The 72,089-nt window shown below is 36.3% G+C and overlaps 1 protein-coding gene across 9 annotated transcripts; it reads left to right on the top strand.

Annotated features, from left to right (window-relative positions):
- The first annotated feature begins 16,428 nt into the window (after positions 1–16,428).
- LOC134047425 (sodium channel protein type 2 subunit alpha) lies at positions 16,429–69,459 on the top strand. Of its 9 annotated transcripts, none has more exons than XM_062498545.1 (26): positions 16,429–16,695; positions 19,721–19,839; positions 22,335–22,424; positions 24,064–24,192; positions 24,872–24,963; positions 25,911–26,183; positions 29,982–30,045; positions 30,603–30,744; positions 31,512–31,718; positions 33,138–33,428; positions 36,549–36,758; positions 37,897–38,029; positions 39,678–39,916; positions 40,768–40,941; positions 42,645–43,001; positions 44,631–45,110; positions 54,151–54,271; positions 54,640–54,794; positions 56,842–57,015; positions 59,096–59,218; positions 63,884–64,165; positions 64,682–64,735; positions 65,911–66,048; positions 66,663–66,767; positions 66,937–67,207; positions 68,264–69,459. In XM_062498545.1, the coding sequence occupies exons 1-26, from the start codon at positions 16,429–16,431 to the stop codon at positions 69,457–69,459; spliced, it is 5,886 nt and encodes a 1,961-aa protein (XP_062354529.1). The 9 variants fall into 9 exon arrangements, with proteins under 9 accessions (XP_062354529.1, XP_062354525.1, XP_062354522.1 ...); XM_062498541.1 differs by having other exon boundaries at positions 36,549–36,845; XM_062498538.1 differs by having other exon boundaries at positions 36,549–36,896.
- Positions 69,460–72,089: the final 2,630 nt, after the last annotated feature.

Raw genomic sequence — 72,089 nt, 5'->3', positions numbered from 1 at the left:
CCATTAAAGAAATAAATCAAGTCTCAACAATTAATATGTGGCAAAGCTGAAATCATTATGAAGTGATTCACATGATGGAAACATTAAGCAAACAAAACTCTGTCAGGCTGTTCATACTATATGGAAAAAAGAATTTTAAAAAAATTAGCAATAACTTATTTTTATGTCTCTCAATCTGAAGTTCAGTGATTGTTCTATGTGAAGTTTTCTTAGGCTTTGTGTAATTGCGATCCTACTTGCTACTTGATTCTTTGCTTGGTTTCCACTGATTTTGGCTAGATGAATTTTTGTAGCTAATGCTAGTTGGTTCTCGCCATCTTTCTGGAGAGATCCTCACAGGTGGTTGACATTATGCATTAAAAGTGCAAACTTCCTTCACCAAGAAAGAGGCTGACCTTCAATAAGATAGGGATTGCTCCATGCAGAGTACAGCTACCTTAGCTGCACAGACTGGTAACATACATGAGCAGACACACATTTTAAGATTATGGATGTCCAGGTTTTGAACGTACAGTAAGTGGTCTTCTGATGTGGCCTTGTCAGATGGAGATTGGGTGCCTGGGTTTTATTCTATAAGGTGCTGATTTCTGGTCTTACATGGAGTTGTAACATACAGCTTTTGAGTAATTCAGATGTCAAACCACCTGCTCTCACCAAAATATTGGGTACAGTTCCACACTGCAGTGAAAAGCAGGATGGCAGCAGGTCCAGCCAACCTTTAGCTTAGCACTTTGGTTTCAAAGGAAGCATTTGTGCTGTATGGAACGGTACAAGCCTACCTGATTATTGTTGCCATCTAACTTCTGACTCCATAGCTTCTGGTCACTGATACTGAGCTAACTTAAAGCTACAATGTTTCCCCATCTACTGCTGTCATTCTTCCCGCAGCAGGGTGAGTTGTTTTAGTTGAATTTTTAGCAGCAGGTTTTCAGAGAGGGGCAGAAACAGTCTTCCTATCTGAATGGGAGGTAATTATACATAATTTTTTTTTTTCTATACCATCCTCACCATCTCACCACCCTCAGTGTAACTGCAAAATCCTCCACAGACTTTGACCCTAATGTAGTTTTGTTTGATGATAAATGTAAATGACTCACTCTGAAATTAGGAGTCTGACTCAAGTTCTCTGAAGCAATACACTGTGTTCTAGACTCACCCATTTGTCTCAGTAGGATAACAGATATATTAGGAGCTGGATTCCATACGTGTATACAAAATGGAGACATGCAAAAAAAATTTGACAGTCTGTGATCTCAAGAAAAACAGTGGCCAGAGTTTAAACATCATAAACCTTGGGGAGCAAGGTTAGAAACAAATGTCCTTTGCATAGACACTGGGTTCTGAATTTGCTGTTTAAAAATGAGTTCCATGAACAGGTGCCAGCACCCGAGTATCTAAACAAACCATGTGCTTATAGAGAAGTATATGGCAAATTTCTCAACAAGCACTATAATGAAACAAGGGATCTGCCCAGCATAGTTGAAATTGGACAGCCTGTCTCTAAGTATGCTAATTATATTTTGTGTATAAGTAAACATTTGTACCAAACACAAACCAGTGGAAATTCCTACTTCTTGGGCCACAGGGCAAGCTTTGTTAGATAAGTCTTCCCTCCTGGAAATCTCTGGCAAAGTTATTTTAACTGGCACTGTAGCATGCAAGGTTGTATCCAAAGAGTTTAACAGGTGTATTTGTAGAGCTTGCGAGCTCCATGTGTTTTGTCTTTGCTGAAAGTCAATAATGCAACCATGGAAACTAAAAGATAAGTACTGACACCAGGCAGGATGAAAAAGTCTTCCATCTGTAGTTGTGTTAACCTGAAAGCAGACATGGGGCAAACACTGCACGATTGTTTGCAGATTGAGAATTCAGTGATGGCTGCACAAACATCCTGTGCAAATGTATTCACACAGGTTAAAGTTTTCGGTGCAGAGGCTGGTTTCCATTTTGTAAAATGGGAAGCACCACAAAAATGTTGACAGTAAACAGCCTCCCAACTACCACAGTAATACTACTGAAAAATTCTTCTAGTGAAGCAATGAGAATATGCTTTGAAAATACTGGGGTGCAGGTTGAGCTCTACTTTCATTTGGCTTCTGGAAAATACTAATAGATGAAATAGAAAGCACAGCATTTTACTCTCAGAAGCAATGGGAAAATGGAAATCTTTACAGTTATTAAGGAAGTCAATTTGATTAGAAAGAAATAGACTGTAAATATCACTGGGCCACATTTTACAAGAATCACTCTTCAACAGAATAACATTTTACATCTTGCAAACAGTTTGCTTTTGTAGTTATGTTGGCTAAACATATGCAACAGTCACATTTTCAAGACTTACTGTTTCAAATTTTTTATGGTATTTTCAGTTAGAGTTAACACTTAAAGTGATTCACAGCATTTACATTTGTGACAGTAAAAAGATATTCTGCTTTTGCCAGATGAATTTTTTTCTGAATATCATGATCTTTGATCTGAAGCAAAACTTGGCCCTCGAAGCCGAGCTGAAGGCAGGCTACTCTCACACAGAGAAATCTGGTACTTTACTCCACTAGGAGAAAAAAAATTGAACGTAAGCCTCAGGGAATGATGATGATGATGACCTTTAATGTTATATGGGACACTTGGGTGTTATTACTCATGCTGATATCTTGCTCTGTGGAATGGCAGAGGCTGGGAAATCTAGAGAAGTGTTCTCCATTGCTGGGAAAGAGATTATATAGCTTTTCTCAGTATTGACCTCACTTCCAAATTAGTTCATGGATTCACACATTCTCAAAATAATCTGTCCTTAGTGAGAAAGATGAGGGATATGATGCAGAAATGGAGTGAGCTGGTGAGCTGGTATAAACATTCTGAGGATGGGCAAAAGGCTCTGGAATTGTGGTAAGAAGAAATATTATCTGAGAATCTAGAGAAGAGTGACTGATAGGCAAGAAGCTGTCAAATGTAGGGTGGGGGAAAGAAATTTTAGAAGGGTATACAAATTGAGTTTATTTATATGAACAAAGGTTGAATACATTATGAAGGAAATGCTGACATGCGTATCCCTGTTTCTGTATGGAAATAAGCAGTGTGGTGTGCATGATTCTTGTGGGAAAATGTCCTTGCAGTGTTACAGTTCCAAGTTGCAGGTGATGCTATGAGCAAGGAATCCTTCTAAAAACTCTTTGGGGAGCTCCTGTATTCCCTCTAATCAGAACCTGTTTTGCTGGCTCAAACATACTGGCAAAGGCAAAACTCTCATGAGGGGGTTTTCAACATCTGCTCTGTTGTTTATTCACACGTACCAACAAATGTAAATGGAGTATATTAAAAAAACCTTGGGAAAAAAAAGCACTTAGGAAATTATTCTGAATTGGAAAAAAGTTATCAAGCTCCACTGAACAAATTTCAGTTCCAAATAGCCCTGCTATAATTGGCTGCAGTTGCATTTTAGCCTAGAATTTTCCAGTTGTCCTCAGTAATCCTTCTTTTCCCCATAGTTATAAAATATTATAACGAACAAGCCTCTACTCTTCTTTTTTTTAAGTTACCTCGAAGCTGAATCTGCATTTTTAAAGAAACTGACTGAACTTCAAAGCTGTTAATTGTTTTCTCCCTCTTATGAAAACAATCAGGTACTATAAAAAATTAGTTTTAGGCAGATAGATGACGTATGTATTCAGCTTTCTATTTCTGACACATTTCCATACTTCTGTGCCACTTCTTTTTTTCCTAACATCACTATCCAGGAAAGTGATGTCCAAGTATAAAACAAGGCACCCATGTTATTGCAATAATACTTTGCCATCAGGTCACTTACTAAGGGTTTCTCGTTAATTCAAGTTTCTGCTGAGACTTTTTAAATCGGGGGACTGGTATAAACCACACTGGGCAGAATGTCAGAGTAAACACTCATAACCATCTCCTCTGATCCTACACTTGTGAATCTGCACTGCTCCCTCAGGCCTTTCAAGTTTCTTGATGCAATAGTGATACTACTTTCCTGCTCTTACTTAACTGCATGTGTCAGCCATCGGCACTTAGTCCCTCAGGATAAATTGTTCCATAAAGATGTTTTCATAGTTCAGAATATTCTCAGTTTATGTCCTGGTATCACAGGGTTTGGGGACACTATAAAAGGCAAACAGAAATTGGGCCTGGCAAACTGTTTCAGGATTTTTTAATGGCAGTTTTATTTAATTGTGGGCCAATTAACTGCTCTGTTTCCTTTCAGATCAAAAAAATTCTTCTAAATTTAATAGAGACTTGTTTAATGCTTTCTAATGTTATATATCTGACTGAGCTTTTCATTACCCAGGGAAACAAACGTGCTGGTCAGGTCACCAGGGAGTAGTGATGATATTTGCTCTCTGCTTTTGCGTGGGATGTGGAGGGGATGAAGGTGCAGCTCTAAAGCTTTCTAACAGTTCCTGTATGATGGTCTGGGAAATCCTATATAACCATTTGGCTGTGATCTGCACAAATCACCAACCATATTACTCATCATAGGATCTAATTTCATGCTGTTTGGTTTAATTTTTCCCTTTTGGTTGCCAATTTTTGAATATACATCCAGCCTTATGTGTCTCCCACTGGTGACGTCTTAATTTAAAATACATAGTTACTCAGCTGTAGAGATGCCTGTAGTGTGAAGCTTTGGAAAGTTGGCAGAACTGTAATATATAATAACTATTAAAATTACAGCAATTAATACATATTGTTGAGGAATATTAAATTCTCCCCCTTCTCTGTCAATGAGTATCAGAACTCAGAACCCATATATTTTCATACGTCACTCTGGTTCCCAAACCACAAGTGGGTCTGCTTCTTAAAACACAAAATGGGGAAAATGGTAATAGGTGCAAAATAAGAGGCTGATATTTAGTAAGAGATGTGGAAGTAAAAGGATCCACTAAATATTAAACATTTAAAACATTAAAAGTATGCTAATCAGTGGCAGAATCAAGCAATCAGTTGTGGAACACTGAATTAAGGCTGTCTTTACATTTTAGAAATCACACATAGGATTTGTGAAATCACCTGGGAAAAAAGTAGTTTCAGTGAATTGCCTGCCATCAGGCAGTACTGAGTACTCATCTCTTGCCCATTCTAGTCAGTCCAGAGAGACAGGCACTTCTAGGGAACAAGTTGCCTCATCTTAAGGTAGATATCTGAAATAGGTCAGAAGAACTGCCTTTTACAGGACCTATTTTTCTCCAGAAATATGAAAGGAGATCAGATTGGCTTAGATACAGATGCCAATAGATACAGGCATCTGATGCCAGAGCAAGCAAATCCTACTTGTGGCACGGCCAGTTCTCCAAGATAGCATACAGACCTTGCACAGAGGACAGAATTATCATCCTTCTTTTCCCCTTCCCACAAGCCACTTCCCCCAATCCCTGTGCAGCACCAACGAATCAAGGAAGTCTCCTCCAAAACAAATCTCACTGCTTTTAAGAGCTCATCCATATTGTATACTACATCAGACAGTGAATATTGCATTACAGTATCTACTGACAAATGCACCAAAACTAAAGCAGATCTCAATTCTATGCTGTCATTTCAGTCCTTCTTCCTATAGTAATAGATGCTTTTTATTGCAGTGTTCGTAAAAAAATTTAGGGAGACCGTATTGATACATGTTTACACGTACTTCAGAGAGCTCTTAACTTGTCACATTTATGAATTAATTTTCACATCTTTTTGTCCATCCTTCCAGTTATCTCAGGTTTTCATTCCCTCTCTTGCCCATTCATCCCAAGCTTTTTTGCTTTCTCCTATCTGCTTGCTCCATTATACTGCCTCCCCTGCTTCCCTTTTCCTTGACTGTTCCCCAGCCTGGTCTCCTTTGATTTCAAATTGATTAACCTAGATTAATTTCTTTATCATAATAACCTACAAGTCTTTTGAGTTTTTCATGTCTCTCTAACCAGCCTGCAGGCCTACTGCAGCTAATTTTGAGACCTTTGCTTTATCCAGGCAGAGAGTTCTTAAACGTGTAATTTCGCTGGAGGTTTCTTATGCTGCTGGTCTTCAGCCTGAGATATGTCTTCCTTTTCTCCTAAATCCCCCTTTTCTTTCTATATTTCCTTCTGGGTTTTTATGGGTTTTTTGTTGTTGTTGTTTTGTTTTTTGGTTTGTTTTTTTTTTTCTTTGTTTGTTTTTTTTTTAGTTTGATTCCTTTAATAACCAACATACTGAATGATTCAGAACAAAAACATGAAAGCATTCCCACTCCTGGGTCAGCAGTATCCACAAAGACAGACTTCATTTGAATGATGGACATCTCAGATGGACAATGAAACACTACCAGAAAAATGCATTATCTCTGTAATTCACACCTGTAAATCTCTGGGGTGTTCTTTAAAATACATGCAACCTAATTTTTCAGAATTTTTCAACTCCAGGCAAGTGTTACAGATACCATTCCTAAAGAGCAAGTCCCAAATTCAGAATGTGACTTATTCATGCTTTGAACACTGGCAGCTATAAAATTTGAAGGGTAAATACATATACGTAGCCTTTTCCTTAGAAATAGTTTCATTTGAGTAGAAGCTTCCCTCCAAAAATTGGTCTGAGGCAAAAATGTAAAATTTTAGCCCCATCACTTCAAGATAGGCATAACTGAGCAAGGGGGGAAGAAAAAAAAAAAAAAAAAAAGGAAAACTGGACAGGTCAATGTCAAGTATCTCAATAATAAACAGTACTGTCAGCCCCATCTGCAATTAGCATGAGAAATCACAACCTGTAACTAGTAGCTGGCTTGGACCCATCTGCACTCTGTCCCTAAGGATATAGCAAGAACTGCTCACCATAAACCATCATAAGACTAAAAGAATATTTAAAGCAAATATGGGACCTCATCTGTGACTTAATTTCCAGAATCACTGAAACCACTTTGCTTCTGGTTTATTTGAACTGGCACTTTACTGAAACAAAGCCAACTCTTCCATTCCAGTGGCAAAGGGAATCTGGTGGGGACCATGCATGAGAAAGGAAGTTGTGCTGAGTAGTGGTGCTTTTTTGTGTGTGTGATTCTATCTGCTTTAGAGACCTTGATATGTTTCCAGGTGCAGCTACCTTGTAGGGGCATGAGTAGTGCTTATGAGGAAACATTTTGTGGCATCCTGCCCTTGAAGGTTGATATCCAGGGAGTTAATGCTTCTTTCAAGCTGCATTAACTCCTGCAGGATCCCCTTGGCAGCTGGTGTGTGCAGCTGCGGGGAGCCCGTCAGCGTCAGTACAGTTCCCGGGGGGGAATTCTCATCTGTTATCCATGGAGATATTTGTTTCCCCCATGTGGGATGGTCCTCATGCTTTCTGTGCCTATTGTGTTTTGTGTTTGGAAGCTTCTCAAGAGGCAGTTGTGTTTGCCACTAGTCAGCTATCTTTGCAAATGCAAGCCTTTTTAGAAAATGCTCAGTTTAGATCCAGGTTCTCTCTGTTTATTTTGCAAAGTTACAAACTGGACGCGCACCTCCTCATATCCTCTCACAAACACCAAGTCAAAACTCAGGGATTTTGGCATGTAGCGGACGGGGTTAATTTTTAATCAAAAATACACCGACAGATTGGAATGAGTGGAGATGATGGAAAAACGGTCCCAGCAGCCCACTCCCCAGGCCGGTTTCTATGGTTTTACAGTCACCGTTTCCTATTTAAAAAGCCCCACAACACACCGCCCACCCGGAGCAGGGGAATTGGCTGGCTGCAGGCAGTAGGCAGCATGGCTGACTCTGTATCCGATACAGACGGTACACAGATTTAACTGAGGGAGGGATGGTGATCCCCCGATGTCTTCCCGCCCTGACGGTAAACCCCGCATTTGGCTCCATCGCTGCTCAGCTCGGCTCTTGGGACAGCGGGGAGGGACCTCGCCCGGCGAGGCTCCGCTGTCCCCCGCCCGCGGCTCTCAAGGGCGGGTTTTCCTCAGCCACCCCATCCCCTTCTGCCTCTCCTGCCGTTCTCCGCCCCGAGCACCTGCTCCTTCCCGCCCCTCCTGCTTCTCCCGCGTGGCCGGGCCCGGCCGAAGCGGCGGGGGCAGCTGTCCCTGCGGAGCAGGCCGTGTGTCAGGGCGGGTGTGCGGAGCCCGCGGGGCCCGCGGGCGGCGGCGCTCCCCCCGCGCAGCGCGGTGCCGCAGCCGCCGGACCGTTGCTTGGCAACCTCCCCCGGGCGCCGCGCCATTGCGGAGCCCGGCGCTCCCCGGCCGCCTTTTCACTCGGGCCCGTCGCTTCCAGCGGCACCGAGCTGCCCGCCCGTGTTCCCTCCCGGGGGGCAACGGGGGTGCCGAGGTTCGGGGCGGCGGCTCGGCTGCCGCACCTGCGGCGCCCGGCGGCGGGGCGGGCTGGGCGGTGGCGGCCGGCGGGCTCCGCCCCGCCTCGTTCCCCTGCTTCCATCCCCTGCTTCCATCCCCTGCCTCGTTCCCCTGCCTTGTCCCGCCTTGCCCGGCGGGCTGTGGGCGCTACCGGGTGACAAGGAGCGGGTGGAAATGTTTTGTGTGGAAGTGGAAGCTGCTCGCAGCATTTGATGGAGATGGAGGGCTCGGTCCGTGGCCCTTCATCCCCGACTCGAGGGAAGCTTCGCTCGGCTTCCCTGTCAGAGCCTGACCTGGGCCTTACGTAAGCGTTAACTGAAGAGGCACAGTCTTATTCGTAGGTTGTGTTTGCAGGAGAAGACAGTAAGAGACTATAAAAGTGGAATCGCAGACTACTACCCACAATGATTTGTCAGTAGGTTCAGAATCATGATTTATGTTGTTCATCCAAAACTTCTAGACAGATATTTGGGGAATGTTAGAATCTCCCGTCTACCTGGTGCCTTGTATCCAGAAGTATATAAATTATATATAAACTTTCTGTAGTCATGCTGTAGTTAAGATTAATTGGAGATTTCATTCTAAATATCTTTGTATAATGCCCATACTGGGAATGCTGAATTCTGAGTTCTCGTTTGTCCGGAAAGAAATCACAGCATGTTTTATTAACAGCATAAGTAGTCAGCACATTCTCCTATTCAGGCATCTGGAAATATCTAGCTCATCCCATACATATGGCACTTCTGTTGTCATTACATCTTTGGATTGTATATTCGCTCTCCCCACACAAACACACTAAAAATGGATATATCGCTAGCCTGATACTTACACAAGACTCTACTTGTGGGGACATTTTCTCATGATGTGTACCAGGGCAATGACTGATTTGAAAAGAGCCCACTGTAGCTAGATAGCTGAAAGGCCATAATCACTTAATCAGCTTCATTGGGGATTTGGTGGATACTCTTACATCATCTTCCCACATTGCTGTTTGATTTGGAGACACTATTTCTCTTTTTGTCAAGTGAAACTTGAACTGTTGTTTTGAACCTTTCTTGGATTTAAATCAGCCTTGGTTTTTATCTCTGGTCAGGGAGTACTGCAGGAAATCATTACAGTCTGGCAGAAAGTTTATCTCACTGTATTAAATAAAAAAGCTAAAAATGGTACTTTCATCAGGTGGAAAATCCAAATTGTCTAATACTAGAAGGAAGGATTTAAGGGCCTCTTATCTGGAAAGACAAGTAGCTTTTTCATTCATGACATTTGATGGAAAATCAGCACTTGTTCAAAGGCCATTTCTGATAAAAGAGGAAGATTGATTAACAAATGCAAGTCATTGCCAATTGTTGGTTGATAGTAAGTGAAGATAACTTATTTTTACTAATATGATTTTCATACTTCTTTGGAGTACATCTTGCCAGAGACGTATGGGTAGTTTCCTGAAATAAGTTTTAAAGTGAGTAAGAAAATTGATTTGAAGGACCCTCAAACTTTCCCAATATGGATCTTTGTATGTATATCTGTTTTCACATTATGTGATCTTTGCTACACATTTTTTCTTAAAATGCTGTCCTGATGGCCATGTTTAAAGGAAACAGGTGATCCTGTTCACCTTCTGATCTTGAAGAGTAATCCTGAAGCTCCTGTAACTGAATGGTAGCCTATTTTGATCCTTAGATTTGCTAGCATTTAGGCATTTTAATAAACCTTTTTGCCTTTTTATTCTGCTTGTGCTGGGTTCTATACTAGGTACAGGATCTGTGCCAATATTTGTTGACTGCAGTTGTTAGAGCCCTGTTTTGCTCCATTGTTCAAGCTCTGGACATCCATTTGTTCATATTCTGGTGCCTTAAGCCTTTTCAGCATAAGTGAAGCACTACAATTTGAAAGCCACTAAAGGTAGTCAGCTACAGTCCTTTTCACTCTCAAGTGAGAGGACATCTTGAGACATTAAGACTCCTAATTTCTTTTCTTAAGTGTGATGGATCAGCTCTTTGATCTTTCTGAAATCTGCCCAGTTATTTACAGTTTTCAGCCAGACTAGTGAGCTTATCTGTTTAAAATGCAGAGGTGCAGAAATGCTCAGGCCAACACAGTGGGAAATGAGCAGGGTAAGAGTGGGTGGAAAATGCAGCTGTCCTTTCTGACAGAACTATCTCATATTGGCTTAAGGTTTCAAGTAACTGCTTTTTTCAAAGGTGGCTTGCTAGTTATACATCATCTAAAATGTTGGAAAATGTGTAGGAAGCTGTATTTTTATATAGCTCTTCTAAGAGCCATTTGGAAAGATTTGTTTTGCAGGAACACTTACTGTTCAAAGTGCAAAATTCAGTACATCAATATTGTATGAAGGGACCTCTGTCTCAGGTGTGGCTACTGAACAGACAGTGTAGCATTGTATGAAACACACAAACCTCAAACACAGGGAAACTGATGTTTATGTGCTGTCTAATTTCAGCAGTGGAGCACTGAAAACATAAATCTTTGCAGAGGCACTGTACCAGCTCTAAACCTTCCACCTTCCAACAGGGCAATCCCATGTTATGCAATCTTTCATGCAGTTGTGTGGAGTGCTGGCAGATTCCTTGAGGCCTGAGGAGCAACATAACAGATAAAGCATCACAAAACAATGAGAAACCTACACTTATTAAAACCCTAAAGCAGTGAAGGCCTGTTTCAAGTTTCTTGATTCTCATCCTGATCTGTTTTGCTAAAAAATTCACACTCACTGCTGTACATTTTCTTCTGAGGTCTAGCTTTTTTTAAAGTCCTTGAAAGATTGTTGCATGTCTACTCTGTTAATTCCCTTTTTTCCGCTGGTAAAAAGTTTTCCTAACAAACTCTCTTGCTGCAGTTTAATGCCAAAACCTGTTTATATGTATGCTAGACAAAAAGAAAATGAATTCCTTTGCTTCCTTAGAAGAGCTTTTTGGATGTATAAAGACAGTCATGTCTTCAACTGATCTTTCCAATGTAAAATTAAGACTGAAAGAGCACAAATCCAACATCTCCTTGGAAGCTTTCAAATTTAGGTTCTCTTGGATCCTACATTTCCTTGGATGTTTTATTTCTGTGGTCTGAATTCTTTCCATATTGTCTAAATATAAGGTGTAAACTTATATATCTTGAATTGCATCAGTTTTTCACCCCATTTTGTTGTTTGTTAGGACATTTTAAATTCTAATACTATCCTCCTGTTTACTTGTAACCCTCCCAGTTTCATGTCATCTTAAAGCTAGCAAACATGTTTTTCAGTCACCTAGATAACCATGATTAATTTAATAGTATATTAAGTATTGTAAGTATCATGGGGGGGAAGAGTTGACAGGAATTCTTTAGATACAATGTATTTAATTGAACGGATGCTATTTACAAAAAGAAAAAGCTCCACTTAGGTCTCTTTTGCTCTTTCAATTAAAGTACTATTTAATTTTAAAGCATAAACTTAATGGTTGTTTCTGTTTTAAGATTAAGGGTCTTAAAGTAATATTAACATATTTTGCAAACTACAGCAAGTATCACAGTAACCTACACTTTGGTTGAAGTTGCTTGCCACTGTTCTACTTTTGGGACAAATTTTATTTAAGTTTTAATTTATTGTTTCAGCAAAGAAATGGAAATATGCCAATGTAATTTGCTCCTATCACAAAGTTGTAAGGCATAGTCAAAGACTGAGCAAGCTATTATACAGAGAGGACTAGATGAGCTTGATGACTGGTGTTACTGGAACGCGATGAAATTCAGAAATATAAATGAAAAGTCATGCAATTAGGGACAATCTAATATATACAGGGACACACAGCTGGAGAGTAAAATGATCACAGAACCACAGAGAATGATGGCAAGTTGCCAGTTGTTCATTTTAATGCTGTGCTTTGCCATTGAACAAAGACACAGTTTTTACACATTTCTCAGGAAAAACTGGTTATCTATTTCCTTCTGATTTTGCTAATCAGGATTGTCTGTAAATGAGGGCTCCTAGGATGTCAGGAGAAGATTTGGAGGTTTCTCTTGGCTCTGTCCTGTCAAAAATTATTCACCCTCATGTAGAGTTTCTTTACATATGATACTAAACACTTCTTCTTCTCCACCCTCTCTGTGGGCCTTGTGTTTTACCAGATGATTAAATGGTAAGGTTCACTTCAAGCTTCCACACATGCCACCGTAGAGGGAAGATGGAAACCATTAGTGATAAAATTGTTAATGAAATGTTCCCATGGCTGTGGGTGGGAAGGTAGACAGCAGTTGGAATGACTTATTACCAGAATTGCCATTCTTATTTCATGTTTATGCTTTAGGTAGGTTTTTACCATGTTCACAAAATAGTTCATAAACATAGGCTGTGTTTATGATTGTGTTTTCATTGATATTTGCTATTTGATTTAATAATTTTCCCTTTCTATCTCTAATAATTTTATCTGTCACATTTACTATAGCTGTCTGTAGTATCTAATATATTTTAAGGGTTGTTACATGCTTCTCTAGATGTATTACTGTTATCTCCTTTTTAGAAGTATATGTCTTTGTCTTTTAGACTGCAAAGCTGATATTGCATTTCCTGTCTAGTCTGTCTCTCTGAAATACTTGCTCATTTTCCTTACAGCCTAGGAAGACTGTAGACCCAAGCTTCTAAGGCAATGGGATACAATACCCCCTGGCTATTGCCTTTTTGTCTTCTCTTTTCACTCTTTTCCTTCCTAACACTGTGCGTGTAGATTGTATAGCACTGGTGGAAATCAAAATGAGATTGGTAGTTTCAGACCCTTACAATAAGAAACAAATAATCAGATGCTTCAACTTAATATACTATTAATGGAAGAATGAACCTTCTTTTCCACATTGTGTGAATTAGCTCAGCTTTTCAGGTACATGATTTACTGTAACTTTCATGCATAAGCAGTTGCCTATCCATACAATTAAATAATCAAAATGCTTTTCTAGTTAGAAGCTCCTCTACTCCTTCTGTGGATCTGTGCTGTCTCACAATCCTCTTATTTTGAGACTTCAGAGCAGCTCCAAGTAAACTGTAGTCCTAATTAGAGCCAGCCAGAAGTTTTCATCCAAAGCTTCTTAACCAAAAAAATTGGTTACATGAAACCTTGTATTTGTAGACTTTTTGTCGATTTCTTTGAATCATCTGTGAAAATAGAAAACCCTGTTGAATGAAACACTTTTCTAAAAAGGCTTTTAACATTATTTTAAAATTGTGTGTAATTTTTAAATGAATCAAAACAAAATCAATGCTTTTGATGTGGTTCAATTATAGTTCTCATTTGGCGCACTTTTTTCTTAGTTGTTGAAAATTTCAAAAACCTTATTTTGACCAAGTCAAACTCTTCGTTCTCTCACCACAGTTACGAAAGCAAAAAATTATCAGTGTTTTCCCCTCTCTTCACTGTCTTTCAAAGCCAGTGACGTTTCTTCAGCCACTCGATTAATTCCTTCTCCAACAGCTCTCACTTTAGACCAACCTTTTGCTTTTTTATTTCTTTCCACACTTTTTTTTTTGTTGTTTTTGTTCCTCTTCATGGCTGAGGGAAAGGAGACAGCAGAGAGAAAATGACTGCCAGAAGATCTACGTGCATAGATCAGCAATGTGTCTTCCCTGAAAAGTTTGGAAGAGATTTATGTATGTGTGAAAGGAGGGAAGGGCAGAAGGTTGATGGTGAGGTAGGAGGGAGATAAAAAAGTTTTATTGGTGCAGCAAGAGGAAAAAATATGAAAATTGGTAAGCATGGAAAATACAGAAGAAGCAGAAGAGTGGAAAGAAGTAGGATGGTGTTTGGGTGGAGTGGTGCCCAAAGAGGGTGTTTCACTGATTGCCAGAGTGTGGCTTACAGTGCTCCCAACCACCTGCTGCAGCAGGGAGCAAGAATAGATGACTTCTGTACAGGAACTCGCTGCTGCAGTGAACACTCAGAAGTGCCCTTCTTCCCTCCCATTGCTGGCCAATCCACATTTAGAATGAATGCACAGTGAACATATTGTCTACATTTATTTTAGAATATTTACACAACTGATAGTTTAAAACAATCCAGACTGCTGATAATACAGTTTCAGTAATTGCTTAGGTTGTACTCTGCCTGTGTAACCTCCATTTTTTGATTTCTCTTTCTTTGCTATCTCTCCTGTTTTCTTTCTGTATCACCTTCACAGTTTTAACAGCTATAGTCACATCACCAGTAACTGCTAAACTGCTATGTATTCAAAAGAATTTTTGAGAATCTTGAGACTTGACTGCTTATATAAAATCCTGTATATTAGTTGAAGAGTCTCAGTTTAAGCAAGTGCTTAAGCATGCAAAAAATTCTTTACCACTTCTGAGAAGAATTTATGAGTATATATCAGTACCATCTACTGGCAACAAGAGTTACAGCACTTAGTAGGCTCGCACAGGAAATGCCAGACTTTACTTCAATAACCAGGATCCTTCAGCAGGAAGTTAGGTGTGGTCCGTAAAAGGAGAATTAAAAAAAAATAAAAAGAAAAAGAGAAAAAAAAAGAGAGAGAGAAAAAAAAAAGAAAAGGCATGATGGAATTTTAACTGCAGTCTTCCCTGGTGCCATTCCAAACCCACATAATTGCAAGATTCTTCACTGGTAATGAATTTTTAATTGTTTCCTGCAGTATTATAACAGAATTATGCTTTTTCTTTTTCCTTCTGTAACTAGAAATAAAATCTAACAGGATTCTGCTGCAGGACCACTTTCATTTTCCTAAAGAACCATTCTGCTGCTGGTAGTCAGTGCAGCTTTGGTACAGACCGTCCATGACAGAATGCACCAGGTGCATTTGCCTGCAGTGGAAGAGCATGCTCACAGGGAGACCTGCAGGAGTTGGGATATGTGTGGATTGTGTAGGTGTAAGTGGCTGTGTGCATATGGTTGAAAAGGAGGAGAAAGCATCATGTTGCAGCTTATTTAACAGCCTTCAAAAATATTAATTTGTTGCGGCTGTGCTGGAGTATGTGTGCTAAGCGAGAGAGCAAAATAGGATCAGACTGATTGTATTCAAACTGTTGTATCATTTTAATTTCATAATTGTTTCTGGGTGTATTGTCTTACTCAGAATTTGTTACTTTGTTGCATTTGCTATATTTTTAATGTGCTTACTCAGAAGGACACTTGAGAAAAATTCTTGTAGGCTACAACAGATATCCTGTTTGCGATTTCAGATCAAAGTATTTGCATTGGGAATATTTTCCACTTGTTCTTCTTAACTGAACTGCCTGGAGACATTAAGAAGAGATGGTCCTGCTCTTGCTCATGAAATTTGTGAAATGCATATACAATTGACATGATATCAGACATAAAAGATCGAAGTGCAGTATGTAATGATTAAAAATCGGTTTTGTTTAATTCAGCAATTCTTCCAGTGCACAGTGTGTTGCCAGGCAGGGGATCTGAATGCAGGTGCTTGTGCCTGAACCTTGTTTCCTGAGCTGGCAGTTCAGCAAAGGCAGCATATTTGTACTCAAAGAGAAGGAGCATCTTGTGTTACTTTCAACTGATCCTTCTGGCCTTACGTGGCAATAGAGAATGCTAAGAGTAATTTCTGGTCCACATAGCTAGAGGGAGGACTGGTCCAAGATGCAGCTTTCAGGATAATGAGCTACATTTTCTGGAGTCTCACTCCTCAGCACTGAATCAAATACTTCAGAACTGTTGATTCCTCACTCTGAATTTAGTGGAAAATATCTCCAACTTTATTCATGGGAATGGATGACATTATCCTTGATAAAGACAAAAGATATGTATGTGACTTTTTTATAAGCCCGTAGAATTGACAATCTATTGATTGGAAGCACTAAGTGAATTTTAAAAAAAAATGTTTTGAGAGTTGATACCTCTGAGACAACTCTAAGAGGCAAGCTGCAAAGGAAAGTGGCTTGTCTTGAAATAAAAACAAATTTAAAAATTCATTTCACTGCAGCCTCCTCTTGGACGATAATTACTGAATTTAACCAGATGACCCACACAAAATTCTGTGATGGTATATTACTTTACATTGCTCATAGCTGTGTTGCTCTAAATTTCTTCTGTGTTTTTTCTTTATTATTTTTATATTTTAGCACTTTTTTATGAGAGAGGCTAAACAGTAATTAAGAGGTGCAGGATGAAAAGATGGCACAATCAGTGCTGGTACCACCAGGACCCGACAGCTTCCGCTATTTCACAAGAGAATCACTTGCAGCTATTGAACAGCGTATCAATGAAGAGAAAGCTAAAAAATCCAAACAGGAACGCAAAGATGATGATGATGAAGATGGCCCGAAGCCAAACAGTGACTTGGAGGCAGGAAAGACCCTGCCATTTATTTACGGTGACATACCTCCAGGAATGGTGTCCGAGCCCTTGGAAGATCTGGACCCATATTATATCAATAAAAAAGTGAGTGTGTTGTATATTTCTATCAGACTTTAAGAAGAATAAATAACAAAGAACCCTTCAAAAATGTAGTATTTCTATTATTTTTGACCTAGAGTGTTCTATATAATAATTCCCCCAACAGCTAATGTGATTGGCAGAAATCGCCACTCTAAGAACAGAAATTAGTGCTGCAAGTTTATGGGACCTTATAGATCAGTAGAGATGCACTTAAATTTTTTTGTTATAAACCTGGCATTTTATTAAAACCTGTAACTTTTAGTGTTTTACACACAGGATAATTGAAGTAGCAGTGCAGGGGTTATCTTTAGAATAATTACTAATTGCTATATTATAGTTGTGAAAGGAGCAGGTCTTCAATATGAAATCCATCTCAAAGGTAGCTACACATTTTTCTAGATTTCTTCACTGCTGTGCAAAGTTTAGGTTGCATTCTCTTGTCACTGGGAAGGATAGGGAAGTATGTAAAGGTAATATCTCAGGGTATGATGATCATTTTGATTCATATTTACTCTGTAGAAGCATCGTATCTTAAATTTAGTCTGGGTGAAAAAACTTTCTTATCCTGTTCTATTTTGTTCTGATTGTTTTCAAAGAGGAGGTGTTTAAAAGAAGGATATAAATCAAGAGGAGGTAGAAATTGCCCTTGGAGTGTTGACAGAATGTTACATAATTAAAAAAATATTTTTATGGAGATGTTAATTAAAAAAAAAAAATCCACCTCTTTGCTTTTTTTAAAAGTAGCAACAACTGCTGTGGCCAGCACAAAAGTGTTGAACTTTAGACTGATGACCAGATGGCCTTGGGTTTCCTCCAGATTTTCAGTGCCTTTGATTTTGGCATCATATGTATTGCAGTTTCATTATGCTACTAGTAAAGAAGAAATTATTTTTTTTCTGTTTTTCATAATTTTTTTCTCCTGCTTTCTTTTCTTTCCTGTGGAAACTAGCTAGCTAACAAAAACAAGTGAATTAAAAAACAAAACCCATGAAAGTGAAGAAACTGCTTCAAAGAAAAATGAAGAAAAACTCCAAGAATTGTTATGATTCAAACTCAGACTAAGAGAAAAAATGCAAATGAAGATATTTCCAGCAGGAATTAGGGGTATGCCTCATCAGCAATATGTTGAAACAATAGCAATATAGGCATACCATGAAGAACTAAGCAGAGCAGCTCAAAAAACTCAGTTGTGCCTTAAGTGTTCATTGCAGAATTTCTAAAACTGAGTTCATGTATGGAGAATCATGAGTTAAAATTGAAAACAACAAGGTTTTCAATTAATTATCGTGTTTTGCTCCCTTTACTCAAGTGATTTATCCTGTTGAAGTCTGGAAGGCAAATAGAATTTGGGTCAAAGTACTGATTCCTCTCCTTAATTCTTTCTGCATTCTGTAGTAGTAAAAATCTAAATTCAATGCCAGAAATCCTAAAGTTAGAGCATGTATCATCATGCTTTGGAAACTAGAAGAGTAATTGTGCAATTAAATGTGGATGTGAAGTAAAATCCTGCTGAATTGCTTGTTCCTGATTGAGAAATGCATAGCAGTTGTCATGATCTTTTCCAAAAGCATTGTGGTTTCCAGCAGGAGAAGCAAGACTTCAAGCTGGATGTTGCAATCATAATTTCTCCTATTATTTTTCTTGGGGTTCTTTGCATATTTTTGAACATAATTTTTTGGGTCAGGCTCCATTTTCATTTTTTAATGTAACTTGGTGAGTCAGCATAACACAAATGCTAATTCATCAGATGTTTTGTCAGAGTAAAGGGAACAGAAAGCATAGAACTCAGATTATTAGAAGTCCTGTTTTCATTAACCCCAGGGCTAATCGTAAGAGAGTTGAAAAATCTTCATAGTAAAGAGCATGCTTCAGACTGCTGTACAATAAAATATCAAAGTGCAGCTTGAGAATCACTAAGTATGAAAGAATGAAAACATGTTAAGTTTGGAAGCACTGATTTTTACAATTCCTAATTTATTATTTCTGGCAGGGAGAGGCATTGTGGTTTCAGCTGCTCTATTTGCCACACCTGCTCAGAAAGTAGAGCACAATCCTGACAGTGCTGCCCTCTGATTGCAGTTGAGGCAGATCATGGCAGCTGGCAGTGTTCAGGTCTGCATGGCTCATGTGCCCTTTGGGCTTCCTAGGACTGCCACAATGCTGTCTAGATCCACTTCCTTTCAAAAAGCATGAACTTTGTGTGGGAAGAAGAGATGATGGAAATAGGCAGGACTTACCCAAATGTGTGGGAATCAGCATAGTTTTTACAAAAACCTTACAGGTTTTATTCTTTCTTTCTTGAATTTTAAAAACATGGTTACATTTAGAAATGCTTTTTAAAATGTTTGTAATATACATGAGTCATTGCTGAAACTGTGGAGACACAGTGAAAATACATGGATACAGTGAATAGAGTGAATTCCATATTAGGTGAAAGTAAAGTATGACAAGGAAAAGAGATTTGAAGGTACAGAATATCACAAGCAGTAGTTGAAAAGGGGAGTAATACATTACTCTCAGAGTACAGCAGAAATGGAGTACATTAGTGTTATGTTCAAAAATTGTTAATGGACACTCTTGATTTCCATATTTTCATGATCACTTGTAACTTAGATCACTTTGAGTTACTTTTGTCTTACTATTTTGATTTGAAAATTTATTATGGTTATTTGATTTAGGGATTGAAGTTTTAATGGCTCTCATTTTGGTTGCAATTATATGCCTCAGTGTATACATTATACTGTACAAAAAGTATACTAATTCCTCAAAAATTATCTACACTACTTTTATACTTGTCTCTGTTTACTACCTAGAATTATCAGGAATACTTATGATTTCTAAATAGATGCATTCAAGGGTTCATTTAATTGTATTTATCTGGCTGGATGCTACAATGTGGGAATTGGACAAGGGGATTGAAAAAAGAGCATATTGACCAAATATGATTAATGATGAAATGAAAATGATTCAGAGTTTGTAACTTGGTATCTTCTAAATGGTATTTTTCATTCTCTTTTTCTTTTTCCAGACATTTATAGTATTGAATAAAGGAAAGGCAATATTCCGATTCAGTGCCACCTCTGCCCTGTACATGTTAACTCCTTTCAATCCTCTTAGAAAAATAGCTATTAAAATTTTGGTACATTCATATCCTTTTCAAGTGGTTAGTCTAAAATTGTAATGAGTGAAATGTTACTTAGTATTTAAATCATTCTTTGGCACATGTCCCAGGATCAATATGATCTGTAGTGCTTTGTCCCTCTTCTCTCAACTATTTCTGTCTTCTGTTCTTTGTCTCATTCTCCTTTTACATTTCTGTTCTTTGCTGGATCCTAATATAGTAATACCAGGAGCCAGACAACCAGTCATTGTCCTTTACAATTTCTGTCTCTTCTTTCTTCCCCCACATAATTTTTCCTTCCCTCTTGTTTTTTTCTGCAATCATAACATCTTTTTTTCATCTTTTTCCCTCTTCCACATTTTTCATAAACTGTAGATACATTGCTCAGAATACTTTCAGTTCTTCTCTAGCACTGTGTATTAAAATAAAGTCTTTGATCCCAGGTCTGTGCTTGCAAGAGTATTTAGTGAAAATATGGTTTCATTATTCATTTTCACTTTCTGATTCAGGTAGCACTTACAGAAAGATAGATTTATGAAACAGCTTAGGTTTTTTGTTTTGTTATACATTCTCAGTCCTGTATGTACCCCACCTGTCTGTTTTGTTTCTTGATCATTATTGCATTATACACTTGTAAGCCTATTGATGTTTTAATTTCAGTGTTCAAGAGGTCAATGAGATTTCTACATTGCAGGTACAGATTTGAAAAGCTAGATTATTGTAATTACTTAACTATTATTTTGTCTTTTTCAGTGTTTTAATAGCTGACTATAGTAGGCATCCCACTGGTCTGATCCCAAATACCAATATGTGCAATGAGGGCATTGATTTTAGAAAGCCAGCTTACTTAATAAGGAGCTGATACAAATGTTTGCACACTTGTATTTACAAAAGTCTAACATAGGCACACTGAAAGTAGTTTTGTGTTAGCATTGCATATAGGGATCCTAAGATTATGTAGACTAAATCTTGAAAGGGTGTTTTTCAGTCTTGGTATACTGGAAGACTGGTAATTACAGTGGTTGGTATGTGTCAGAGGTTGTTATCAATGGCTAGCCTACAAATGGCTTCCAAAAATATCATGATGCCACGTAGCCTGTTTTCATTTTCTTGCTATAGGTGCCACTACAAATAATAATTTTTCAATTATATGATACTCTTTACCATATTCTGGATCATTATTGAGTTATGGGGCATAACTGAAGACTGTGGGACTGAGGTGGTGGTGAAGAGCTAGTCACCCGAGTCAGAATACTGAAACACGTTGTTTAAATTTATGGTAATGTATGTTATCGTTATTTTTCCACTAACAAAAGCACAGTGAGGATTTGCAACTCAAAGTGGACATTTCATCAAAAAGGATTTTGAAAGCCTATCTAAAGTGCAGGCTAGTGAAACACTTGTAGCATGGATTTTTAATGTTTAAAAAAGATATTTATTTCTCTTTTGCTCTGTTCATCTGTGAATTACATAAAGAGAAGCTAGGTTCTCAGTAAAGGATTTTAAATATATTCATTGCACAGACAACCCAAAGAATTGTTGGATGTAATGCCACAGTTTTTTGACAACTCAGAAGGTAGAGGTATCATTATCACTTGAAGGCTGTTTTATTAATGTAGACATGCGAAGAAAAGTTTTCGAGGGGAACCTCACAGTACTTCTCACCCCATTATATTCGGATTTCTATTTAGGTGCACCACGTGAACCTGCAGCTGTTCTCAAACTCGAGCTTTGTCCTCTCTGTAGCTTTAGGTGTTGGTGCCATCATGTGGGCGTTTTGTGGTTCATCTGCATGGTTTTCATTGTAGTGGTTGTATTTTTTTTGTGCCAGAAGAATGTCAGCAGTTCTGAGATTAAAAGGTTATGGATTTAGAGTGATTCTATTCAAACATATGAAATTATTTATGACTTGGACCTGTTCTGAAATTCTCTTTGGATTTCTTTTTGTGAGAATCGTTATGTGCCATGCCTTCCCAACAGCATTTGTATTACAAAAGTCATAGATGAAACAAACAGCAATAAAATACATTTCTTGCTAATATTTCCCTATGTTCTCTCCTCCTAAGTGGCAGCTAGCTTTCAGTGTATTATAGTGATAAGGAAAAATGTTGATTTATGCCTAATTTTATGATAAAACATTAAAGTGAAGAAAATATTTTATTGCTTTGCATGCATGAAGCAGATCTACATCATCTAAAATAGATAGTTTTTGTGTTATTCCATGAAATTAGAAGCTAATAATTCAAATGTTGACATTTTTGTTCAATAAGAAAACATAATTTAGAGTTGGGGTGCTTTTTAAAATACCTTTCCGATTTTCTAAGTTTTAGTGTGTGATTGTTCTCTTTTAGCTATAAAGCAGTGAATGAAAGCTTTAACATATTCAGGGCTTTTCCCTGGCTATTAAAAGAGCAATGAAGGGATAGATGGCTCCCGATAGTGAAGATCTACCAAAGCAGGGTGTTATTTGATACTCTTTTTATGAGATTTTCTGGCTTACATTCCTTAACTCCTAACCTACATTATTCAGCATGCTTATCATGTGCACTATTTTGACCAACTGTGTATTTATGACCATGAGTAATCCTCCAGACTGGACAAAGAATGTAGAGTAAGTTAAATGGATTTTCTCTGAATAATATCCAGTAATCAGAAATAAAGTATTGTAAATTATACTAGCATGGCTTCTACTGGTAGCAGCTACCTTGTTGGCACATCCTATTAATAGCTATTCTGATCCTGTTCCCTTTGCTGTAACATTAAATACATATAGTTGTTTCATGACAAGTTCTTTAATGTGCTTTCTCTGTTTGCAGTACTAGATGGAAAATGTAAGAAAATTATTCTTACGATCATACAGAAAAAGTGGATTATAAGTATTTTTGACTGAGTTCTATGCACATCTGTGCAAGAATGCAGGGAAATGCAGTCTTTCATCTCTGTTTCAATAACTATGCAGATAACGGATTCATCTTACGGATGGCTATGTTGACCACAGTGCAGCTTTCTCTTACCAAAACCAATCTAACAATGGAAAACACGTATGCAAATAAGCTATTAAAAAGTATTGAAATGGTTAGCTTATCATTGCTGCAGTATGATGTCTGCTTGGCTAATTGGTCCAGTACGATGTCAGCTGCGAGGTGCTGATAAACAATGACAGTTCCAAAGCTGCATTGTGTGTGAAACACTGTTCTTGGTGCTTCCTTTCTGCTGCCTCTTCATTCCTTACTGCTTGGGCTGATACATACCTGTATAATCTTCAGAAATCAAAAGTGAAATCATAGGTCTCTTAAGGTCAACAAAGACATTCTCATTTTGAGTTCAGTGGGAGCATCTATGTATTCAGCATGTAGTAAATATTTATGATAAAGATTCTTTACTTGAATATTTCTTCATGTCTATATATTGTGCCATTCAGAGTTACAGTGCATGTCCTCATCTGTGGAGTAAAGTTCTGCAGAAAATAATTTTTTTAGTAATTGAATGGAAAACTTCCATATCGGAAAATGTTTTTCAGGTTAGCTCAGTAGAGTAAGCTTCTTAAGCAGTTTGATTTTAATTCCTTTTCATTGAAGATATAAATTAAACTAAATTTCAGAATGACATCACTTGGACACAGAAGACTGAAATTTCTCAGAATTCCAGAATTAAATATTTTTTCAATTTACATTTTTTAGTCAAAATGAGTACCTGAATTTTATTTGCGTTCATAAATAACTTTGGTTGTTCTTGCACTTGTTTGGTTCCAGTACTACATCTGCCTTGCTGAAGGTGAAGTACTGGATATACTTACTCTGTAACACAGTTACAGAGGAATGAAGACTGATAATGGTTGGTGCTCACCCACTGTTGGGACTAAGCAACATTTCAGCATAAAAATAACATTGAAGAAAGGAATTTTTATCCTGAAAACAACTTCTAAAATCCTAGCATAATCCATCAGTGTGTTTTGCTATGACATGGATTCAGACTGGTCATAAACATGCACCAATGAAGGAACTGGAATTTTGCATCTGTCTTATTGCATAGATTATAGAAGTTGAATTTAAGATGTGGGTTATCAGTTTTTTAATCCTAATTTCATTCTTCTTTTCTTATGATATAAGTTATGCAGATGATAAAGTTGATTGTAACTGCCATTATTTCTTATGCCACTTAAAGAGAAGAAAATGAGAGTAAACCAACTAGAGAGCATAAACAGCAAAAATAACGTGATCTATAAACTCTGTCTTGCATATTTTCCTCAGATACACATTCACTGGAATTTATACCTTTGAATCACTTATTAAAATTCTTGCAAGGGGCTTCTGTTTAGAAGATTTTACGTTTCTCCGAGACCCATGGAATTGGCTAGATTTCACTGTCATTACATTTGCGTAAGTCTTCTACTTATTTTTTTTTAATAAAAATTCTTTCTGGTAGCATGAGATTAGTGACTAAAAATTGCCTCATATCTTGTCAGCCAGAATACTTGGAGCCTGGACTTCCTGCAGTTTCAATATGTTTCTTCTACCTCTTTTACACATTTTAGTATTTCTAGCCAAGCATGTGCTGCGGAGGCCAGCATGGTGTGCCAGCCCATTAGGATTGTGAATGCCATCACCCTGAACTGTTCATATCCTGTCTCCTTTCTGCATACCAGAATTAAAGGGATCCTTTTGACTTCCTGCTAATAGCTGACTAGATGAGTTTTCAAACATCAAGTCAATGTGGTTTATTATGATAAAACTTAATTTAATTTTATGGCCAGAAGCACATTCATAACACAGGCAAAATACAGTGAACAGTGAAAAGGTCTTGCTCAAAGACCCAAGCAAATAGAATAAAATCTGCCTCAATTCTGAGTAATTGTGATTTAATCCTACAGGTATGTAACAGAATTTGTAAACCTAGGCAATGTTTCAGCTCTTCGAACTTTCAGAGTATTGAGAGCTTTGAAAACTATTTCTGTAATTCCAGGTAAGAAGTAGTTGGTGTAAGGTGTTAGGCCCCTCATATCTCCAACTGTTATTTGTGTGCTGTCATTGTGTTTGTGTGTGAACTCCCCTATTACAGATATGTGACAGAGTTTGTGGACCTGGGCAATGTCTCAGCGTTGAGAACATTCAGAGTTCTCCGAGCTTTGAAAACAATATCAGTCATTCCAGGTGAGAGCGAGGTTAAACACCGAGGCTGACTTTTGTTCTGCAAAGGCTGTACTCATATTTTCGAAGCATAAGCCTTGTTTGCTACACATTGTTAAAAAACAAAAAAAGCAGGAATCAAGACATGTAATTTTATTTAAATTGATTCATGCTTGTATTTTCTTCTTAAAAAAAAAATCAGCCTTTGAGTTTAACAAATTCTTGCATGAGATATTTGCAGTAAACAGCCTATGTGATTTGCATCTTATGACATCAAGCTTTCCTTTACATGTTTTAAATATAAATTAATTTTAAGCTTTCATACTGATGCAAATTTTCTCATTTACTGAAGGCACTTTATACAGCAACTTAATTCAGTTTTAAGTTATGTCCAGAAAATTAAACTCTAAAGGATAGCATGGGCCATGCATGGGGTATCGTTCTAAAGATGTCTTTCTTCTCCAAACCATCACCCCTCACATATTGTAACAAGATTATTATGACATCATTTCAATGTGCATGTATAATGTCTTTACAATTAATTAATACATTACATTAATATAGAATATTACATTAATTTATTACATTAATATAGAATTACATTTCAAGGGTTACATTAATATAGAATACATTTCAAAAGTTCATGAAAGAAAGGTTTGGGCAAGAAGCATCAGCAAAGCAAACAGTGCTATTCTCTGTAGGGTTGAGATACAGCATGAAAAATAAATTCACTTGTTTTGGCATAAACAACGTGTTCAGTATTATCTACTTTTTATTTTTGTACACTATAAAATAAGTATAAACTTATATATTTTCATTCATCTTTTGAAATAATGTTTTCTTTAAAATTATTGTTTCACAAATTACTAGTCCTTTTGCATGAAATCTTTATCAGGAAAAAAAAGCCACATGATTTTTGTGTGTGTTTAGTATCTATTTAACATCATAATAAAAATCTTTTCTCTTTGCAGGCCTGAAGACTATAGTGGGAGCCCTGATTCAGTCTGTGAAGAAGCTCTCAGATGTGATGATCCTGACTGTGTTTTGTCTGAGTGTATTTGCACTGATAGGGCTGCAGCTGTTCATGGGCAACCTGAGGAATAAATGCCTGCAGTGGCCTCCAGACAATTCTACTTTTGAAACAACTGTTATTTCCATCTTTAATAGCTCTTTAGGTGAAAATGGTACATTTATTAATGCAACAGTGACAACATTTAACTGGGATGAATACATCGAAGACAAAAGTAAGAGTTAATTATATCATCTACTGCATTAATTTTCTGGTATTGATTTAAACAGATTTGAGAACATCAGTATCTTTCCCTTGCCTTTAAAAGTGTGTAATATGGCCAAGAAACATAAAAACACTTGTTTTTCTCTAGCAAATAAAGGCACAGTTATTATATAATTCAACACTCATTATATTATACTGGATAGCAAAATCTCTTTTTCTTTCACTGAATATGACTTTTAAAGTAAAATCACATTGCAGCATAAACCAGAAATTTCTATGCTAGTTTCAGGCCTCCTGAGATAGTATGACAGTCCTAACAGGGGATCTGAAATGTAATAGTTGGGTTAGTGCAAGATAATGCCCAATATCATAAGCCCATATCATTACATCAGTTAGCCCAAGAATCCTGCCAGAGCAGGTAAACGTAGCTACGTTTTTCCTTCTGGAGTTGGGTGAGTGTTAATTTGTTTCTTATCTTTGGAAAATAAAGAAATGAGCACTATTTTTGTCCTTTGTATCTCATAATCAACTATTTCCACCATTTTAGTTAGTTAATGTTAGTACTGTGTTTACAAAACTTATTTAAAAATTCAGATAGAGCAACCCTGAGCATATCTATAGTAGATTGCTATTCTGTCTTTCATAATAGTATAGTTAATGTCTCCCATTTATCTGTTCAGCCCCTTCTATTTATTTTAGTGTATCTAGTATATTTAATGTATTCATAATTAGGCATAATAGGTTTTTGATAAAATCTGTATATATATTTTAACTGGTGACTGTATCAATGGAAGTTAGGAAACCTCAGTTTAAGAACTAAATGCTTTTGGATCCAAGTCTCATCACCTTATAATCTTTTAATATACTTATCATCTCAGCATGCTTGAAAATATACAAATGTCATGCAGAAATTTTGGATGATAACCTATTCTTAAAGCCATCTGAAGAACAGATTCCATTCCCCTTTAGTTGTTTCTGGTCCTATGTCACACAAATAGAAAGGATTTTATTTTAAATATCTGACCTACATTTTCCTAATTTCTGATTGCATATACAATTACATCTGCTGTGGACTTAGAAATAAGATCATCACAGACTACTTTATATTAGTCTTTATGCAGTTTAAAAACTCTTATCCTCTGCATTTCTGGTCTTTCCTAAGCCAAGCAATCCTATTTTCTGTTTTGCATTTTCTATACCTATTTTTCTTTTTTTTTTTTCAATTAATCTGGCTTTTTTTTCTTGTTGTTGTTTTTATTTTACCATTTTTTGGTAACAGTTTTTGTTTGCATGGGTTTTTTTATGAGATACTCAAATTGGGTGCTAGCTCCTCTAGCAATTAATTCTAATTTGTATCTTTACCTCATGCCATATATGCAACATTCCTATTAACATATTTGAAAATTACCTCATTTTTATATCAGCACTGTATTGTTGATTCACTGTCAATTTTTATTTTGCAGTATTTATTGCATATTTTTGCGCAGTGGTAGCTGCAGCCACATCATGATATTTTGTATTTACGTATTTGATTTTGCCTTGTCAAGTGTAGCATTTTCCACTTGTGTCTATTGGAATAAATCCAATTGCTTTTGGACAAACTTGTCAATTTGTAAAGGTCATTCTAAATTTCAAATACCTTTTCTCCCAGCCTTATGTCTTCAGAATACTTGATGCATTTTTTTCCTATTGTTTCATGTTTTGAGTTGATAATGAAACTTGTTAGAAAACCATGTCTAGAACATACCTGGGAGATCTTCAGAGAGATGCCCTTATGAATTTACGTTGCCTCACTGGCAATTGCTCTCTAAGAACTTTTTTCAACTATTTTATGATATTTCCAGCCAGAACATATCTTCTTTATTTGTATCTGGAAGTGTCATGTAGGACTTGTATCCATGACTGTTCTGTTATTAAGTTGGCAGGAGACAGGAATAGTTTTGTTTATGGCATATTTTGTGTAACTCTTATTTACTATTTTTATTACTTTATCATAATTATTTTTGTATTTAAAAAAAAAATCTTGTTTGTTTTCCAAAGTAGTGGACTGAAAGTGGAACTGTGCCACATAAGAATGTGAATTAGGCCCATAGACAGTTCTGAAAGTTTTGCTTGGAGCCTGTCTGCATCTTTAACCCTCTTTTAAAGTGGGGGTCAGACGTCTCACAGAGTCTGATTCTATGATCACCAGAATGTCTGAAAATGCACTGATTTCTTATATGATATCTGAGACTAGAATTGCAGATATATAAATAATAGACATAATCTCTCTCTCTCTTTAAAACAAGCAGATTATATGCTGTCTCTGTCATATACTGGTGTTGAGAGAGTAGAAGCAGTCAGTAGGAACTGGTTGCAATTCCCTGCTTGTCTGTTTAGCTTTAGCCCTCAATTAGTTCATGCCAGCTGGCAGTGAATCTCATGGAACCATCTGCTTCCTGGGAACAGCCAGAACATACCTAGTTCTGGCAACTTTAGCTTAATGTGCCACCTGACCAAAAATCTCCATTAGAGATTCCAATTTTACCCTAAGAATTGCAAACTAGGAATTGATGGCAAACTGTGTTTCCCTTTCTGCTACGAAGAAGGAAATACAAAATAAAATAGAAGAGTGTTGGGGGCTTTTAGGCCGTCTCTTTAAATTATATTTTGCCTCATCTTAATAGTTAGCCTAAATGTTCGAGTGCATTCCACTGCTACAGAATATTGTATGTTAGTTTTGTGTAAGGTACAGTAAATGCTTGGTTTCTCCCCAAGCTGCTCAAATGAAGATCCAATTAGAAATTTCTTGAACATGTTGTATTATCACAAAATCAATGGAGTTGGAAAAGACCTTAGAGATCATCTAGCCCAACCTATTATCTAACACAACCTTGGCAAGTAGACTGAGTGCCACATCCAGTCTTTCCTTAAACACCTCCAGGGATGGAGATTCCACCACCTCCCTGGGCAGCCCATGCCAATGCCCAGTACCTTTTCTGTGAAGAAATTATTCCTTATGTCCAATCTAAAGCTCCCCTGGCACAACTTAAGGCTCTGTCCTCTCATCCTGTCACTGTTTACCTGGGAGAAGAGGCTGACCCCCACCTGGCTACACCCTCCTTCCAGCGAGTGGTAGAGTGACAAGACCTTCCCTGATCCTGCTGTTCCCCAGGCTAAACACCCCCTGCTCTCTCAGCTGCTCCTCACAGGACTTGTGCTCCACACCCTTCACCAGCTTCATTGCCCTTCTCTGGACCTATTCCAGCACCTCAGTGTCCTTTCTGAACTGAGGGGCCCAGAACTGCACGCAGCACTCAGGTGTGACCTCACCAGTGTTGAGTACAGGGAAAAAATCTCATCCCTAATATTTCAGTTTTTTTTCAAGGAATACTTGGATAAAATAATAGGCAATTTATAATTATAAATGAATAGTACTGAATGTTATGTATCAAAATGCATGAACGAAGGCACAGAATTGCCCATATCCTTTGCCTCATTTTCCTGGTATTTTTTTTATTTGCTAACATACGCATTTGGTATTCCGTCCCTATCATGTAATTTTGTTAGGTTGCTAAGAATTAACTGCATAACTAACTTTTTATTTTCTAAAGGAAGGCTAACTTGAAGATTCTGTAGAAAGTAATTTTTCTGTCAAAACAATGCTTTCCATGCTTTTTTCATTCCTAACCACTATATATTGCAGTTGAACAGTTTGTTAGTTCTGCTAATTTCTTTCAAGTGTAAAGGTCTATATAATTGCTCAGTTTTCATTAGGCATAAATATTATCTTTCTCATCGCCTCTTTGATTTTTTATTTTTTAAACAGGTCATTTCTACTTCTTGGAAGGGCAAAATGATGCACTGCTGTGTGGCAATAGCTCAGATGCAGGGTAAGAAAATGTTAACCATTTTTCATTATGCATCAAAGAAAAATAATTAGCTACTTAGAATAGCTTAGGTAGTCAACTTTAATATCAAGTGTACTGTAAATTTGCAAATTACCAATGTTTTGCATTTGAAGCTATATCTAAATACAGCCATCCCTGTGATTTGAATTTATACAGGCACTGCCATCAGCCTCTTAGGCTACTTTTGTAGAGGTAATCACATGAATGATCTGTGCATAAATGTTGCTGCCAGCTTGCTAACAACGGTTTATCAGCCATGCTAGTTGATGTTCTTCTCATCTCCTGATGGAGTTGTGCTATGGCAAATTGTGGGGAAGGGTAGAATATTAGTTATATTATTAAAGCACTGAAATATTATTAGGAAGTGGAATTTAAAAGTGAAAAATAACAAGCCATATATTTTTCTTTAGGTATATAGAATAACATTTTACTTGTTTGTAATTTCGTTAGCAACTGGTACTCCTGAACAATTTTGTTTTACTGCAGCATATCGTACTGTAGAGTAGTTGTTAAAAATAGCATTTCCTCTTCTTTTGTAGTCAATGCCCAGAAGGATATATATGTGTGAAAGCTGGTAGAAACCCCAACTATGGCTACACAAGTTTTGATACATTCAGTTGGGCATTCTTGTCACTGTTTCGATTGATGACTCAGGACTTTTGGGAGAATCTTTACCAGCTGGTGAGGACTTATTAAAATAAACAGCACCATCACCAATACCATTACTACATAGTACTTGCTTAGTTATTTTCATTCACTTGTCCCTAAGGCCTTTGAAACAGAAATCATCTTTAATTTCATATATGTAAACTGTTGTCTAAAACAATAAGGCCCTTTTTCATGATTTAGGTTCCCATTGCTTCTTAAATACATTATAAGGAATAGCTGTTGTTTTATAAAGATGGTTAAGCATCATTGTTTGTTTACCTAAATGAATAAATGAATTTAAGTTGTTAAAGTTTCTTACTCAAACATGCCGTAAATAGAGGCTAAGTTAAATTGATTTGCAGTCTAGTAAAAATATGTGTAATTTGAAAAGGTTACATCTTGTCCCTGAACTATGTATCCTAACCTGAAGGACTGTAATTTTCTCCACTGTAACATTTTGTGTAATGCACTATTTTTGTGGCAGTGTAGTTTGGGACTGATGAGACAGGAAGGTAAGATGCTGATCAGTGGCCCACCCTACTGTTAAATTTAAAGGCTGTAATGTAGATGTATCAATTCTTACTGATGTAAGTTCTGAACTATTCAGAATTGGATTTACCTTGAAAATAGCAGATAAAAAAAGTTTTTCATAGGTATTCAGGATATAATACTATTTCTACAAGGAAAAATAACTAAATAATCTTGTTCTAACATAAATCAATCTTATATTTCTAAATTATAACACAGATTATAACCTATTATACAACAGTAGTTAAAGTGTATCATCTCTTTTCCTCCAGACTCTGCGTGCTGCTGGGAAGACATACATGATTTTTTTTGTTTTGGTCATTTTTCTGGGCTCTTTCTATCTGATAAACCTGATCCTGGCTGTGGTCGCCATGGCCTATGAAGAACAGAATCAAGCAACAATGGAAGAAGCAGAGCAGAAAGAGGCAGAATTTCAACAAATGCTGGAACAACTGAAAAAGCAACAGGAAGAAGCTCAGGTATCCCTGTAAAGTAAAATTTCTTCTTCCATTCATGACTGTGAACAGATGCTTTATGTCCACACATGAGAATACTTTTACTCCACTACTCCTAACTATTTATGACTTTGTCTTATAAATTCCTTCATATTGTAAATAATCTCTAATCCTTTCTATTATACTCTTTTTGCTGTTTTGAGTGAACCTATTAATTTTGTGACAAATAATAACCAACAAGCTAAAGCACTGGATTTTAAAGTTGGAGATGAAAATCAGCTTTTTTACCAGAGCACTTGAACAAGTTGCCCAGAGTGCTTGTGGAGGTAATCAAAAGCCATCTGGATATGGTCCTTGGGCAACCTGCTTTAGATGATGCTCTCTGCTGGAGAGGTGGACATGATGACCTCCAGAGATTCCCTTCCAATCCCAACCATTCTGTGATTGTCTGAAATGGAGGTGGAAATGTGGAAAAAAAACAAATCCAAATAGTAATTGTGTTTATATAAGTAACAGCAGCAAAATTATTATAAGTGATAGTGCTTCAGTAATATTTGGCTTTTTCTACTCCCTCCACATCCCTCAGCAGAAAGCCGTATCTTTCCAGTTTTAAAAATTACTGGAAGAAGTGGAGAAACCAAAGAAAACACTTCTGTGGTACAAATGCAATGATAACATACTGATTTTAAATCCCTTTTACTTTTTTGAAGGCTTTCAAATATTTAATAGAATAATTTATAATGTCTGCTTGGCATGTGGTCACATAGAGCAGAAGTTTAACTATGTCTTTCTATATAAGCACATGACTAAAGTCAGTGTCAGGGTTTTTGTGTCATTGGTCAATTGCTATCTCTTGGGGGGGAATTGTGAGAATTTTTTGTTGTTTTTTACCACAGCTTGTAAATAAATGTTAATAAAATGCTCCACATGCTTTGAAAATGAAACAGCATCAAGTATGCAATAGCGTGTAGTTTAACACAAATCTCTATTATTTGCAAAACTGCGATATCAACATTACACAAGATCTTCAATAGACTAGAGAGTATACAAACCCCATCAAAATATTGTAAAAAAGTGTTGCTTCCTGTTAACAGGGATTTTACCTCTTGTTTAAGCCTTGATTGGTTATTTTTACATAGTACTTCAGATGAAAAATTCATTGCAGCATATTGCTTCAATCTGAAACAGATGCTTTTCAACTTGTTTTTTTGACAGCACAAATCCCGTGGGTTACTCTTGCTCCTGGTTTATGGAGCAGTGGCAAATTATGGTTCCTGTGGTATTTCACAAATTATACTTATGATATGTGGGTTTTGGTGTAGTGGAAACATTGCTTTTATTTCAAAATAATGACTTCTTTAAAAGTGGCAATAAATTTGAAAGAGTGAGTGGGGCATGTATTTGTGTAAATGCTGTAAATTGCACTTGTGCTTGTATGTATAGGCGGCGGCAGCAGCTGCAGCAGCTGACTCAAGAGATTATAGTGGAGTAGGTGGAATAGGTGGATTCTCCGAAAGTTCTTCTGAGGCATCAAAACTGAGCTCAAAGAGTGCTAAAGAGAGAAGGAATAGAAGAAAGAAAAAAAAGCAGAAAGAACAGTCTGAAGGCGAGGAGAAGGATGGGGAAGAATTTCACAAATCTGAATCAGAGGACAGCATCAAAAAGAAAGGTTTCCGATTTTCCATTGAGGGGAATAGACTGACATACGAAAAGAGATTCTCTTCCCCACACCAGGTACCATAGTATCATTACCTCTTAAACACCTTTTTTGTCTACTCATCATATAAAGAAAGCCCTGTATAGTAGTTTGTTTTCTTTTTGCAAGATACCACAGATTCATTAATATCCTAAATCAAAGGCTAACCAAGCAAAAACTTGCAGCCAAATATGAAACTGTAAGAATTTGGGAGATTTTCGTTTTACTCTGAATTTACATGTGAAAAATCAAAATTACATATATTAATTAATATGAGCTGTATTTCAAGCTTCTTAATTAAAATGGACCTATCTTCCCACCAAGTTGGATGTATTCAGCATGATAAGTAGCTTCAAAACATGATGCATACATACAAAATGTAATGTTTCAAATTAGAAGAGTATTAAAATTTGGGATGCAAAAAACTCAATAGAAAGTCCATTAATGCTCATGTGAAATTCGAGAAATTAATTGATGAGAGACCACTAATTGTGTTATCTTAAAGAAGGTGGAAATGTGTGTGGCAATGTGTCTTTGCATGTATTCTCTTACATTGAAACACCAGTGACTCAGAGTGCCATCTGCATCTCCCATCCAGCCATTTATTTCATTTGATAGTTTTGTAATGTTATCTCCTACAGTTTTCAAAGCTCCTCTTCATTTGCCCGCTTCTCACTCTCCCCTTAGCACTGCAAATCCAGATCTCACATACATTCTTTCCTTTTTCTGCCCCTTTTTCTGCCTCAATATGCTTCTTCCTTTTATCTCCACCTTCTCAATTTTCCCTGGTCTTTATGACTTGCTCTCTCCCTCTTCTTAGTCATTATTACTAAACTCATTCCTGCCTTTTTAATCTTGCATTTCTGTCTCTGGAAAGCCTGTTTCATCCCTTAATAGATCATGAGTGTTCATACTCTCCTCATGTATTGTTTCCTCTGGCCTCCCATTCTCAAAGAAGCTCAGACCTCTTCATCCAGTATTTTCTTACTAAGGACTGTCCTCCTTAGACCAGGCTGTGGTGGGAATATAATGCTTCTGGCTTTCTATTTCTGCCACTCCTTCCACTCACTTCCTGTATTTCCTTTATCAATAGTAATGCATCCTTCCCCCCACCCCACCTCCTTGGTCTGACACTGTTCTATGTTGTTAACTGTCTAACTAATCTCTGTGAGGCTTCATTGCTGAATTTAGTCCATGATTCATTCTGTTCCTTATAAAAATTTTCACACATATTGATTGACTTCATGTTGTCCATCTGGTACCCTAGGTGCATATTCTTGCCTCTCTCTTCATTCAAACTGCTGCCTTACTCAACTGCAGCTCAAGTCATCCGCCTTGTAAGAAATTAAGCATTCCTCATATGACTTGTTCTAACATTTTCATCTCCTAGTTCATTTACAGTTGTTTGACTATGGGAGTCTAGAAATCACCTCCTCTGGTTTTCCAACCCTAGTTCCTTTTCACTCTGGATTCTAACCACTAAACACAAGTTCCACTCACCAGTTTTTAATACCATTTTCCTAGAGAAAACTCAGGCTTATATATCATCTTTGACTTTTTCCTTGGCATTTCGTTTTCTTTCAGTGTAAATGACCATTTTACTCCTCTTGAAATCTTATTCTTCCTAACATTCATAACTTCGTCTCCTCTCAATTCTCCTGGTTTACTTGTGCTTTAGGAGATCCTTTTACCCCTTTGACAGTTTTCCAAGGGATTTCCACAAGGCCTTTTGCTAGATGCCTTTTCTCTCTCCTTTTCTTTAATTTTTTTAAATACTATTCTGAACTTACAACTGTGAGTCATTTTTAACTTGGACCTCTTTACTGCTGTATTCATCAAGAATGTTGTTACAAAGAGCACTAACCTATCCCATTGCTTTTCTCTAATGTGCTAGTAAACATATTTACCTAAAGAATTTTTTTAATATCATAAAACATACTGTACCCACAGTTCCTCCCAACCCACCATGTCTACCTACAGCAAACAAGTCCCAGCTTTGACTGACCCAAAGCAGCATTCATCACCTCCTGTTAAATTTTCAAACTAGTTTCTTTGAGCTCTTTCTGGTATGCTGCCCTTCATGCTTGGAAGAAGCTCCCATGAGTTTTCACAGAACACTTCATTGCTTTCCTCAAATCCCTCTTTAAAACTCTCTTTTACCATGCTGCCTACAGAAAGCTTGACAGGGAAGTGACTTCAGGTGAGCTAAGATGACTGTTTTTCATACTCATCAATTTTGCCTCTGTGTATTCCCTCTCTTTTTGTATCCATCTGTTGTGTTACATTTACATGATAAGTTCTTTGCGGAGTGTCCTTTTGTTCTGCATTTTGCAGTCCCTAGTACAATGGGGATCAGGTCCACAAAGATAAGTTGCAGAAGAGAAACAAAGACACTGCCTCGTTATGTATCATCTCTTCTGTTAATGGAGGTCCTGGGTGAAATCAGCTGCTAATACCAATCAAGTCAAGGCAATTACTGATATGAATTAAAATTAAGAACGTGTATAATTAATTGTAAGATTAGAGCATTGTTTTGTCTCTAATACTGGAGATCCTACAACAGCAGAACATGTACTCCTATGAGTAAACTGATGAAGATTAGGAAACCTGTTCATACAAAATTACAGACAAATTGTTGCATATTCAGGATAGCCTTTTAAAAAGAAATAAGAAACCTCTTATGGCCTACTTGACTAGTACCTGAAAAGATATGTATGTTTTTAAACTAGGCAGTATTTGGGCGTGACTTCTGTGTGCAGACTGAGTCACAGAAAATTTGCCTAGAATTTTGTTTACTCAGCCTGTCATATTAATGCCAGCCTGGGGTAAAGAGTGTCTAGATATACTTATTCAGTTTATGAACAGTTGGTAATAACATAGGCAGAATAGCAGAGGAAACAATTCTGTCAAGCAGTTTCTTTTCTCTAATTAAACTGATTGATTTCATATATCCAAAGCAGTAAAATAACTAGTCTTTGTCTGTCACTTATGTGCTCTTTGTTTACTACCCAAAAGGGAGTGTGTTAGGGGGGGGGACTGTACCAGTTCATTTCTTTGTAGATGACCTTACCCTTTAAGACATTGTGGATTTTTCCTCTGTATGACAATGTTGTATTTCAAAGGATTTTCATCTGATAATTGTTTTTATTTACCTGCAGTCTCTGCTGAGCATTCGTGGCTCCCTGTTTTCCCCAAGGCGCAACAGCAGAACAAGTCTTTTCAGCTTCAGAGGTCGAGCAAAGGATGTGGGATCAGAAAATGACTTTGCTGATGACGAGCACAGCACTTTTGAAGACAATGAGAGCAGAAGAGATTCTCTCTTTGTTCCTCATAGACACGGTGAACGGCGCAACAGTAACATTAGCCAGGCCAGTAGGTCATCCAGAACAGTGCCTGCACTTCCAGCAAATGGGAAGATGCACAGCACCGTGGATTGCAATGGAGTGGTTTCTTTAGTTGGTGGGCCTCCAGCTTTGACATCGCCTACAGGACAGCTTCTGCCAGAGGTGATGATTGATAAAGCAGCCACTGCTAGCAATGTAAGAAAGTCTGCAATAGCTCAGGCATGATGTTCTCTCCCTGTATCGTCAGTCACTGTTTCCACAGGATGTAGTCACATGGCAATGATGACCTTTCTGGCTAAGCAGTGAATGTTTCTTTCATGTATTCCAGCTATAAGCTAAATGATCAACTGAAATTGTCCAGCTCTCATTAATTAAATATGTGACAATGCATCCAAATTGACTGGAAATTAGCAGAACAGCATAGTGAACCACTGAATAAATTTAATTTGTCTAATTTTACACTCATTGATTCTTTATGCTTAGACTTAACTGGATGGTTCTGTATTTGTATATCAGAAAAATATCAAAATGGGAAAAAAATTTACATTTACTTAATGAAATATATCAGCTTTCTGCTGTCCATACATGAACCTTTTGATGTTATCCTGGCAGTACAACTTACAAGGGTTGTGATAGTGTTCGTGCAATATAGCTAATTTTTCTATGGTTTTTTTTTACGTCAACATTACAAAATATTTTTTCATTTGTTTGAAAAATGTGCTAGGAAATCCACAGTTTATTCTAAATTAAGAGTTATCTTGAGAAAATGCACTTACACTTAGTTCCTTTACTGCTAGCTGTGTGGGCTGTGCATTTTCATGTTTAGAAAAAGACTTCACTGCCTAAATAGAAAGATATTTGCAGCAAAGTTCATTGACATGCACTGTGGAACATTTTTTAGTCTGAAAGCTGTTTTAATATCTCAGCCCTGTTTCAGCAAAATACTTTTAAAACATATTCTTCAGGCACAAGAGCAATGTACTGCAGTGTTTGACTATTTGTTCTATAGAGAGTCAGGCATACCTTAATCTGTTGTGAAGCCTCAGTATAACAGGAGCATGGTGTGGGACAGCATTGCTTTCAACCAGTAGAGCCCTACAGTAACATACAGTGTTATTAAATGTACAATCAATTAGCTATTTCATCAGTGTTTTATTTTCAGGGCACTACTACAGAAACTGACTTAAGAAAGAGACATTCTAGTTCTTACCATGTTCCTATGGACTACCTAACAGACCCTAGTGCAAGGCAAAGAGCAATGAGTATAGCCAGCATGCTTACAAACACAATGGAAGGTATGTAACACAGATTTTTTTTTTTGTGTGTGTGACAGTGCCTTAAAAGTACTATTAAAAGTGTGATGCAATAAGTAGTAAGATGTTCTAAGGCAGCTATTTCTATATGGAGTTAGGGGTGTGATTTTTTTGTGTGATTTTTTTTTTTTTTAATTTGTGACTGATATATTTAGAAAAAGGGTCAGGTTTGCCATATACTGGTAGGTTTGAGGTAGAAGCAGCAAGTTTCCAATTTAAATGCAAGCCTAACCAATTACTCCGTGTAGTCTTTCTCTAGTGATGTTTTGGGGTAGTCTCTTTTTAGGTTACTGAAATGGCTATGCTTGTTGAGTAGAACAATCCCCTTCTACCAATTCAATAGACTCGCTGTTTCACAAAGGAGGGATCATGTACTTCTTTCTGTAAGGCTAAATACAATTACTTTGAATCATGGAATTAAGCAGCTATTTGTAAGAAAGGGTGAAACATTATGTTGAGGCTTAAATGACTGTGCCCAAAATAGAAAACTGGAAGGTAATAATGAGCAGTTGTGCAAATGTGGACCATAATGTTGTCAAAATACTTGTCTGACTTCAGGCTTGCTCTAAATGCTTATCTTTCATGAGGAATTTTTAAAATATTTTATTGGAAGGGACCTTAAATATCATCTAGTTCCAACCTCCCTACCATGGACGGGAACACCTTTCACTGGAGCAGATTGCTCAAAGCCCCATCCATCCTGGCCTTGATCACATCTAGGGATAGTAGGGCATCTACAGCTTCCCTGGGCAGCCTGTGCCACGGCCTCACCACTCTTACAGTAAAGAATTTTTGTCTACTACCTTATCTAAATCTACCCTTTTTCTGTTTAAAACTGTAAACCCTCATCCTATCACTCTATTCCTAGATAAAGGTTCCCTCTCCCTCTTTCCTGCAGGCCCCTTTTAAATACTGGAAGGCTGCAGTAAGGTCTTGGAGCCTTCTCTTCTCTAGGAAAAAGCAACCCCAGGTCTCTCAGCCTGTCCTCATAGGCCATGTGTTCTGGCCCCTGAATATCTTTGTGGTTTCTTCTGAACCTGCTCTTCTGCTGGGAACCCTAGAGCTGAACATAGCACTCCAGCTGGAGAGGAGGAGGAGAACCCCTTCCCTCAGCCTGCTGGCCATGCTGCTTTTGATGCTGCCCAGGAGGATATTGGCTCTCTGGGCTGTGACTGACACTGTTGGCTCACACTCAGTTTTTCAGCAACCAATAACCCCAAGGCTTTGTCTGCTGGGCTGCTTTCAATCTCATCACCCAGCCTTATGACAGGTTTCTAAGAAAAATTTCTTTTTTGCATTCTATACAGGATTAGCTTGTAAATGGTTCTTGTATCTACTGAATATTTAGTATAGCTGTTTTTGTTTGGGTTTTTTTGTTTGTTTGTTTGTTTGTTTTGTTTTGTTTTTTGGTTTATTTGGGTTTTTTATGTAGGTTTTTTTTTGTATCATTATTATTTTAATATATTACTTTAAATTGCAATTTCTTTTAACTGAAAGCAGTCTTAGCTCCCAAATATCAACAGTTTTTCAACAGTACCTTGAAAAAGAGCATTTAGGCTTCAAGGAAATATCCAAACAATTCTGGAATAGAGAAATATGTTTAAAATGTTATTTTCATTTTTCTCTCTAGAACTGGAAGAATCCAGACAGAAATGTCCACCCTGCTGGTATAAATTTGCTAACACTTGTTTGATTTGGGACTGCTGTACTCCCTGGCTGAAAGTGAAACATATTGTAAATTTGATTGTGATGGACCCATTTGTTGATCTGGCCATTACCATCTGCATCGTCCTCAACACCCTGTTCATGGCCATGGAGCACTACCCAATGACAGAACAGTTTAGTGGTGTGCTTTCAGTAGGAAACCTTGTAAGTCTTTCACATGATGTGCCATGTATGTAAAATGCATTTTTCTTTAATTCTTTTGTGACTTATGCACATTCACGTAATAGAAAGAGTTGTCTATTTAGAGGTTTGGGATTGGTGAACTTAAATTTAAGATGCTGACATTTGTAAATTTCGCCACTCTTACTTTAGAGTAAAGATCTACTGAGTCAGTATGCATTTTGCTTTTTAAAATCTTCATCTTCTGTCACTGAAGCTCATTAAAGGATTTTTTTTTATTCTTGATGAATAGTTACAAATCATAAGAACTTTCACTTCTATTCCCACACCCATTCTGCTCCTCACTAAGACCTCCTAAGGAGCCAGGTGTTCAAAGAATTTTAGAGGCAAAGATCCAGTAATCATGACATATGTAAGGAAATGATGAAATAGACTGATGGTGTCTTCCATGGACCATCCTGAAGAAGAACAGTTCTGCTCAACTTTCTGTATATTTTTTTTCTTAATGAAATAAGTTTATGATTGGAAAAATTATCTTTATCCCTAGAAGTAAAAAGGTAGTCTAAGGGCAAAGATGAGCTCTAAGGATATAAAAATGAGCATTAAAATCAGATTACGTTCTGTGCATCAGCGTACATACATCTTAGCAGTCTAGATAAGAACTGCATTTTCCCATTTACCTCTTCTTCTTTGGAGCCCAAACATCATGATGCATATGTAAGCTTCAAATTTTAATTTTATTCCTAATCCCAGTGTATGGAAATATAGAGAGTATATTCAGATTTATTGTTAATTTATTGCTGAAATTAGCATTACTTTTGCTTTTAAAATATTTTCTTCCTGAACTGGAGTAAGGAACTGTGTTTCCCTTGCAGGTGTTTACTGGAATTTTCACAGCAGAAATGTTTCTCAAGATAATTGCCATGGATCCTTATTATTATTTCCAAGAAGGCTGGAATATTTTTGATGGTTTTATTGTGAGTCTTAGTTTAATGGAACTGGGCCTTGCAAATGTAGAAGGATTGTCCGTCCTTCGATCATTCCGATTGGTAAATACACTATTAAAATATGTTTCTATATTACATTTTTGTATTCGTACATATATATTTTTAGCGTTTTTATTTGCAAATTAAATATTTGGCTGAGACAGGAGATCTTTTCATAACTTACAAAATGTTAAATTGCATACTCACTAGATGGCATGTATATATTATGTCAAGTTAGTTTTGCATATTATCTTAGTAATGTCTATTTCTCCTTCAAGATATTGTCAACATCAATTCTATTCTTGCTGAAAGTATGCTTAAAGGATTAACTTTTATAATAGAAGTATTTCATAGAGTCTTCTCCCTAGATGAGGGAGTAAATAAAAGCAAGAACCACAGGGCCCTCGCTACCTGTGATTGAGGATTAGTAAATTGCTTGCTAAATGGGTTAATTAATAAAAGTTTCTTGACAATTTTAGCTTATATACTTCCATTACCAATTGTCTCTATTGGTTTGCTTTAAAAGAGATTAGTGTTAAGATTTTTCATTGTTCAGGGGCTTTTCATCCCTACCTGCCTTCTCCATACCATCCTGGGCAAGGGTCTATCTGCTGTCTAACATCTTTTCTGTTCAGAAGTCACGACAGTGTCTCTGTCTGTTATTAGATACCTCTTTTAGGAACAGGAACTTGGTCTTGCTGCAGACTAGGCTAGCAAGCAATTCAGCTTCCAAATCCTCTTTTGAAAGACCTATGCAGTGAGAGACATGAACCTAGAGTTCCTGGTCATCAAGCTCAACTTCTGCCTTAATTAAAAAATAGATATTTAACGTGAAATGAAAGTTAAATACATTCCCTTTAAAAAATTAGGTGTTTTAAATACATGTTTTCTGGTTCTCTGCATAGCATTATATTGTGCTTTGCCTAAAGTCTAAAATCTGGTTGGATTGACTTCTCTCTCAGTAGTAGATTCTGGTTTTAACTTGCTATTTATGTGTTTTCTTTATAAAACATAAAATAATCACATGAAACAATATTTAGTTTTATATTCATTATGGTATTCCCCTCTTTCAATTGTCTGAACAATTGCTGTATCTTTCCAATAATTTCATTTTTGTCTGTTTCAAGATGTACTTAATGTAATACTTCTGTTTTTTTCCCCCTCAATGTTGCATGACAAGCTTTGTAAGACACATTGCATCTATTTTAAATGGCAGAAAATATATTGTTAAAGATACTTGAAAGTCACTTATATGTCTGTCATTAACAACTCTAGCTTGTTTCTCTTTTTAGGAAAACCATTTCCTCATCTCACTGACTGTTAAGATGAAAGAACCTGGAAGTGACTTATGGTCCTGTTAATCTGATCACATTTCATATCTGCTCATTTGCTTTTAGTAATATTTTCTCAGAGTTTAAAGGAGAAAGACTGTTTTGTCCAACTGCTTTAACAAGTACAACTTCTTTATAAATACCTAAAGTTGCCAAAAGAGTAAAAGTCTGAATTGGAGTCTTTGTGATAGTTTCAATATAATTGAAAAGAGCATAGAGATACTGTTTTTGATTTCTTACCGCTTGAATCAGGACTTAACGCTGCTGATGTGTAGTATTGTACAAAGAACTGGAAACAGAAATTTTATAACTAAAACTTCTAAAGGTTACAAGAGTCATGATGAAGACACAGGGTAACTGAAATATGAAATGTATAGCAGCAATTTCATTACAATTAGATAACAAAGAACCATATACCTTTCTTCTGTTTTGCAGCTTCGAGTTTTCAAATTGGCAAAATCTTGGCCAACCCTAAATATGCTGATTAAGATTATTGGCAACTCAGTGGGGGCTCTGGGGAATCTGACCCTGGTGCTGGCCATCATTGTGTTCATTTTCGCTGTGGTTGGGATGCAGCTGTTTGGGAAAAGCTACAAGGAATGTGTCTGCAAGATCTCCAGTGACTGTGAACTTCCTCGATGGCACATGCATGACTTTTTCCACTCTTTCCTGATTGTGTTCCGAGTGCTGTGTGGAGAATGGATAGAAACCATGTGGGACTGCATGGAGGTTGCAGGCCAAACCATGTGCCTTACAGTCTTCATGATGGTCATGGTGATTGGAAATTTAGTGGTATGTAATCTGTGGGGATTTTTTTAAAAAAACGCTTGAACGTATCTCCTGTTTTTCATGATTTAGAAATCTGAAGTGATGACTAGAGAAGGACTTGAGGAAATCATGTAGTTCACTTGCCCTTTCTGTACACCAAGTTCAAATATACCTTGATTATCTTTAAAAAATGTCTACTTTTAAATCTCAGTAAGCTTATAACCTCTTTATTAAGATCAGCACTGAATTATGCTTACAGTTAAGAGTGTTTTTAAAAAAAAAAATCTAATTTAAATCACCTTTTACAGCCAAGTAAACAAAGTTGTCTCAATGTTGATGGAAAACTGTTGGTCTTTATGACAGCATTTATAATACTTAAAAGCTTACTGAACATTTTTAATACTTAAAACTTAGTGTTTCCACTTTCAGCCATTTCTCTGTGAAACAAAACAAACCTAACTCTTCAGTTTTTTTCTCATAAATGATGATTTGAAAATGGCTTATCCCTTTTGCTACTGTCCTCTGAATTCCTCTCAAGCAACATTTTAAGTAAAGACACAAGGACCGAATAATGTGGAATAATCATACTTTCATTTCTGACACTCAGCATTCCTTGTAGTACATCCCCGAAAGACACATGAAATTTCTGTACCTGCATTGCTTTCCTGATTGCAGCCTCTATGCCACTTTCTTCAGTTCTTCCACCTTACCAGTTTTCACACCTTCTGTATATATACTTTTAATTTTTCTTAATGATCCTTAACACAACAGTACTTCAGAATTAAACACCATATTAATTTTGGTGTTTTCCACCAAATTTCACCGATTTTCCATAAACCATGGTTATGTTTATTTGCAGTTCTTTCTCCTTGAGTCCTGGCATCCTTTCTCTTTTTGGTATGATCCACAAATTTTATAAATATGCTTATCCACAGTCATCACTACCAAGACTCACCAGATTAATGTTAGTCCTGTGGCATATCTTATAAAGTATTCTGCAAGTTTGAACAGGAACAACTGACAAATATAATTTAACTGAATTTTAATTAAATTACTTTAAATCAGTTTTGCACATGGTCTGTCATAATTTCATGCAATCCAATTTTCTCTTTTATGTTTGTAAGTTGTCATGCAAGAAAGTCTGAAATAGCTTCTTGAAATTGAAAATGTTCCTGCTCAGAAGCAAGGTAGACTCATATATACTTGCCAAATAAAAAGTTTTACTATATTCTGAATTAGAGATAGTAGAACTGTGGTCTGTTGAACTGTAGAAGACTGGCATTTGCCTACATTCTGCTGGCTTATGAACCCTGCAGTGGATGTAGCTTGCATAAATCACTACATTATGTTGTACTCTGCCTCGTTATGTCATTCTCCATTTTGAGGAGATCTGCACTGCTGCAGATTGCGGACAAGACAGTCAAGGAGCAGTTCTGATTTTCACCTGTATTAGTGAAGTTAAACCAGCTAAAAGTGCTTTTGGCAAAATAATAAAATGTTTGGGACCGGGATTACAAAGGGAAAGAATAGCAGGAAGGTGCGTAGAAACGAAGTGTTATTTGTGAAATAAAAGTTATCTCACATTGAAAGCTCATAATGATACTGCTTTTATGACATTAAAATAAGAGTAATTTTTTCCTTATTTTCTTTTAGGTACTCAACCTATTTCTGGCCTTGCTGCTGAGTTCGTTTAGTTCAGACAACCTCGCTGCTACAGATGATGATAATGAAATGAACAATCTCCAGATTGCTGTGGCAAGGATTCAGAAAGGCATAGATTATGTGAAGAGAAAAGTGCGTGAATTTATCCAAAAAGCCTTTGTTAGAAAACAGAAAGTTTTAGATGAAATCAAACCTCTTGAAGATCTAAACAATAAAAAAGACAGCTGTATTTCCAACCATACAATAGTAGACATAGGTAAAAACCTTGCTTATCTCAAAGATGGGAATGGAACAACCAGTGGCATAGGCAGCAGTGTGGAAAAATATGTTGTTGATGAGAGTGATTACATGTCATTCATAAACAACCCAAGTCTCACCGTGACAGTGCCCATTGCTGTTGGAGAATCAGATTTTGAAAATTTAAACACAGAGGAGTTCAGCAGTGAATCAGACCTGGAAGAAAGCAAAGAGGTAAGCCTATTTCTAATTTTTACATACTTTGATGCTTTTTTTTTTTTTTTTTTTTGCTGAGATTACTAGTGTTGAATTAAAATATTTCTTTAATTCCTTTACAATAACGTATACAAACTCAATGTTATTTAAGGTAAATTGATGTAAGGTTTGATTGATGTGAGCTTTGAAAGGTGGTGATAGAATATTGCATTTACAGTAATAATCAAGACAAGTAAGAAAGTTTTTAGAAAATTATTTTTTTTTTCATTTTATTTAGTTAAACCCTTAACAAGCAAAGGAACCAGTGTAATAGTCCTAGATACCAGAAGTCATACAAAGGGTGTATGGCTAATGCGAATTTCTCCATGCTTATTTCATTAGACCAGTTTATTTTTAATCTGCTTTTTTAACAGTTCAGTCTGGTGTTTTTAACCCTTTTTATATAGTGAAAATGCATCCATATACATCATAGATAGGTACATTTGAATACTGGACTAGCATCACTAAACAATGTCATATAAATCCCTAATAACCCATCTGATGGTAGCAGAACCACTGAAGTGAAGTAATGGCCTTATGGTAAAAATGTTACAAAGCTTAACATCCCAGAATAAGATCCTATCATTTGACTACTCATTGTTATTTTCAAAGCTTTAAGATACTTGAATCTGTTACCTACTGTGACTAATAAAATGTACCTCTTTCTGGCACGAGGTGGTGCCAAGTGGATAAATCCAAGCTAGCACTGAGAGTTATAGTGGATGCCAAGGCATTATTATTGTGTGTGTATTATTAACTCACTGCTTTGTCCTGCTCAACTGAAAGTGGTGGAGACACATCAGCTCAAGTGGAGTAAGTCTGTGCAATACTTAGTACTGATGCTAGTTCACTCAGCATTAGCATGGGTATTTTTGAACTGTATTGCATGCTGTGGGGTAAAGTAACATAAAGGCTTTCTTTAGTAATTTTCTCTTACTTGAATCTGAGGGTATAAATATGGGTAAGAGACTAGTAATTTTCCACCTGAAATCCTTTTTTTACCAACCGCATTACACATTTAGTCATATTTTCTTGTTTCTTATCACAAATGTCATTATTATGATTATTATTATTATTAAATCTTTCTCTTTTTTTCAGATTGATTGTATTAATATTTATCTTACTCTTCAAAACCAGTACTTGGGTGTAGAACAAATCAGTTGTAGTCTAACCTTCATTTATTCTGTTCTTCACTGGACAAGAGTACTATGCCAGTAGGAGAGGTGGAGGATGAGCTTTATACAAACCTCTGTACTGGTGGTTAGCAGGGCTGAGTATGACAATGGTGCATCTCTTACCTCACTGTATAACTGGATGATGTGACTGCTGACTGTTTTCATTGGCCAAATCTTTCTTTTATTCCCATGGGTTATTCTACAAGACGACAAAAACACTGACTTCCTGTAGGAAAAGTTTTAAAGTGCATTATCCCATATTGAGGCATGAACTCCAGTCATTAAGCTGCCACCATAAAAGAAAGGCTTTCTACTCCACCTACCATATTTAAAAGAAACCAGTGTCTTCATTGCATTATTGGAGGCGATTAATACTGTTGTGCTTCAGGAACTGCAAACTGATAAGGTGATAAGACAATGAAATGGATATTAAGTCAGGGTGAGTGGGTGCCAAGCAGTTTTGACTGGCCAAGTCTGAAACTCTGTTGAAGCCAAAATTTCTTACTAATGCAGATGCTGAAGGTGAAAAATTGTACAGAATGTTTATCAATTTCAGGGATTTTCAAGAGAGACACAGCAGTAAGCAAAGATTGTGAGCATATTTCTTATGAAAGTGCCTAAATTTCAAGCAGACATATCACAGAAGCATGATACAAAAGCATTAAAATCTTACTCCTGGTTCCTACTCTTCACTAGATACTCTTAACCACCATGTTTTTTTGATATAGTGGAGGGTTGGTTTGTTAATCAGATGACCAGCACTCTTGTAACGAAATTGATCCATAAGAAAAGAAGGCATTTTTTAAATTAAAGAATTGACTACTTTTGCAAGGCTTCCTCTTTTTTGCTGTGCCATAATGTGCCTTGCCTTTCTGGCCTCTCATATTTTCCTATGTATTTGATACTGCTGCTACCAAGTTGGTCTGTCAGTCACTTCATTGCTTACACTACAAATGAAAAAGTCTAAGTCAGGAGCTGCCATCAAGCTATGTTCAATTAGCAGATTTGCAGATGGAAGGCAGCTGAGGCATCCAGGTGCTGTGAGGACATGGCACAAATTAGCCAGATGCTGATGAGGTATGTCTGTGTGCTTCTGCTTGCTTCTGTGTCTACAACCAAGTACATGTATTCACTGTTGTATGGGGCCATAAGGTGAATTCCAACAAAATAATTTATTAGTAAGTTTTAAGTAAGCATGATAATGTTTGATGATTTCTTTATTGTAGAACATGTATCTTCCAGTAGTTTCATAGAAACGTTAACTAGATCATGCCTTTGTATAAACAATACATATAATGTTGTACATGCATAGTAGATGTGAATTAACAAGGAATTTTCTAAAAAGTTACTGAAACCTAAAATAAATTTAATTATAAAAACACTGTGTCCATAAGAATGCCAGTGGGTGAATACAGTATAGTAAGGAAATTAGAGAACAAATACTAAATAAAACTTTATAATGGAAGTAGGCCATTAATAATTGTGGGACCACTGTGCTGAGTCCATTGTCCTATAAATAAAGGTCTGTGGAACTGAGCTGTAGCACTGCTATTTAGTGTAGAAACTATAAATATATTTTTTCCATTTTAGGCTCTTAAGTACTATGAGGATGGTTTATATGGAAAATTTTGTAGTACATGTATGACTGTATAATAATTAGTTAAAATAATCAGAATAGTGGGTAATAATTTATGTTAAATGTAACTTATAAGCCAATAATAACACCAAGATATTCCAATGACAAAATATTTTTCAATGCTTTGAAAAAATCGGGATCACCTAATGCTGTTGCAGACGCATTAATAACGTATATTTTACTTTAAGCAATATTCAGCGCAAAAAACCAGAGGTGCTGTGTCCTGAACTTCATTTCCTACCATTCTTACTTCTCACAGGAGTAGAACCAAGCTGGATCAGTCAAGCGGGCAGCTCTGGTGCCTTTTAGCGAGGCAGAGCATCGTGTCACCAGTTTTGCACAGGTTACCTAAGCAAGTTCTACATCTCTCTGTATCCTATTTAATCACCTTTTAGCAGATATTGACTGGCCTGCATGCTCTTCAGCTATGATCCTGTCCCATTCATTGCAATAAGTACCGACATGCACAGCTGCTCCCTGCTGAGCCACGGGACTCGCATCACAGCATGGGTCAGGCAAGAGCGGCAGCCCCAAGGTTTCCGTGGGTCCAATACTCTCCATAATACTTTAATAGTATTTTGCAGTGCATGCTATGTACCTTTCCCAATCCTGATGGTATAGAATTCAGGAGTCTGATTTTGAAGGGTTTTCTTTTGTTCTGAGGGAAGGCAGAGTATGTAACACATACGCCATGTTTCTCATCAGAAGCTTATAGTTATATACAAGTCCATCTGTAAATTGTGTTGATAATGAAAAGCTGCTAGCTGTTTTAGAGAACTTTCATAGTATTGTGTTTTAACTTATGATGGAGGTAACCTGCAAACTCATCATTGTCATGTTTTTATTTTTCACATTTTTTTAGAAGTGCTTTTCTTTAGTACTTGTATAAGCATATAGATATTTTGGAGATCACTGTGCAGTACTTGGAGCACCATTAAGCATGACATTAATTCAATTTCTGCAGTCAAAGCATGTGACCATAATTTGGTTGAAAGAATTCATACAAAACTGTTATTTGGCTGGTTAAACATTCAGAGATCAGTTCTGCTCTTACTTACGCTCACATTTAGGTGTAGAGGTGCAAAGAGAACACTGATTGCAAGATGTAGCCCAATTCAATCTTATTATAGCTCTTCAATTTATGGTCAAAAATTATTACTTCCCCAAACAGCTAAAATTGTCTGCCTTGAGAAACATAGTTATTCTCATCTCATCAGTAATAAATAAAGTTCAGCATTCACATAAATAAGCTACTGAGTTTGTATCAAAATTTCTGGAGGTTCCCCAGCTTCAGTGTGATTTACATCTCACCTATTAAACAATGCCATAATATTTCTAACACTACAGTTGCTGCTTTCTGTTTTGTAAGTCAGTGGAATTAAAATATACTTGCTCCAGAGATTTTCCTCTTACATTTGGTAAAGAATAATTATTCTGATAAGATTTATTTTGATTTAAAAATATTCATTGTTTAAAAACCTTTGATGCTCTGAAGAATTTAGGCTTTGTATTGTGAATGGGTAACACTGTATTGGCATATTGGGATTCACTGTGGATGATATTAAGTTGTTCATGTTAGACTTAACTGATGTTTGCTTAATTAATATTTGCAAACAGCAGTCCCCTACTCTGTTTCAGAAATATACTTTCATTATTGCTTGTATGAATTAAAGAGCTTTTTTAAGCAGGTTCTGATGGGAGAGCTTTTCCCCACTAGAGCATATTTCCACTGCTACTTAAAATGCTTTTGCTTTCATACAACTTTTTTTGCAAATATTTTCATTTAATAAATTCTTGTTAATAAGTAGATAAAAGGAATTATGAATATCAATGAAGTCCAGAGCGAACTATAATTTAGGGATACTGGGTTTTTGCAGTATCTGCAACCAATAATCACCACAAAATTGTTTTGCTTTGATTTACAGTGTTCTGGTTTTTTTTTTCTCATATTCTGCCTAACGGTATAAGCATTAGAAAGAGTTGCATCCAGATTCCACTTAATTACACCAGAGGGAATCACAATGATATCTACCACTTTGAAGATTTTATAGGTGATATAGCCATACTGAAAAAGGCTGGATAGTTTGGATATAATATTGCCATTTGTATCACAGACCATTTCATTTTCATACTGTCATCCACACAACACCGATAAAATAAAGCCAATTTAATTTCCATTATTTAGCATTTTCACAGGTATTTGGGGGGAAAGGAATTGAAAGCAAAATCAAAATAGTGGTTTCTCTTGGCACCATCTTCCTGCTTATATCTGTCCTGCTCTTTGCTCCTTTAGTGCCTTAAATTTTGATTTCAACATCTATGAGTGGCATCCTGGCCAATCATGAAATTTCAGGCTTTGTTAAAAATGTTAAGCTTAAAGCTGTCCAGCTACTGTCAGATAATCATCCTTAGAACAAAGAAATGTTAGAAGTTAAAAGTGGTCTGGCTGTAAGTGAAGCAGAATTGTATGAATCTATGCGATGTTATCAAGGTTCAGAAAGTAATTATGTCAAAAACTTCCTGACCTAATCTTGGCTGCTGCTTTTTGCAATGCTTCTCTGATAGGCAAACTGCTTTCCTATCTTGAAAGCTAAACTAAAATCTGTATCTCATACTGTTTTGTATTGCTGACTAAAGCATGACTGGCAAGGCTGTTGGTACATGTGATGTGAAAAATATTTAATTCTCTGTGATAATCAGTTTACTGCTGCTTTAGAAACATGTAACTACTTTTGTCTCCTTCCTGTTTTCTTCGAAAAGGAGGTGTGGAGTATGTACATTCTAAGGTTTTGAAATACAGATTTCTCTGAGAATAAGTTTTTTAGCATACTATTCAGAAAATTTATATCTTCATAACTCCCGAAGAATGCCTAATGCTTGATCCTGATGAAGCTCTTATAATCTGCACAACTGAATCCTTTTGAAATCTAGAATCGTGGTATAACAAAAAGCTTAAAATGGACGTACTATTAGATCAAAGCTACTGCTTGTTTCTATAGGTTCTTTTTTTAAAAAGGCAATATATTTATGTTAAGTAAATAGCCTAAATCCAGTTTTTGTAATGCTGGTAAACAGAGAGCTATTTACCAGGTATAAAGGTAACTTTCAGGTATGTTTAGGTAAAGAACTGGGACATATACTATGTACCTAACATATCAGGGTCTGCAGCTGGGGTAGTCTAGCCAGCTGGATTCCATATGTGTGAACACTGGCAAGTCACAGTGAGTGCCAGAAAGTCTTCTCATGTATTAAGGTGTGGACAAGCACAATAGCAATAACATGATCCATTCCCAGGTCATGTTGTGTTGAATGCATAGAAATCACTACAAAGTCCCTGGGTCAGTTGCTTTATACCAGAACATGAGTTTTCTGAAAATACATTAACGTTACTGAAAAGTTTTCCCAGCAAATTGAACTTAATTGATTCAGTAAAATCTTGAAATGTTGTACCATAAAATCTTCTTATCTGTTTCTGATGCATACTAAATTTTATAAATTTTGTTCATAATGCCATACAATAAATTCAATGTTAAAAATAACAAAAATGAAAAAAGAAATTATGCTGTTGAAAATTTCTTTTTTTTGTTCTTTCTCAAATTATGTTGGACTCTTACAGACTGAATTTACTGAATAATTTTTATAACATTTTTCTTTATATAATGATCTGGTTGGGGGTAAATTCAGGTATAATAGAGCAGCATGCTAAGGAAATACTCTATTACATCAACAGAAGAGTGAGTTCTTAGTGGGATAAGGCATGTAATTGTTGCATTTCAAGTATCAGCTGCTGTTGAATCAATTTAGGATTTTTCTATTCAGTTTAACTCCTGTGATTATTGTTACAGCTTTGTAAATGTAACTTACCAAATTTTTAGTGAGAAGAGACTTGAAAGATACATCTCACCATACATAGTGCCCCACATAAATAAAGTTGTCTTTTTGATGTTCCTGATAATTGATAGTTCTATTGATAATTTTTTACCTGTCTGATATTTGTGATCTCTCCTTATAGTGGCTATATCTAATCTTCCATGTTGAGTTAACTGTTAGTCTTAAGCAATTTCAGTAATAAAATTCATGATCCTTTTGTGCATATTAAACTGACTGCATAATATCTGAGTCACCGAACTCTTCATTTTCCTGTAAAAGAATGGACAGTAGGACTTTCAAACTTATGGTTCAGCCAGTTCATAATTTTTGTTTGCTCTGCTACTACTACAGCATTCTGCTAGAAATGCTCTCCAGATTGGAATGATGCAAGCAACATTTTAAGAAAACACTATGTAATAAAAGCAGTTGCCTCTCAGTTTAAAAATTATTTACTGTATTGTATTAATAAATGGTAATTTTTAGCATAATATATAAATTTTTTGGAATGTATCTTGCATTTATAGTATTTCCGGCCTTTCCTCAAACTGATGATTGACTTCCACTGATATTTTAAATGTATGGTCCTTACTTGAGGACTGCAGTATTTATCCCATACTTTCCAATTTCTCCATTTTAGAGGCAGTATTCCACAATGACCAAACTGCCATGCATTATGTCTAATTCAAACATATTGCAATGTGAAATTTGTCAGTAATAATCTGCAGAAAAGCGTGCATCCATCTCTTTGTACATTGGCTCTGCCCTCAATAGATGCTAAAACTCATGCCAAAATATGAGACGTGAATGTCTAAGGTGGGATTTTCAAAAAAGCACAGATGAAATGGGTGTGGAGATATCACTGAAACTAGGTGCATAATACACCCTCCAATACACGCATTCATGTATTCAAACATCCATTTGTTTGGCCTTACTCTGGAATGTGCTCCATCGTGAACTGTGGTTCACAAAAATCAAAGCTGAGCTTGTCAGAATCACAACACAATCTATTGTCAGTGTGATTCAATAGAATCAGAATGGGGGAGAAAGGAATGAATCTTGTTTTTGTTTGAAGAACATAACGAATATTTGTTGCTATGTAAAATTCCATTAATGTCTCAAGTTGCTTTCTGTATCCACAGATTAATACAGTTTACATTTCCTTTACAAAAACCTGTATAGAATTTGAAGCTACTCAGCAATGCTTTAAGGGAATAATGCCTCTAAGTTCAGATTTAAGTGTCAGAAAAAATATATCTTTAATGTTACCATAGAACATCTCTATCTAATATTAATTCCCAATAGACTCTATTCTAAATCTGCTTACATCATTCCCTTTATAAGATTAGCTACTTATCAATGCAGCCATTTTACTGATGTTATACTCCATATAGTGATAACATTAGAAGAGTCATAGAATGCTGTAATCAAACTACTTTTACTTATTATAGTACTCATATATGTCTGTTGCCAACATCATATGATGATGTGAAAGAATAATTTTTAAGGTTTAGATTACAATATTGGTATGATTTATTGGTTCGGTATTATTTTATTACAGTATTGTTTTAAAAATATTTGTTTTCACTTTAGTAATTCAAATTTTTTTTGGCCTTTTATAGTAATTGGACATCTATGTGTACTGTACCAAGGTAATAAGTAGTTTCAAAATGCACAATATATTAAGAAAATGCATTGGCAAGTGAGTATGCAAAGTATCAGCTACTGCTCCTAAAGTAATGTGCTGCTCTTTCGGAAATAAAGATAATTAAATTATCCTATAAAACTCATAACATGTGTTTTCATGTCAATAATAATGAAAAAATTCTATTCAAACTTTCTAGATTTAGGTTTTTACAGACTTGCTAGAATAATATTTACTTGAGACATGAAAATACATCTGTGCAGCTTGCTGTTGGTTTGGTCATGATGTTGGAAATTTATGTGTACTAACACATGCTATCTGAAGTGTAACCTAAAATGCAGCCACATGATTGGAATAATTAAACAGTACAAAACATGGAAAGCACCCATTCTTAGCTGACTGAAATTTCACTTCAAAATTCCTATGTGTGGCTCAAAATAATACTCTAGTAATTTCAGCAATTCCTTGTATGAAAATATCAAAATATTTTCAATAGGGAAAATGCACATTATGTTGTTTCTAATCTTGTGACCTTACCTGTAGTAGAGCAATTTGGCATTATAGATGTAGATAAGAAGTTAATTTAGTATCACAGCACTGAATAAATTCAAAATATTTTGATATACATTTCCAACATTAATTTCTATTCAAAAGAATAAAACTGGAAAAAATAATTATCTGGGGTTTCATTCACAGAAGTTGAATGCATCCAGTTCATCAGAAGGCAGCACAGTTGATATTGGACTACCTCCAGAAGGTGAACAGCCAGAAGCAGAACCTGAAGAAGTTCTAGAGCCAGAAGCTTGTTTTACAGAAGGTAGGTGAAGCAAAATAAAGAAAGATAAGTAGACCTAATTTTGTTGACTTGGACAGGATTCTCTTTTTATTCAAGATCAAAAAGAAGTTTACTGATTATAGTTGTAATATCTGTTTGTATTAGTAACTCTTTCAGAGTTACTGCCATAGATTTCATGTGTTCTACAGTGTTCTCTTTCTCTCTTTGGAAGATATTGCGAAAGATACTTTAAAAAGCTTTAAATTCAAATGCTAAACAAAAATGCTCAAAGAGGAGTTATAAGGATCTAATGCAGCAGCATTGAAATGAGTCAAATTATTACCATTCATTGTGATTCCTAATAAATATTTACTTTATTCTGACATCTCAAAATTTATTATCACATTTAGGGTGCGTACGGAGATTCAAATGCTGTCAAGTCAGTGTCGAAGAAGGAAAGGGGAAAATCTGGTGGAATCTTAGGAAAACCTGCTATAAGATTGTTGAACACAACTGGTTTGAGACCTTCATAGTCTTCATGATTCTTCTCAGCAGCGGTGCTCTGGTAAATTAAGTGTGGAACAATTGTAACTATTGTGATTTTAAATAGCAAGCATTTAAAATTACAGTTAATCACATAGCTACAGGTAACAAATTAGAATTTGGTATCCAATTAATGACTGTAGTAATATAAATGTATGTCTGCAAGTATTAGGCATGTATTGTAGGACATGTAAGAATTTGCTAGAGGGCTGTGAAACAAATTGTTTGGCAAGTTCAAAATGTATTGTTAATGGAAATAAGAAATTAGTTTATCAGAGCGGTGTTTTCATGTCTTAATATTGATGGTAAGAGCTTTTTTTTTTAATACACATTTAAATAAAAACACTGCTGAGCTATGAACTTAGCAGCAGTAACTCAAATTGTCAAACTGAGGAGGTAGGTGCCAACACAATTCCATTAGGTATTTTACAGATTGGTGTTAAATCAGGTGCACTGAGTATGTATTGAACTAATTACTTTCTCATAGAGCAGAATACAATGTTCTTGCTATACTTGTCAATGCACAATGATTCTCTGTCAATGTATACATTTCCTTTTGACAAGACAGTTCTCTCTTTGGGATTGTGGGTTAGTGTGCATGGTTTGGTTTCAATTATTGCTCAAAAATAATGTATCACAGAGTCATTTTTCAATCTCATAAAATTTGAATATAAATTTGTAGCTCTCACAAATCCTTATGTTAATAGGCTCTTGCTATCTGTAGTGAGTTGACCCTGACTGAATGCCAGGTACCCACCAAGGAATCTCTGTAACTCCACATGTGGACTGGGGAAAGAAAATATAATGAAGGGTTCATGGGTTGACATAAGGCCCCGGAGAAATCAGCCACCAAATACTGTGATGGGCAAAACAGACTCAGCCTAGGGCTATTAGCTGAATTTATTGTTAACAAAATCAAAGCAGGATAATAAGAAGTAAAATGAATCTTTAAAATGCCTTCACCCCATCTCTCCCTCCTTCCCAGCTTTATATCCTCCCCCAGCAGTGCAGGTTGACAAGGAATGGGAGTTATGGTCAGTTCATCCCATGTTGTTTCTGCCACTGCTCAGGGAGAGGAGTCTTCCACTGCTCCAGAATGGGGCCCCTTCCACAGGAGACAGTTCTCTATGAACTTCTCCAGTGTGAGTCCATCCCACAGGCAACAGTTCTCCAAAAACTGCTGCAATGTGGGTCCCTATTCCATGGGGTGCAGTCCTTCAGGCACAGTCCTCCTGGTCCTATGAGTCCTACTGGGCTGCTCCAGCATGGGCTCCTCTCTCCATGGTCTGCAGGTCCTTGCCAGGAACCTGCTCCAGCATGGGTTTCCCACAAATTCACAGACTGCTCTCAGGCATACCCCTGCTCTGGCCTGGGGCTCTTCCAGGGGCTGCAAACGGATCTCTGCATCCCTGTGGATCTCCACGGGCTGAGTGGCACAGCTGCTTCACCCTGGTCTTTACCACGGGCTGCAGGGCAATCTCAGCTCCAGTGCCAGGAGCACCTCCTGCCTCTCCTTCTGCACTGACCTAGATATCTGCAGAACTGTACCTCTCACATATTCTCACTCCACTTTTCTCTGCCTAAAATTCTGCCTGTGCAATATTTTTTTCTTTTTTTTTTCCTTCTTAAATATATTGTCAGAGGGGCTTTACTGGTTGGCTTGGCCTTGGCCAGCAGTGGGTCTGTTCTGGAGCCAGCTGGCCTTGGCTCTTCTGGACACGGGGGAGGCTTCTAGAACTTTCCCACAGAACCACCCCTCTAACTCCTCCCATTACCAAAACCTGGCCACACAAACATTATCCATGGCATCTAATTAAAATGAAGTTTGAAGAATGGTCTTACTGTAAGTTTTGTGTAATGCTTTTCAACTCAGCTGAAAGATGAGTATTGTTTGGACCCAGCTTTACGAAAAGTTTTAAGTGAAAGCCGAAGTTATACTTGAGGGAAAGATACATGCCTTATCATAATGTGTATTTTTTCAATTCCAATTTTTTTCCTGGCCATTCCTGTACAACACTGCAAATTGTGAAGACTTCTAATTATATCTTCATTTTTTTTTTTTTTCACAGGCATTTGAAGATATCTACATAGAGCAACGTAAAACTATCAAGACCATGCTGGAATATGCTGACAAAGTTTTCACCTATATCTTCATTCTGGAAATGCTTTTAAAATGGGTTGCTTATGGCTTCCAAACCTATTTTACTAATGCATGGTGCTGGCTGGACTTCCTGATTGTTGATGTATGTATTCTTTTTCATGTCCTGTATGACAGGCTTTAAAAATCAGAATATTATGTTTTCAGAATAAGATTTCTGTTCCATTCAACAAAAATTCTATTTTAACTGCTGTGGTGCTATAGTATATAATTCTGCTCAGAATGGGAAAAAAATATTTGGATATACTTATTTTTTGAGAGATGTTTTGTTGAAATTCTCTGGTTTTATGAAGTTGTAATTCTTTCTTGAATGACAGTTTTTACTATCTTCTTTTGGTGGTATAGAGAAGATGCTGTTCATCCTCTACAGTTTTTCTTTGTATATGGAAGCAATTTCTCAAACTGTTTCTAATATTCTAATCAATAAGTGTAACTGTCCTGTCACTTACTGTCTGCAATATGAAAGGAAAATACTGCTAGGAATTGTCAGTTCCATTGTGCTATTCAGTACCCTTGCACTTTTCACTGTATCATGGGGGTGACCTCAAAGAAACACTTCAAAGAACCAAAGATAAGCCCCCTTAGAATGGGTTTCCGCATGATTTTCAAAAGGCTGCACTACCAAGGAGCAGATACACATTGTCTGAAGGAGACCTAGTGAGAAGTGCATTGTAATTTCAAGTCTACATTCTCAACAGTGTATGTAAAGTTCTAGGTAGCATAAATGGAAGACTGCAGATCTTTGGCCATATAGCAGCTATTCACTTCCCTTCCATCCCCAGTAGCCTGACTTACCTCTGTTTGCATTAATAGCCATCTCTCCATTCCACAGATGTAATTCCCATGGAATGCAAGTTAAGAGTATGTCTTAAACCACCTATTTGGGCATTACAAAAAACACCAGAATTCTGTAGAAATTGCTAAATATCTCCCTAAAACTACAGTGATAGATCATGACATCTTTACTAGCCAGAGCTTGGAAAACATTATACCTTGTAAATCCAGACCAGCATTGCAAATCCTATGATAAGATATGACTATATGGTCATGCAGAATTTTTATGATTGAGTCAGTACTTTTGTAAAACATTTATTGGCTCAATCATCCAATGTGTAAATTGTCATGACCAGTAGAGCTTGTATTTGTCAGCAAATATTTAATTCTTATTTCATAATCTGTGGTTTAGTTACTTTTGTGACCCTTATAAATAGCTTTATTAGTTTTCCATGTCAACCTTACCTTGGCGCAAATTTTTAAATAAAAAAAAATAATATCTGAAGCATTCTTTTTAGTGTATAGTCAGGGGGTTGAAAGAAAAAGAACAATCTGGAGATGAAGGAATTGAGAGAAAAGGAAGGATGGAAGGAAAGGGCATTAAATGGATGGAAGTAGAAGGTGATTTGTTTAATTTTTGATTTATTAGGGGCACTCCTTCCCAATGGCTATTAGAAATACATTTCCAAGGATTATTGATGAAAGATAATTGTATTGTTTATTTTACAGCTGTTCTAGTTTATTTACTCATCTGCCTGCAGACCAGACCAGCGTTATGCAAGCCAGAATTGATGACGTTTTTAAAGGAGTCACAGGGAATGTAATGAAGTGTGGATATGCCTAACAGTGAAGCTTCTACCATGGTCTAACAAACAGTTGGTTCTCAGTCTTGATTAGTCTGGTTAAATCTGAGCAGCACTGGTAGCTGTGGCTGTTGAATAAGATTTGCTGGACACTAGAAAGTTACATTTGAACAAAAAAGAGGTCTGGATGTGGTTTCTGAGAGCGTTTACTTTCTCATCAAGTTCTGAAGATATCATGGGAAGTCCTGACCTAAATTGTCCGTTCCAATTCACCCAGCTTTTGGGTGTTTTGTTTTTGCATGTGACTTCATTTTTCTTTAAATATCACCAAATATTGACTGGTTTATGTGAGTATAGAAGGCACTTTTATACCATTCTACCAACATGATTTCATCAACAGGTACCTAGAATATATTTCTATTCTACTTTGTCTGACATAAAGATTTTTCTGCATTGTAGATGGTTTCCTGGAGAAAGAGGTCCAGCCTTGAATCTTCTTGCGAAGTTCAGGGCACACATCATTCCCACCATATGTATCGGAAGGATATAAAGATAAATGAGCAATATTGCCTTTCTGTTTTTGTGTAGGTCTCTTTGGTTAGCTTAACAGCTAATGCCTTGGGCTACTCAGAACTTGGTGCGATTAAATCCCTTAGGACACTAAGAGCTTTGAGACCTCTAAGAGCCTTGTCACGATTTGAAGGGATGAGGGTAAGACAATGTGAAAGAATCTGAAATTATGCATGCATCCACAGAAACAATGCATGCAGAATAATCAACAACCAATCCATGCAGAAATGCTGCTCTACCATCCTATATATTTCACGTTTATCACTAACATATAAGCAAAAGGCTTCATCTGCTTATATGAATTCATGTGTAATTGCACATATTGTTACACTTAATGAGGCTCCTTGGCCTTTCACCATTTTTCATATTTTCATGGAGGGCCCAAGGATTTATCAACTGCATGGATCTATGCAATATTACTGAATTTATCCTATACAAACACATCCTGCTATAGTCAAAACAGTTTAAGGGGAAGTATTGGAGTTTTCTTAAAAGTCTGTGCACATACACCATGTATGCGTGCTCATGTGTATTTTGTACCAGTTTAGACAATCATATGTAGTCTATATCTTTTAACATAGTATTCTGTATATATAAATTGGGAATGTCTTTTAGAACTAAAAGTTTTGTAATTAATTCATATGTTAAGAAGTAAATTGGCACTATTAAAATACCTTCTTTCTTTCATATTAGAACCATTGCATTCTATTCAAGAAAACTTTTCTAGCATATCAGAGATCAAGCTGGTTTTGTAATTTCCGGTTGCTTACTGCTTTCCACATTGATTGTAAAATGTTGATTGTAATCTATAGACCACTAGGCAGCCTGAAAACATATTAGACTTTTTCTGGTATGTTTGAGAAGTTACTGTCCCCAGCTGTTTGTTATCACTGTCAGTTACCAGAGGCTGAGATCCTCAGCTGCCCAGCAGGGCACGATCAGTCTGTCTCAGTATAAAGTCAAAATTAGTTTAAATAATTTCTTTTGTGCACTGAAATGGACAAAGTGCACAAAGACCTGATGTACTCTGCTATGACTCAAAAGCTCTAGAAATATTCCTCTCAGGGGTAGTAGTGAGCATCCAGATATGGTAGATATTTCTAGCTCCAGCCACAGAAAGATGTCTGGCTTACACCTCCAGAGTCCATCTGTCTCTCTTGGACATACTGCCATAGTGGGCATCAGCAGATGCACCTCAACTGGAGCCCTACTGCCATAATTAAAAGGCATCCTTATGTGAGCTCCCTTCTGTGATCACTATTCTTTGGCACCCCGGGTGATAAGATGATTAGCTAATTTGTAAGTCAACTACAAATTGGTGAGCTTCTGAAGAAAATGTCATGCTCTCAGTGTGTGGAAAGAGAAGACACTTCAACCAAAAAGGAAATGGGCTTTCATGAAATGTTATAAATTCAAACAGCAAATAGCATTTCTTTGCCTCAAAAAGATTTCTGGACCTTTACTAAGGCAAATTTGAAAATTTGGGATGTTCATATTAGACGTAATTCCTGTATAAAGAATCAGTATTATCCCACTAAAACCACATTAACTGTTGGGGTTTTTTTTTATTACAATGATTAGCAAAGCAAAAAACCCAAAATAAAAATATTTCAAATTTTTAGATAAAATTGTCTAAGTGGCAATTTATTGTTGCAAGGAAAAAACCAATAACCTTGTCATGAAGGTTTATGAGTAATTGTCAATCCCGTGACTTCCGTATTGTCGTAAACTTTACCTATGGATTTGATCCTGATCTGCCAACTGTTTCTCTTTGTACAGTACCCAGATGAGGAAAAGATTTATGAATTTAGCAAGAAATACAAGAAAAAGTAGTATATTAAGTTAGATTATTTAAGATTAGATATGTGTCCTGTAATTTCATTAGTTAGGCAATTAACACTGAAATATTCCAATGGATGTAATGAATTTTGCCTTATTTAAAATAATTAATTCCAAGTTTAGTATCTTTAAAAACACAGTAGCTCAAGATGACAAAGAGATTAGTATGAGAACATTTTAAGGTCTGCTACATGGAAATTCAAGATGTCTGTTTGTGACGTAGTCATTCCATTGTTGTTTATCATGTATGACCTGAAAATCTAACAATACAGTACAATGCATATGTTTGCATAGACACTTAAACTGACTTCCATTGAGCATTATACTTCCCATATACAAGCAGGAAATTCTGGTTCAATACATATAAAATTTTTAACTCACTGTACTGTTCTCTAGGATTTGGACTTGTGCCTGCTCAAACTAGTAATTAATAGGAAAAAAAAATTGCCCCTATGAAAAACATGATTCTTTTTCCCCTGCATCTTCCCATCACTGTTATTTTTAGGAAAGTTATACTTTAATTTGCACTTGGTATTTCACCAAAAATGCCTGTAGGAATATAATTAACCTGTCTGTGCTCTGTCCCAAGCAATATCACTCACCACTATAGGTGCTAAGCACTAATACCTTTTCCTCTCAACTGACAAAACAAGGGATTTGATGTTTTTGTTATGTTTCCCCTGCTTTCATTTGCTGTCAGGCCTAGCCCCCTTTTCTCACAGCCCTACTACCAGTGGAAGCTGGAAGGTGTCAGGATCAGTGTTGCCAGTGATGCTCAACCATGTGTTTTGAATGTCTTCAAATGATTTGTATCACAAGCTGCTTCTCTATAGCTTCAGGACTCAGACTGATACCAGAGAAAGTAGGTCAGCTGTAGAAATCCAGCAATTAAAGAAAGAACATGACTGGACCTGCAGCTGCAGCAGAAACAGGAACAGAATTATTGGGTGTACTGAAACTGAAAGCTCGAGGACAAATATTTTCACTTCATTAACTATCCCTTTATAACTCAAGAATTGTTCCTGATGGATGATATTATTGCATTTAAGAAATCTACTTATACTTTTTGAGTACAAGAATTGAGATAACCTTCAATTTTAAAAAAAATAATGTATTTAGAAAATATTCCCAAATTGGGAAAAAAGGATCTTGCCATTTATCATTCCAGTCAAATTGCTGTAAACATAAGCGAGTTCATGATTTTCCAATTTAAACTAATTCAGCATTGTTATTAAACTGTTCATTTGCTTAGGTAAAATGTTTTATTCTTACGGCCTCCTAGCAGTCATGTGGTTCACAGAGCTGAGTACAAGCTTGTCAACGTAAGACATAAACATAAGCACTGTTGAAATAGTCAGAAGAGATTTATCCATCAATTAGGGAATCTGTTCTACCCAGTTGCTGGCTTATAAAATTCTATATTAATTTCGCTTATTAATTTATAACAGGTATTGCTAAGGAGATTTTTAGTATGATTAAGAAACTATTCTGATTTGTTTTACATTTCCCCACTAGAAATAACCACTAATTCATATTGCATTTCTCCACTAGAAATAACCACTTATTAAAACATTTGGTTTACAATATGTGGGGGAAAAAAGGTACAAAGAAACAAAAAAGCACAGAAGATTTGGACTTCATGCACCATTCTGTGCTTTTAGAGAGGCATGAAGTAGTTTGTATTGAAAGCAACTTCATTTGATCCAGTTCCTAAATTTAAATATAACAACAGTTTCACTGAAGTCCTATAGGCTCTCGAATGTTGTCCAATGTATTACCCAAAAGAGATAGTATTTGGGCAGGAATGGGGCCCTGAAAGTAAAACAGGAATTTCTCCTTCAGCCCAGTTCTACTTTATTGTACACATTATGGTGGCTCATCACCTATCTAATATTCAAAGGGTTTATTTTCTGTTCTGTAAAAGGGCAAGGAATGAAAGCCCATCTACCTGGACGACTGATTTTATAATTAATTGATTCTATGGATGGTATTAGTTGCAGATACAACTTTAATGCCAAAATACTTCATAGACCTTCACTACATATTTGTATTTCAAACAGAAACAATAAATTTATTATGCTAGAGGATCTGCCCTAGTGCTTACATCATATAAACTGAATGAATTATAAAAATGCCCATCAAAGTAGTAGCTAGTTTTTTTGCATTAAGGAAAAAAAAAAAAAGGCAAACTTCACTAAGTTTTAAGGATCTAATTCAGTTGTTTTAGCAAAGTTGGCGACAGTGCTCTATTTTTAAGAAATTTTATATTCTTAAAGTTATTTACAGAGAGATTTAAAATGGGAATGAACTAATTCAGAATCATCCATGCCATCATTAAATTAAGAATTCTCATCCATAACGGACCTACTTTCTCCCAAATTTTATTTTCCTTAGTGTTTTATTTTCATTCTGGCATGTTTTTAATCGTTGCTCATCATCACACATGAACTAATTTTCACATTTTTCTTTCCTGAAGTCTGATTTTTTTTTTCCCAAAATTCAGTTGGTGATTAAATCAAGTCTCTTTTTCAAGTTTTATCTGCCAGTTGCCTGAAACTAACAGCTCTGTGTTCAGATACTCTGTAGCTTTCCTGGTTTGAACATTTCTACTTCTCTATTTCTACATGTAAACATCCAAAGGAAGATGCATACATCACTGGTTTGGGTTTTTTGGTTTTTTTCTTTTAGTTTGTTTTACTGGTTCTTATTTTACCCATTCTTTAAAGCTACCATTTGCTATTTATATTTTCCCCTTCTAATTAAGTTTGGCATTTTATCTTTTATCTTTTCTCTATACTGTTTTCTGACTTGTTACTCTCAACAATTGAAGTGTAACACAGATATTATAACATATATATAATTATAATAGCATGTTACATTTGAGAGAGGCTGATGAAGCACTTATGGCTTCAGATCCTGGTGCCTGTGTTCTTACAGTGTCTCTTTTTGGTTTCATTTGTACTACAGGTTGTGGTGAATGCCCTGTTAGGAGCAATTCCATCTATTATGAATGTGCTTCTTGTTTGCCTTATATTCTGGCTGATATTTAGTATCATGGGAGTAAATCTATTTGCTGGAAAGTTTTACTATTGTGTTAACACTACAACCGATGAGAGATTTGATATCAGCCAAATTAACAACTTTAGTCAATGTGAGGAGCTCATACAAAACAATGAAACTGCCCGGTGGAAGAATGTGAAGGTTAACTTTGACAACGTAGGCCTTGGTTACCTTTCTCTGCTCCAAGTGGTAAGTCACCAGTCCTTAATTTCTATTTCTATATCTCTACTGTTTACTTGTAACTGTATTTTTTTTTTACCTTTTTTTTCTTTAAATTTAGAAGTGTTGTCTCTCAGTTCTTGGTTTGAATTATGAAGTGTGGGGTAAATCCATGACTCTACAGAAATAACACAAAGCCTAGAGGATATACTGCCCATGAGGAAAAAAGTGGAATTCAAACCTAATACACCTTAGCTGCATTGAATCTGTATAAAGTAAAACTCTAATGCTCATGCACAGAAAAAATAAATTTTACATCAGAAATAATTCATAATAGACAAAAGTTCTTAATGGATGCTCTGTCCTCTATAATCAGATATTAGAATTGTCCTGCAATTATTGTACATTAATAAAACATTCAATAGAAGTCAATGCTGGTTTCTATGATGAGTACTAAAGATAGTTGGTCTTCAGCTCCTAAAAAATGCATCTGACAAGCCATTTTCCAGGAAAAGTGTGACCTAAACACCTGTGTTTTATTTACAGGCCACATTTAAAGGATGGATGGATATCATGTACGCAGCTGTGGATTCTCGTAATGTAAGTATAGTCCCTTGAGCCCATTTGTTCTGAATCTATGGGCACCAAGATTTGAGAATGTAATTTTAACATCTTTCAGAAATTACAGTAAAAATGAAAGAACAAAAAGTTACTATAATTTTCTAGTTAAAGAAAATGAAAACCATGGGAAAAATACAAGAAATGAGGAAAGCAGAGGAGCAGTCCTAAAGGATTGCACGTTCTCTGTGGTACACTTGAGTCAAAATTCCTTAATCCTGCAACACATTTACCATTGCCCTGAAATACGTTCTCCTCCTCTCATTATGCATTGAGCCATTCTCTATCTTTGGAAACAGGAAACAGACACCAATACAGAGAGCAGTTTTGGTGGGATTTTTTTTGTTTGGTTCGGTTTGGTTTGGGTTTTTGTCTTTTTTTTGTTGTTGTTTGTTTTGGTTTGGTTTGGTTTTTTGTTGTTGTTGTTTGGGGGGGTTTTTGGTTTTTTTTATGTTTTTTTAAATACTGATCTTATTTATCAAGTTATGAAAGATAAGACTTTCATTGTGGTCTGCAAGATGCCTAACAACTTTCTTTAGGGCACAGTGCTTACTTTTGATTAGACCTGTGCATTTTCTTACCCTTTGGCCTGCCCCTTATTCCCTTGGTGCAAGTTTTCCTCTAGTTCCAAGTAGACAATTTAATAAACTATACTTGTAAAGAATTTTTTTTTTTTTAATAAGCTGCACTTACAGCAGGAGGCCTGTTGTAGTATATGTCAAGAAAATATGTGTCTAAACATGGCTTGGATGCCTCTCTTCCATAATCCTGTGCAGTTTCCTAAGTGCCTGTAGCAGTGAAATCTCCCCAGGCCCACAACACCAGCCTCCCACAAGATTTACAGAAAATTCTGCAGATGTAAAACTTGGTGTTTCTGTACACTCAGGTGGAACTTTACTAGTTTAAACCAATAGCGTTTTCAGTATTTATTCTTCATTTGTACAGGCCAGTTACATTTTTAAAAATGAAACATCAGGTTTGATAGAAAAGTCCTTTTTCAAGAATGTAACTTCTTGTAGATTGAAGGTCACTGAAATATACATCAGGATTTGACCATAAGAAGCAAAGGTCACAGTGACAGAGCCCTAAATTCTATCCAGCAGATATTTTGTGTTCACTGTTAAACTAATGTGGAGTTTCTATGCATTTTTTTGCAGGTTTTGGATCAGCCGAAGTATGAAGATAACTTGTACATGTATCTTTACTTTGTCATCTTTATCATCTTTGGATCATTTTTTACCTTGAACCTTTTCATTGGTGTCATCATAGACAATTTCAACCAGCAGAAAAAGAAGATAAGTATTTCATTGTTATTCTGAAAAGAGCATTAAAAAATTCTTATATTTGGTCCACTGACGACAATTTTATTCATAAAATTTTAAATGACAAATTAGTTAAGAGCACTGCATAGTAAATACTTTAAATTATTAAAGCTTATATTTTGGCTTGATGAGGGTTTGATGGACAAGTGACAGTCTATGACTTTCCATGGCTAATGAAATGTCATTTTTGTAAAGATATAGGTCTGAGACTGAAGCCCTAACTGACTCATAAAAAGGCTATTGAAATAGCTAAACGTAGCTATAAAAACTCTTTGCTATACTACCTTCATGCCATACAGCTCAGCAGTATAGATTTCTGAACTTTGATAATAAACAATATATCATCTTTATTTGTTCCCCTCTTTAGTCTTTGTGTTTTGTTAACACTGCCTGAAAAGGTATCAGTGTTCCAGCTGCCGAACTCGACATTTTCTGTAGCTTAATACTTAATGTAAAAACCATAAAAGAGGATTTTTATATCTGTCCTAAATTTTCCCACAGATGAGAATATGAACAAGAATGATAATTATTTATAAGTAATCAATAAAGATACCTGATTGTAACCAGTTTTTATCTCTTGGGTTTACTTTGGAGGTCAAGACATTTTTATGACAGAAGAACAGAAGAAATACTACAATGCAATGAAAAAATTGGGTTCAAAGAAACCACAAAAGCCTATACCTCGACCAGCAGTAAGAATAAAAATATTTTCTGTTATTTTTACAACTATTTAAAATTGGATTTTTTTTTCTATTATGCCTTTGGCTGAAAGAAGTTGTAAGCTAAAAAAATATGTGATATAAGAAAAGCCTTATTAATCTCAAATACCTTTTTTTTTTCCTCTTTCTTCTGCTACAACAGAACAAATTCCAAGGCATGGTCTTTGATTTTGTAACAAAACAAGCATTTGATATCAGTATCATGATACTTATCTGCCTTAACATGGTCACAATGATGGTAGAAACAGATGATCAGAGTGAAGACATGGAAAACATTTTATATTGGATTAACCTGGTGTTCATTGTCCTTTTCACTGGAGAATTTGTCCTGAAATTGATTTCACTTCGCCATTACTACTTCACTATAGGCTGGAATATTTTTGATTTTGTGGTTGTGATTCTCTCCATAGTAGGTAAGAGCAACTAACTTTTATGAAATGTCTAATTCTGTGAAAATGGACATGGTTTTGTGGTTTTTTTTGTGTAAACTCTACTTCTATTTTGATTCAACTTTGTCACTAGAAAGTCTTATCTGTAAGATATCTGAAAACTAAGTTTTTTTTAGCAAGAGGTTTCACATACTCTTACTCTTTTATTGGTTGAAATTAAATCTTTATTCTGAAATCAGAAGAGATTCCTATTGCCTATGGAAGGCAATTTTGATGTAAACTTACAGTGACAGTTGCAGTTGAAAGACTCCAAAATCCAAGAGCAAAACCTGTGTGGCACTATTATGAGGGTAGGATGCATGCACCCCACACAGCAGGGTAAAACCTTTTGCTTACTTCAGTTTTGTTTGATTCTGAGAGGCTTTGTGCCTGAGCTAGAGTGAGCATTGGAGAAGCAGAGCTGAAGCAGATGTGGTAACAAATAATGACTCCACCAATCTTTGTTTTATCTAGAGCAGCAAACTTGAAAGAACTTGAGTAAAAATTGTGTTATTTTAACTTTTAAGTACTCCTTAATGTGAAAATCAGTTTTGGTATTTTTGTATCAAAAAAAGTTATTTTTCTGCTTTGGGGCACATAATACAATGTTCAATTTTTTTATTCTTCTGTGAATTATAACAAACCTTTTTATCAGTTCTTTTTATTTTTCGAATTTCTGTGTCATTAGTAATAGATCTGTGTTCATGTTATGTATGATTAAGAAGCCACAGTTCTCTTCAAATATACGTATTTTTTGAATAACCTAACTTGATCACATGGAATTTTAATATTAATGTGCATGTGATCTTTCTTCAGATTTACTGAGATTATTTTGCTAATATACATACTACTAGTTATCAGTTTGTCCTAAAACAGTATACCAGACACAGGTTTTGTAAAAAAACCTAAATGGCTAATTCCTAAAAATCTGTTTAAGCATCCTACTCTTCTTAAAGTTCTACAATCCTTGTAGAATATATCTTTAGCAGTGGTTTTTAAATGTAGTATTTCTCTTTACTGATTTAACTTGTTTTTTCCTAGGTATGTTTTTGGCTGAGATGATTGAGAAGTACTTTGTATCTCCCACACTCTTCAGAGTCATCCGGCTCGCCAGAATCGGTCGAATCCTGCGCCTCATTAAAGGCGCTAAGGGAATCCGCACTCTGCTTTTTGCTTTGATGATGTCTCTTCCTGCTTTGTTCAACATTGGGCTGCTGCTCTTCCTGGTCATGTTCATCTACGCGATATTTGGCATGTCCAACTTTGCCTATGTCAAGAGGGAAGTTGGGATCGATGACATGTTCAACTTTGAAACGTTTGGCAACAGCATGATCTGCCTGTTTCAGATCACCACGTCCGCTGGCTGGGACGGTTTGCTCGCCCCAATTCTGAACAGTGGGGAGCCAGACTGTGACCCCCATAAAGATCATCCGGGGAGCTCTGTGAAAGGTGACTGTGGCAACCCTTCTGTTGGGATTTTCTTCTTTGTCAGCTACATTATCATATCCTTTCTGGTAGTGGTGAACATGTACATTGCTGTGATTTTGGAGAACTTCAGTGTTGCTACTGAAGAAAGCGCTGAACCCTTGAGTGAGGATGACTTTGAGATGTTCTATGAAGTCTGGGAGAAGTTTGATCCCGATGCAACACAATTCATAGAGTTCAGTAAATTATCAGATTTTGCAGCTTCGTTAGATCCACCTCTTCTCATAGCAAAACCAAACAAAGTCCAGCTTATTGCAATGGATCTGCCCATGGTGAGCGGTGACAGAATTCACTGCCTTGACATCTTGTTTGCTTTCACAAAGCGTGTCTTGGGGGAAAGCGGGGAGATGGACGCCCTCAGAATACAGATGGAAGATCGGTTTATGGCAGCCAATCCTTCCAAAGTCTCCTATGAACCAATTACAACCACACTGAAACGAAAGCAGGAGGAGGTGTCTGCTGTCATCATTCAGCGTGCTTACAGACGTCACCTTTTAAGGCTAAAAGTCAAAAAAGTATCATGTATATTTAGTCAGGATAAAGGTAAAGAGGAAGATGATCTGCCCATGAAAGAAGATATGATCATGGATAAACTAAACGAGAACTCCACTCCAGAAAAAACAGATATGACCCCATCCACAACCTCCCCACCCTCTTATGACAGTGTAACAAAGCCAGACAAAGAAAAATATGAAAAAGACAAATCAGAAAAAGAAGATAAGGGTAAAGACAGCAGGGAAAGTAAAAAGTAACATAGAATGCTGTTTGTAATAAACTGTTTACAGCCTGAAAAAGTATGTATTTGTGTCAACAGGACTCCTGTAGGAGGTACATGCCAAACTGTCAGTTTTTACATATATAGATATATATATAATTATATATATATAAGGTCAGTGCCTATAGCAAGACAGTGACCCCTCGTCATCAAACTGCAACTCTGTAAAACAGGGTAACATCTTGACAGGAGGTTGTTGTTTTTAGTACCAGCTGACACTGCTGAAGAGATGATAAAATGGCCAACCAGACTGTAGGGACCAGTTTAAAAAAAAAAAAAGAAGGTGCAAACCTATGAATCTGTGTTTAACATGAAACACACAGTACAAAAATTGTATCCACGGTTAGCATTTCAACAGTCACATTTGCCATATTTTTACAAAAATCAGTGTTGGTGAACTTATCATTTTTTAATTCACAGGTTGTTTACTATTATATGTGACTATTTTTGTAAATGGGTTTTATGTTGGGGAAGGGGGTATGAGGACCAGGTGTTCTACTCTCGGATTCTCTATAATGTACAGACAGAAGTGATTTGCATGAAGGCATGCTGCACTTGTAGTTCATGCATGGGAAAACATGACGTCGCACAAAGCAGCAGTCTGACTACTTCCACGTTTCAGGGTGGCTCTGTATGTTGAGGTGCTTAATAACAGTAACCATCTAGTATCTCATCCAGACAAATCTTAATGTGCCTGTAAAGTCCCATAGAGTCTACAATAATAGAACAGATGTTTTATTTTTTCATAAGTCATTTAACAATAGTTGAACAATCTCTGCATAAAATTCTACCAAGGGACACAGAGTTGACTTCTAAGTATTCTTTTGTGGAAAACAGTTTACCTGACCTTGGGAAATTGAGTTTACCAAAAACCTGCAAAACGTAAGGATTATGAAGTTGTTCTGCTTCACCCTGCAGTATCATTTAGCCATCTTCTGCTCTCAGCAAGGTTGACATTGTATGTGTTGATTAAAAAAGTACCCTCTATGTAAATAGTTAATTTATCCAGTGGTGCATGTTTGAGCAAACAAATAATGACATGTGCACAATATTTATTGCATCAAATATGTACCACAGTAAGTGTAATTTGCAAGCTCTCAACAGCTAATATGAAGTATTCTGTACCATTATAGATAGTTTGGAAGCTATCACTGATGCATGTTTATCTTGCCTTTGCTGCTGTAATTTTACTCCTTCCACTGTTAAGAGTCTAATATGGGAAGCCATAGCTCAGTGGTTAAGTGAAATAAATTGTTCAATTGGTCATCATTCTTTCACGACATCAAGCAATAGTTTGCAGTTATTTAAGAGCCTCTTGCTTTGCATTCTTAAAATTTTAAGTGACTACTGTACGGTGCATAGTCAGACTGTACAGGATATGTTGCAAACTGCTTAATCTGTTGAAAACTACATGGATAGAATTTTCTAAGAAAATATAAATACTGTAAAAATTACCATTTTATTTTATTTTTCAGCGTTTTGTACATAAAATAAGAAATGAGAATTATCTTCAGGTTGATGTTAATGTCACTTTTATTACTTTCTATCCATAGCACTTTTTAATTCAAAAACTTCACAAAATAAGAACAAAGGAAAGAATGGGGTAGCTTTAGGTTTCTGCTTTTTTATTAGTACTGTATTTTTGCACACATATTAATGTGAAATAAGTTTCAAACTGAGTCCAAAATGCACTTGCTTCCAAATAGATATAACTTGTAATTGAAATGTGGTGGGGAGGATTTGTTTAAAATTCTAGCACTGCCTGCATCAGAAGTTTCAAGGTAGTCTTTTTATTCATGAAATCTTCACCAGTGTTTGTTTACATAGACTATTCTTATTGTTGATTCATGCTGCACTTAGAACTGTTCTAAATATAATATGGGATCCACAATGGTTTTTTTTTTCCACAGGAATTAAATAGCAAACTTGTATAATTGATCACATCAGGACATTTTGTGTTTCTTACACAAGCAAAAATTCGATGTTGACTCCTCCTTTTACAAAAATATTGACTTGTGTGTCGGTGAACTGCATGCAGGAAAATGCTATTACCATAAAGAACAGTAAACCACATTACAGTTGAGCCAAAAGAATAAAGACTTCATTTTTTATTGTATTTAATGGTTTTGTATTTGTTTTTTGTTTGTTTGTCTTTTTTCCCCCACTCAGAACTGCTGGAAATCAAGAGGTGCTATGAAAATAAAATACTAATATATAAAGTGTTAGAAATAGATTTGTGAAAAGTAAAAACAATATCGAAGCTGTATGCTTTCTGAAAGATCTTAAACATGATTTGAACTTACACTCTTGAGGTTATTAATCCTATTCATGATCTTAGTAGAATAATGTCTAAGAGCTCAGGATGCTTCAATCCCCTTTTCATATCAGGTATTCTGAGACAATTAGAAAAACAGATATTAAAGAAAAACTCTAGCTACCAAGGCTGCAATGTATGCATCACTTCAATTATATTTTACATTTGAAGTGAGGAATTATCTTTGTGTCATAAAGAAAAAATATTTATCTCATTATTTTCTGAGTATAATATATTGTTTTGTGCTAAGACATGAGAGCCAAATTTTTAGGTAGCAATCATATTTGAGTGCT

This window comes from Cinclus cinclus, chromosome 9 (genome assembly GCF_963662255.1).
Source record: "Cinclus cinclus chromosome 9, bCinCin1.1, whole genome shotgun sequence".
Taxonomy (NCBI): domain Eukaryota; kingdom Metazoa; phylum Chordata; class Aves; order Passeriformes; family Cinclidae; genus Cinclus; species Cinclus cinclus.
The sequence above is the reverse complement of the archived record's forward strand: the minus strand, read 5'-3'. Positions and strand labels throughout refer to the sequence as shown.

What these genes read in the sequence shown, in the direction of transcription:
- LOC134047425 (XM_062498536.1), top strand. Translation starts at nt 16,429, where the DNA reads ATGGCACAATCAGTGCTGGTACCACCAGGACCCGACAGCTTCCGCTAT. An exon ending in GGGAGAATCTTTACCAGCTG is followed by an intron (nt 30,745 to 31,511) that starts GTGAGGACTTAT and finishes CTTTTCCTCCAG; the next exon opens with ACTCTGCGTGCTGCTGGGAA. An exon ending in CAGCTGTGGATTCTCGTAAT is followed by an intron (nt 64,736 to 65,910) that starts GTAAGTATAGTC and finishes ATTTTTTTGCAG; the next exon opens with GTTTTGGATCAGCCGAAGTA.